Here is a 72,089-nt window from a genome sequence, read left to right on the forward strand (position 1 = left end):
GAATCAAGAGCAGTGTCTCAAAATTCAGGGGGCCTGTTCTGGTTGAGAAGGTTGGGAAGTTCCAAGTTGAAGTGGAAGGAGGGGAGAAGTGGAATATTAGAAATGTTGCACTGTACCAGAAGGGTGGTCTGTGTGCTAGAAGGTCAGAGGAAGGATGCTCAGGTGCTCTTCTCATAGGTAATGAGAGAGACAAAGAGAATGTCAACACTGGTACTAGTGAGAACATCCAAGATTTGCCAAGAGGAGATGATCTTCAGGATGCACCGGGGAAAAGAACTGACACATGGATACATCCTGTGAGGATACATAAGTCCCCAGCTTACTTACATGATTATGTTAGAGACTGATTTCCGTTTTGTCTTTTTTCTTTTTCCTTATCAGTTATTGTACATTTTATGTTTTGTATTCTTCTATTCCTAATGATTAATAATACGAAGGGAGGGGATGTGTTATGTTTTGCTTACTTGCAATGTTCTGAGAATGTCTATGTCCTGACATTCGAGAGAAGGCAGTTACTCGCCTCTATCGGTGATGGCTGGACGCTAGGTTGCGTTACTACAATTAAAGCTTTATTCAAGAACCTCACTGCGTGGACCGAGTTTACTTACCACATCACTCAGTCCTGATCTTCTTTGCATTGCAAACACTTCCTCTTGGTGGTGATTCTTGCTCCTGTCTGTCATGTATTTTCTCCAGTTCCTGTTGCTCTGATTGTGATTTTTTCCAATTTTTTCACTCTTCTTTTTTCCTATTTTTTAGGAGTTCCTGTGTAGAGGTTTTTTCCACATTTTTTTTTTTTTTTCCTCTGGTACTTCTTCTGAAGGGTACTATCTGCTTAGGAATTTCCTGTCAAGCAGCACCATGGCTACTAGAAAGGGTCGCCTTTATCTTGGTCAGTCCAGAACCAGCAGAAGACCAGGTGCTCTTTCAAATTCTTCATCCAAAGGTGAGAAGCATCATGCAGATCGTGACAGACCCCTGGGATCAAGGAAAACTAAGAGGAAAACTGTCCAGCACCTGGCAACAGTCTATCTGTTGCTCTGGAGTCAGTGAGGGGGACAGGTTCACACCCTCCACAGACCCATCTTTCTCCTTAGCAGACAGGAGGGCAGGAAGAGGCTCACTCTCTTCCTTCACCCCATCATCTGTTGCTAGGAGATAGTTACTTCTGTCCTCTCAAAATGAGGCTTGAGGCGATGCACATGCAGGATCCTCAAAGGGTTCCTAGGAGTTCACAAGTTCACCAGATAGGTGACATTACTCTTGCGCTCCACCACCTCAAAAGGCTCAGTCCACTTTTCCTGGATAGCACATGCACGAGGTTCCACTGGGGCCATCACCCATACTTTTTGTCCAGGATGAAACTCAACCAGAGTAGCAATCTGGTCGTAACACTGTTTCATATATTCCTGGCTTGCTAACACGTTCTCTTGAGCGAGCTTCCTGAAAAGGACAGTCTGGTACCTAAAAACCAGCATGTAACTGAATGCATCATGGGGGAGGGGCTTACTGGAAGTTTTCTCCAAAACTTCCCTAATCAGAATCAAAGGTCCCCTGACAGGGTAACCATACAGCAACTCAAAATTGCTAAATCCAAGACCCTTTTGTGCCACCTCCCTCTAGGCAAGCAGAAGGCATGGCAAGAGAACGACCCACTTATGCCTCAAGGGCTCTGACAGGCCCATAATCAAGCCCTACAAGGTACAGTTGAATATGTCAACCAGACTGTTTCCTTGGGGATGCTAAGGAGTGGTGAACTTGTAGGTTGCCCCACACTCCTTTCACAGAGACTTCATATATGTAGATATTAAGTTGGTACACCTATCAGATACCACCTCCTTGGGGTACCCCATGCAGGTAAAACCCCCCATCAATGCACGTTCCACCACAAAGGCAGTGATTGATCTCAACGGAATGGCTTCTGAGTACCGGGTGACATGGTCCACCAAGACCAGGATGAAACTGTTGCCCATGGGTGTCTTGGAATCCAGCAGCCCCACAATGTCAATACCAACCCTTTCGAAGGGGGGGCTGACAACAGGAAAAGGTTGGAGGGGAGCTCTACATTTCCCCCCACTGTTGCCACTTGCTTGACAAGTTTGGCAAGACCTACAGTGTGCATCTGAGTGCCTGCAGAATTGGGACCTGTAAAAGTGGGTGACAAACCTCTTATAGATCTTGTCCTGTCCCAACTGTCCAGCTAAAGGCACATCATGAGCCAACCCCAGTAGGAAGGCTCTGAAGCACTGAGTTACCACCAGCACAAGGGCTGCCCCTGGCTCAGCAGCCTTAGGCTTGCTATATAAGAGGCCATCCTCACAATAATTAAGATGTGAACCAGACTCTTTGCAAGAAGCCTGTTCTGCAGCCTGCTGCAGCAAACCCTTCATAGTAGGCTGTGTTTTCTGTGGCTCACAGAATGCTTCCCTGGTGAGTACCCCTTCCTGCTGCCACTGAGTCTGCTCAGGGACCTCCCAGTTCAGCCACCTCTTCCCCTGTAGGGTCCGGAGCATCCTCCTCAGGTTCAGCTTCCTCCTGGACTGTGGGAACATCTGGGATGGGTTTCCTGTGCCCTTTGCCCTTCCTCCATTTAGCGGACACCTGAGCTACTCTTTCAGGCTCCAGGGTCTCCTGATCACCCTGATGGGCTGTCATTGACTGGGTAGACACACAGAGCCACCCAGGCAGACCCAACATCTCCAAGTGAGACCTGTGTTCCACCTCCTTCCAAGGGGAATCCTCCAGGTCATTGCCAAGCAGACAACCTACAGGCATGGGTGGACTCACAGCTACTCTCAAGGTACCTGAGAACACCCCCATTCAAAGTGAACCTGTGCCACTCTGCACAGGCGCTCTGAGTTGTCTACCGCAACTACTTGGTGAAGTGCATGGGGAACTACCTGCTCCTCAGATACCAGGTGATTTCTTATTCTCACAGTAGTCATTCTGGCTCCTGTGTCTCTTAGAGCCTCCACCCTCTGTCCATTGATGGTCACCCACTGCCTGTACTTTTTAGTGTTCTCAGGCATAACAGTCCTCTGGACCATCTCACTGTCCCCTAGTGAGACAAGGGTCATCTCAGCTGGCTCCCACCCACCTAGACCTAACTCCTCCCCAAGCGCTACACCGGCCAAAACCTGTGACTGAGCACCTGTGGGTGCTGGTGTCCACTTGGGACATTTGGGATCCCCACTCCCATGACTCACCCAGTCACATGCATAAAAGTTGCAGAGACCCTTCTCTGCAGTTTCCCTGTAGAGACCCATGGCTTATTTTTAACTAGCGTCTGGGAATCTTTAACCTGGGAACTAGGTTGGGGCCCTTTAGAGAACTCCCCTGTTTACCCTTACCCCCCTTTATTTTGAGAGGGACCCTGACCACCCTTGGTGTGGTCTCCCCCATACCTCTTTTGGACCCTGGTGCTTTTCCTCTAGTCCGCTTCCTGAGCAAGCTTCCTGGGATCAGTCAGCTTGCTGTCAATTAGGTGCTGGATCAGCTCTGGAAAACAAAGACTATGCAAGTGCTCCCAAGCAATCAAATTGTACATCCCCTCATAAGTTGTCACTTCACTGCCTTTCACCAAACCATCCAGTGACCTGCAAAAAGCGTCAACACATTCTAGCCAAGTTTGGGATTCTTTATTTTTGTAGGACCTAAACTTGTCCTTGTACTTCTCACGGTTGAGACCATATCTTGTGAGTAGGGCATCCTTCATGATAGAGTAAGTGAAACCCTGAGGATACCCTAAGGATGTCAGAGTGCTTCCATAGACCCGCTCCCCAATGTGCTTCAGGGACCAGTTCATGTGGAGAACAGACTCATAACCCTTAAACCACAGATAGATGTCATCCCCCATCTTGTAATCCTTCACCAGATATTTAGGAATATGTACCCTCCTCTCAGGCTTCACTGAAGTACTGCTGCCACCATCTCTGCTAGACTGGCGCTTCTGATCCAGCTCTCTCAAACTGAGCTCATGAACCAAGAGCATCTTTTTCTCCTCTATGGTCAACCTTCTCTCTTCCATCTCCATTTCAAGTTTGTCTAACTGCAACTGGTGTATCCTCACTGCCTGTCTGCCCTGCAGCTTCTCAGGAGTCAGACCCTTGGATGACACACTGCTACCTGCCCTGGAGACCCTCCCCCCAGGCAGAACAGGTACATCCACTACATCCACACTCTGCACCTCCTCATCCCCCTCCTCAGTGTGCCCCCAGCCTCCTTGGCTGCCACCCAGGGGCTCAATGCATTTTGCAGCTCCTCCTTCCTGGTGAAGCTCCTGATTGGGCAGGCAAGATCCTTACAAAACTGCTTCAGTTGAGCCACTGTGTACTCCCTCAGTTTCTCCAATTCAAAAACAGCCTTTGTAGACACAGCTGTTGCATCCCCAATTGAGACATGTTGGTACGTTTAGCTAAAAAATGCGAAGTTCCAAAAAGAACAGTTTCCAAGAAAAGTTAAACAAAATCACAAAAAATATGGAAGCAGAAAAAGTCCAAAAAGAGAAAAAGCAAAAACAAGTAATATGATGTCACATAATGGTCTGCACTGAAAACAGTAGTGTACGCTTAATCAATGTATGTCAAGTACAAATACAAGTTCTACCCTCACCGCTGACAAATGTTTGAAATGCAGTCTCTGGTTGGCAGTCATTTTGAACTCTGTCTAAGCAGGGACCCTCACTCTAATCAGGGTAATGGAGATACACAATTAGATAAACCCTGCTCACCCCCTTGGTAGCTTGGCACAAGCAGTAATGCTTATCTCAAAGGCAACGTGTAAAGTATTTGTACCAATACACACAGAAATACAGTGAAAACACTACAAAATGGACACCACACCAGTTTAGAAAAAAAGGACTGTTTATCTAAATCAAACCTGACCAAAATGACAAACATCCAACATACACAAGTCAAGATATGAATTTTTTAAGTAAAAAGAGTCTTACTCCATAGAAAATAATGGAAACTTTGTTGTTACACAAAGTACCTGGTTTGCATCAAAAATAAAGCCGCACGGGCGAGCGTGCATCAGAAAACTCAGCCATGTGTTGATTCTATACTCGCAAGTTAGGACGTGCATCGTTTCTTCTTAGGTCGGTAGGTGATGCATTGTTTTTCTCTCCCGCAAGAGAGCGATGTGTCGATTTCCAGACAGGGCACCTCAGATCTACGCAGGTTTACGATGACTTTGACTCCCAGCGATGTTGCATGAGGAATCAGTCTCCACGGTAATGGAAAACCATGCTGCGTGGGGTTTGCATCATTATCAGCATCCGCAAGAGGGTGTTGCATCCTTTTTCCAGCCGTAATACAGGTGATGCATTGATTTCACAGCCGTGATGCAGATGGTGCATCGATTCCAGCTGTAAAGCAGGTGGCGCGTCATTTTTACTGCCATGTTGCAGGTGGTGTGTCAAACGTTTCCCTGCACAGCTCCCTGTGCATGGATTTCCGTCCCTGTTCTACCAGATTCACCTTTCAGGGGCCCAGGGACTGGATAGGACACCACTTGGCAGGGTAGGAGTCTCAGCAGAGCGTCCAGGTGCTGACAGATGAAGTCTTTCATTACCCTGATACTTCAGAACAGGAGGCAAGCTCAGTCCAAGCCCTTGGAGATTCTTCACAAGAAGGAATATACCACAAAGTCCAGCCTTTGTCCCCTTTCACAGGCAGAAGCAGCAACTGCAGGATAGCCCAACAAAGCACAGTCACAGGCAGGGTCAGCACTTCTCCTCATCTCTTCAGCTCTTCTCCTTGGCAGAGGTTCCTCTTGGTTCCAGCAGCAAATCCAAACATCTTGGATTTGGGTCCACTACTTACTCCCTTTTCTGCCTTTGAAGTAGGCAAACTTCAAGGAAAGTCTCTGTTGTTCCCAAAATCCTGCCTTGCCCAGGCCTGGCCCCAGACTCACACCAGGGGGTTGGAGATTGCAGTGTGTGAGGGCAGGTACAGTCCATTCAGGTGTAAGTGACCACTCCTCCTTCCACTCAAGCTCAGAAGTCCCATCAGTTTATGCAGGCTACACCCCACCTCCCTTTGTGTCACTGTCTAGAGGGGATTCACAAACAACCCAGCTGTCAGTCTCACCGAGACAGGGAATACACAAGCAGGCAGAGTTACAGAACGGTTTAAGCAAGAACATTTCAAAATGACAATTTAAAAATCAAGTTTACCAAAATATGTGTTTTTAAATTGTGAGGTCAGAGACACCTAACTCTAAATTTCTACCTGCTCTCAAAGGGAAACTGAACTTAAAAGACATTTAAAGGCAACCCCCATGTTAGACTATTAGAGAGATAGGCCTTGCAACAGTGAAAACCGATTTTGGCAGTATTTCACTGTTAGGACATGTAAAACACCTCAGTACATGTCCCACCTTTAGCATATACTGCACCCTGCCCATGGGGCTACCTACGGCCTACCTTAGGGGTGCCTTACATGTATAAAAAAGGGAAGGTTTAGGCCTGGCAAGTGGCTACATTTTCCGGTTGAAATGGCAGGTAAAACTGCACACACAGACACTGCAGTGGCAGGTCTGAGCCATGTTTACAGGGATACTCATGTGAGTGGCACAATCAGTGCTGCAGGCCCACTAGTAGCATTTGATTTACAGGCCCTGGGCACCTCTAGTGCACTCTGCTAGGGACGTACTAGTAAATCAGATATGCCAATCATGGAAAAGCCAATTACGCATACAATTTACCCAGGAGCACTTGCAATTTAGCATTGGTCAGCAATGGTACAGTGCCCAGAGTACCAGAAACAGCAAAAACAGAGTCTAGCACACAGAATCAAAACATGGGAAGCAGAGGCAAAAAAGAAAGGGGATACTACGCCGAGGATGCCCTGTCTAACAGTCATATTCTGCCCTACATGTTGTTTTTCCAAATTATTTTTGTTTTGTTTCTTTTTACTATATGTCTTTGTGTGTTTTAACCAACCACATGTTTTTTGTGACTTGTTAATCTGTAGGGATTTCCCTTGCCCTAGCTAGCTAAACTTGGATGACTCTTAAATTGTTTTCATGCTTAAAAGAACTGTGCAGGGCTTGTTTTCTACCCATGAGATCATCATTTTGATATTTTGTATCACCACTGTCAAATGCTTATTTCTTTTGATGTTAGTTTGTTTGAATCTTTTTCATCTCCTAGGGCAAGCAATGGTTGTTTTGTATTTTTATAATCTTGGTTTGAGAATCACTTACATAAATCTGAGACTGAATCTGTAATAAAACCCTTAACCTTATTTCAGACTAGAGTTTTCCTTTTGTGGTCACATGCACCATAATGTCATTTTTAATAGTGCTGTTTGAGGTCTCCTCACCTTGTATGAAAAGATTTAGGCCCTCATTATAACCCTGGTGGTCGGTGTTAAAGCGGCGGTAATACCGCCAAGAGGCCGGCGGTAAAAAAAATGGGATTACGACCACGGCGGAAACCGCCAACAGAGACAGCCAATTTAGCACTCCGACCGCCACGGCGGTACAAACAGCGTGCTGGTAACCGCCAACAGACAGGCGGAAGACAATGTACCGCCCATCCTATCACAAGATGCCAATCCGCCACCTTTTCCAGGGCAGAACTAACGCGAACAAAAACACGGCGGAAACAGTACACAGAAGGGGAAATCACTCACCTCTCCACACCCCAGAAGGAACCAGGACGCCATGGAGCCAGAACTGCAGATCCTGCCGGCGATCATCTTCCTGCTCATCTATCAGGAGCTCCAGAGACGGCGGCGACGACCACGGTGAGTTCTGCACTTACAACACACGGGAGGGGGGAGGGAAAAGAGAGTGACACACACATGCAACACGCAACACCCCCACCCACAACACCATACACACAAATACATGCTACAACATTACATATATACCCCCCCACCACCCCTTCAATAACGCAAGGAAAAAAGGAATTGATTTGAACTATTGTAATCAATAAAAATCCAGTAGTCAAAACTCTTAATACAGTATATACAATTATGTACGCCAACTACACAAGTCCGGATAGTGCACCAATCATTGTCCGTGGACCACTGGGCCCAAACTCGATACCTGACTCCAAACGGAGAGAACACTGGAGGGGCATCAGATAGAAAATAAATAGGCACCTCAGGGGGAGGAGGGCACCTCAGCCTGATGAACGCACAATGCCACTGCTCCACGAGGGGGCTCCATGCCCATTGATGTATCATGGGGAGTGCAAAGCCACAGTCTCTCAAGTCTCTCCAGTGGGTGGTTTGCCCACTGCTTCATCCTGGGGAGTGCAAAGCCACAGTCTCTCAAGTCTCTCCAGTGGGTGGGTTGCCCACTGCTTTATCCTGGGGAGTGCAAAGCCACAGTCTCTCAAGTCTCTCCAGTGGGTGGGTTGCCCACTACTTTATCCTCGGGAGTGCAAAGCCACAGTCTCTCAAGTCTCTTCAGTGGGTGGGTTGCCCACTGCTTTATCCTGGGGAGTGCAAAGCCACAGTCTCTCAAGTCTTTTCACTGGGTGGGTTGCCCACTGCTTTATCCTGGGGAGTGCCAAGCCACAGTCTCTCAATTCTTTTCAGTGGGTGGGTTGCCCAATGCTTTATCCTGGGGATTGCCAAGCCACAGTATCACAAGTGGATGCCTTTCTCCACTGGTTCTGGAGGGGGCTTTGTACCCAGAGTGTTTTATCCTGCCAAGGACAGAGGTAGTGGATGTGATACTCCACTGGGTCTGGAGGGGGCTTTGTGCCCAGATTGCTTCATCCTGCCAAGGACAGAGGTAGTGGATGCCTTTCTCACTGGTTCTGGAGGGGGCTTTGTGCCCAGAGTGCTTCATCCTGCCAAGGACAGAGGTAGTAGATGTGATACTCCACTGGTTCTGGAGGGGGCTTTGTGCCCAGAGTGTTTCATCCTGCCAAGGACAGAGGTAGTGGATGCCTTTCTTCACTGGTTCTGTAGGGGGCTTTGTGCCCAGAATGCTTCATCCTGCCAAGGACAGAGGTAGTGGATGTGATACTCCACTGGTTCTGGGGGGGGGGCTTTGTGCCCAGAGTGCTTCATCCTGCCAAGGACAGAGGTAGTGGATGTGATACTCCACTGGTTCTGGAGGGGGCTTTGTGCCCAGAGTGTTTCATCCTGCCAAGGACAGAGGTAGTGGATGCCTTTCTCCACTGGTTCTGTAGGGGGCTTTGTGCCCAGAATGCTTCATCCTGCCAAGGACAGAGGTAGTGGATGTGATACTCCACTGGTTCTGGGGGGGGGGCTTTGTGCCCAGAGTGCTTCATCCTGCCAAGGACAGAGGTAGTGGATGTGATACTCCACTGGTTCTGGAGGGGGCTTTGTGACCCGAGTGCTTTATCCTGCCAAGGACCGAGTTAGTGGATGTATCTCTCCACTGGTTCTCGAGGGGGCTTGGTGCCCGCAGTGCTTCATCGCACGAATGACCACTGGGGATGGCAGCCATGTCTGCGCTGGTGCCACTGGCTCAGGATGTTGCGGGGCTGTTGGCAGTGGTTGCGGCAGTGTCAGTCGTGGTGGTGCTGGCGTTGGGCTCTGTGGCGGCAGTGCTGGCTGCGGGCTCTGTGGCAGTGGTGCTGGTTGCAGGCTCTGTGGCAGCGGTGCTGGCTGCTGGCTCTGTGGCAACGGTGCTGGCGGCGGACTCTGTGGCAGCAGTGCTGGCGGCGGGCTCTGTGGCAGCGGGCTCTGTGGCAGCGGTGATGGCGGCGGCCTCTGTGGCAGCGCTGCTGGCTGCAGGCTCTGTGGCAGCGGTGCTGGCGGCGGGCTCTGTGGCGCCGGTGCTGGTGGCGGGCTCTGTGGCAGCGGTGCTGGTGGTAGGCTCTGTGGCAGCGGTGCAGGCTGCGGGCTCTTTGGCAGCGGTGCTTGCGGCGGGTTCTGTGGCGGCAGTGCTGGTGGCGGGCTCTGTGGCAGCGGTGCTGGCAGCGGGCTCTGTGGCAGCGGTGCTGGCGGCGGCCTCTGTGGTGGCGGGCTCAGTGGCGGCGGTGCTGGTGGCGGGCTCTGTGGCAGCACTGCTGGCTGCGGGATCTGTGGTGGCAGTGCTGGCAGCGGGCTCTGTGGCGGCGGTGCTGGTGGCGGGCTCAATGACAGCGGTGCTGGCGGCGGGCTCTGTGGCGGTGCAGGTGGCTGTCTTTTCCGCTGTACAGGTTGGCGTCAACGTGGACAGAAGGTGTGACACTTTTCCCTCAGTGGGTGCCACCATGACCTCTCCTGAATTGCCCTTCAGTTTCAGGCCCTTCCCCACCCTGGATGGTGGCGCAGCTGTCTTGACACTATCGCCTTTCATTTTCCCTAAGCCCTTGGTGGCAGGTGTTTTCTGCTTCTCCATCCGGGAAGTGGGCAACCTTTTTAGTTTTTCAGGTGGCGGAATGTCCTTGCCCTCGCTCCATGGCACACTTGCAGCCCTGATGGTTGGCGCACTCCAATAGCCCGCAGTTGCTGGCACCACTGTGCCTGGGGATGTGGTGGCTGAGGTGCTGGGTTGGGACCTGGAAAGCCTGGCACTAGGAGAAAGACGGGGGGAGAAGGTGTAGGGAAGAGGACAATATTAGCCAGGAAATGTTTTTTAGACACACTGGGACGGGTAGATGGAGGGGGTTTGGGAGTGGAGGTAGAGGTGGTGGTTGTAGAAGGTGTACGTCTGCTGAATTGGGTGAAGGTGCATGGGCTGGAGGCTGTTGTGAGCTGGATGGCTGTTGGGTGGGTGTGTGCCTGCGTTTGTGTACTTTGGGAGGATGGCTCACAGAAACACTGGTAGAGGACACAGGGGATGTGTGAATAGTAGTGGGGGTGGTGAGTGCACGTGAACACTGTGTGGTGATGGGTGTGCTGGTGATGGAGGTAGTGGCTGAAGATGTAGTACATGCAGGTGTGAGTGGAGACAAGACTGGGAGGGAGGAGGGAGACGTGGAGGAGGGGGACACAATGGTGGCAGTGGATGTTGGTATGTCTGCATGGGTATGATGCTTGTGTGAGTGTCTGTGGGATGTGTGGTGCTTATGTTTGCCTGAGCCACCTTGTGTGTACATGCTGGTCTGATGGTGTGCTTGGGATAGGCAGAGGTACAGGGGATTGGGTCTGGGTGGAAGAAGTTGGAAGGGGGAGTCTGGACACAGGGACAATGGCTGCCATCAGTGCTGAGGCCAGAGCCTGAAATTCTCTCTGTTGGGCTGCCTGGCCAGAATGAATGCCCTCCAGGTATGCATTTGTTTGATGCAAATGTCTCTCGACACCCTGGATGGCATTCACAATGGTAGACTGCCCAACAGTGAGGGATCTCAGGAGGTCAATAGCCTCCTCACTGAGGGCAGCAGGGCTGACTGGGGCAGGGCCTGAGGTGCCTGGGGCGAAGGAGATGCCCAACCTCCTGGGTGAGGGGGCACGGGACACAGGCTGAGGGGCTGCTGGGAGGGCGGTGCTGGTAGAGGGGGTGGCAGCTGTACCTGTTGACACGGGGGCACAGAGGGGCCCGCCACAGCAAAGAAGCTCTCATCAGAGGAGGAGTCACTGTCGCTGGTCTCTGCTCCTGTCCCCGCCGTGGAGCTCCCCTCGCCCTCCATCCCACTGGTGGCTTCAGATTCTGTTGTTTTGCCCTCCAGGGCCAAGTGGGATGCAGCTCCCTCCTGCTCCAGTGCCACTGCTCCTCCGCCTGATGATGCTATTGCACACAAGAAAAGGGAGACCACAGAAAGGGGGGGAGACAGAAGAAAGACATGTTCAGTGCATGCAACACCACTACCATTGGCGGACACTATCCTACAGACACAGCAGACCTCTGCACTACGCCATGCACTTATAGTTCCTAGATTATTCACAGGGCCATGGGGTACAATGCCTATGCCCGATTGCTGCACAAATGGAAGACTCAGGAGCCTGACTAGGTGTAGATGGCACTAACCACTAGTGGGGTTGGGGTGCCTCTGAGCCTGCCTCACAAGGGACCTTGCCTACCAAGCTCGCCTTGGCCTAGGGGAACCCACTGCCTGCCTCCCCTACCCAGACACCTCATAATGCGTGCAGAGTCAGATGATTGTGACTGTACTCACCATCTTGTGGCTGCTGTGATGCCCTCAAGCACCCATCCAACTCTGGATATGCCACCGCCAGGATCTGGAACATCAGGGGGGTCATGGTGCGAGGGGCACCCCTCCCATGTTGGAAGGCCATCCCCAGCTGGGCCTCAGCCGTCTTCTTGCTCCAGCGGTGAATGTCCTCCAATCTTTTCCGGCAGTGGGTGCTCCGTCTGTGGTGGACCCCAAGGGTCCAGACGTCCTTGGCGATGGCACACCAAATATCCTTCTTCTGGTGGGCGCTGACCTAGAGGAATAGTACAGGGGAAAAGGATAATCTTTACCCGTCCGGACCGTCATACTCATTGGCCCACGTCCCCACCCTTGCCCTGACCCACATACACTAACCGTTCACTCATGCAGGCCTCAGTCCCCCCCATGTATCTTCCAACCACACCACTCCAAACAGGCATTGCCCATTCAGCATGCTCCCAGACTCACCTGTTTGTCTGGAGGACCATAGAGTAGCGTGTACTGGGGAGGACCCCATTCACTAACTTCTCCAACTCCTCCGAAGTGAAGGCAGGGGCCCTTTTCCCAGACACATAAACCATTGTCGCTTCCAGACCCAGGTCACAGCAGCACTTGCAGTGTAGGTCCTCTCCTGTAGAAGGTCAGGTATCGAGTGAGTGAACAGACAGAAAATGGCGGTCACATCCATGGCTGTGCATACCGTCACCGCCGGTGTACATCGTCATTGTTTCCTGGGACTCAAAGGGTCCAATGTTAACCAATGCAGGATTGCGCCGCGGTCTTTCACCGCCTACCGCAACGGTGTTGAACGCCAGCGCAGTTACCTCATATCCCCTTGTCCCACCTTACAGGTCAGGCAGCTGCCATTTCAGGGTGCCACATGGCATTAATAATAACTGCGTCACACTTATCTAGGCCTTGCATACAGACAGTAACAGGCACATTGCGGATTAATAAATGTGTGCTAAGGACATTTTATAATACCTCAGCGTTGGCTGACTCTCTGCTTGCTGTTCTCGTCCATCGGGCACGCCCGCTGGGGCAGGTGATGAGATGGCGGCATCCTCCGGTGTACAGACCGCTGGTGGACCTGTCGACAATGGAAGACAAACATGTAATAGTCACCTACAGACTTGATCGTCTAACAATCCGTGAACTGTGTGCCCAGTTGGAGCCAGCCCTGATGTCAGCTATCCGCCATCCCACAGGGATCCCCCCTCTAGTGCAGGTCCTGTCAGTACTCCATTTCCTGGCAAGTGGGTCTTTTCAAACCACAGTGGCCATGGCATCAGGGATGTCCCAACCAATGTACTCTAACGTGTTCTCCAGAGTGTTGTCTGTCCTGCTGAAGCACATGCGCAGCTACATCGTTTTCCCTGATGTGGAGGATTTGCCCACAGTGAAAGGTGACTTCTATGCCCTGGGACATATCCCCAACATCATAGGTGCCATTGAAGGGACACGTGTGGCATTGGTACCCCTCCGCAGGAGTGAAGAGGTGTACAGAAACCGGAAGAGCTACCATTCGATGAATGTGCAGATGGTGTGTTTGGCCGACCAGCACATCTCCCATGTGAATGCCAAGTTTCCTGGCTCAGTTCATGACGCTTACATCCTCAGGAATAGCAGCATCCCTTATGTGATGGGGCAACTGCAGAGGCATCGTGTGTGGCTAATAGTTGAGGACAAGGACCCTATACCCTGTGAATAGTTGTCTGGGGTTGTCCCTATGGGTTAGTGTGTGTCTAACAGTTGTCCCTCAATATTTTCAGGTGACTCTGGTTACCCCAACCTGTCATGGCTACTGACCCCAGTGAGAAATCCCAGGACAAGGGCAGAGGAACGCTACAATGAGGCACATGGGCGAACTAGGAGGATTACAGAAAGAACCTTCGGCCTCCTGAAGGCCAGGTTCCGGTGCCTCCATATGACAGGTGGTTCTCTCTACTACTCACCAAAGAAGGTGTGCCAGATCATCGTGGCCTGCTGTATGCTGCACAACCTGGCTTGGCGACGACAAGTGCCTTTTCTGCAGGAGGATGGTCCAGCTGGAGGTCTTGTGGCAGATGTGGAGCCTGTGGACACTGAAGAAGAGGAGGCAGAAAAAGAGGATATCGACAACAGAAACGTTATCCAGCAATACTTCCAGTGAGACACAGGTAAGAAGACATCACTGCCTCCCACATCTCATACTATTGTTTGACCTATCATAAGTCTGTAATTTTCACCCAGTGTATGGACCCTGACTTGTCACTTTGCCTTTCCATTTAACAGATATGGGCCCCACTTTTGTGACCTCTGCTATATTTACTCATGGACAAGAGCTGTGTTAGATCGGTATGTTGACATTTAAATTGACATTGCTATACTCCATAGTTATTGCAGTTACATCTTTGTGAAAGCACAGACTGACTCCAGATTGTTTTGAGATTGATGTTTTTTTTTTTTGTGCAAATAAGTGGAGGGGGTTGCAAAATGGTCAGGGGTGATGGTGGAGGAATGTCCATGGCAGAGTCCAGTCTATTTGTTTCACAGGTACATTGTCCAAAGGGGCATAGGAAGTGGAGCAAGGGCAGTTGAAAGATGGACAGGGTGACAAAGTGGGACAGAAGTCTGACATTCAGGGGGGGTCTCATTTCCTGGTGGGGGTCTTGGCAATGTTCTCTGTCTTGTTCCTGGGTCTCAGGTACCGTTTGCGGGGTGTCTCTCCATCTGCAGGGGGTCGGGTTCTGGTGTCGTGGTCCTGTGGCGGTGCCTCCTGTCCACTAGTGCCGGCGGAGGTGGTGGGCTATTCATCATCCAGGCTAGTGTCAGGGGCCCCTTGTTGTGCCACAGTGTCCCTCTTGGTGTTGACAAGGTCCTGCAGCACCCCTACAATGGTGACCAGGGTGGTACTGATGAACTTGAGTTCCTCCCTTATCCCCAGATAGTGTTACTCCTGCAGCCGCTGGGTCTACTGAAAGTTAGCCAGTACCGTTGCCATCGTCTCCTGGGAATGATGGTACGCTCCCATGATGTTGGAGAGGGCCTTGTGGAGAGTGGGTTCCCTGGGCCTGTCCTCCCCCTGTCGCACAGCAGTCCTCCCAGTTCCCCTGTTTTCCTGTTCCTCTGTCCCCTGAACGATGTGCCCACTGCCCCCAGGTCCCTGATTTTCTTGGGGTGGTGAGTTTGCCTGGGTTCCCTGTAGTGGTGGACACACTGCTGCTTGACGTGTCCTGGGGACAGAGGGATGGGCCCGCTGGGTGGGTGCTGTGCTGGTGTTTCCTGAGGGGGGGAGGGTCTGTGGTGGCTTGTGACAGTGTCAGGGGAACCGACTGTCTCGAGGTCCCATATGGGCTGGGCTGGTCATCTTGATCCAGTTGTGCAGAGCTGCTGTCATCACTGTGGGCCTCTTCTGTGGGGGGACTGGACATGTCTGGAACCTCCTGTCCGGTGACGTTGGGTAGGGGTTCTGCAGGGGTGTAAAGGCATGATTATTGCATCTGTGTGTGCCATCGTGAGCAATGGGTGAGTGACCCTGTACTCCAGTGCTTGTATTCTTGTCTAGGTCCTTGTGTGATAGTTGGTTTGGGGTCTGTGTGGGTATCTGTTGTGGACATGCTTTGGTGATGGGTGTCCATGCTTTGGTGTTGCATGCAGGGCTTGGTGTTGGGATGTGAAGGTTGTGACAGGGGGACATGTGTGAGGTGTTGGAGGGATGGGGTATGTAATGGCATCCAGGTAGGGTGGGTGATATTATAGTTAAGAGTTGCCTTACCAGAGTCCATTCCTCATGCCACTCCTGCGAGGCCCTCAGGATGCAGTATTGCCAAGACTTGCTCCTCCCAAGTTGTTAGTTGTGGGGGAGGAGGTTGGGGTCCACCGCCAGTCCTCTGTACTGCAATCTGGTGTCTGGAGACCATGGAACGCACCTTCCCCTGTAGGTCGTTCAACCTCTTCCTGATGTCATCCCATGTTCTGGGGTGCTGTCCCACTGCGTTGACCCTGTCGACGATTCTGCACCATAGCTCCATCTTCCTAGCAATGGAGGTGTGCTGCACCTGTGATCCGAATAGCTGTGGCTCTACCCGGACGATTTCCTCCACCATGACCCTGAGCTCCTCCTCAGAGAACCTGGGGTGTTGTTGAAGTGCCATGATGTGGTGTGGGTGATGTGTGAGGTGGTGTCGGTTGTGATGTGTGAGGGGATGTGTTTGTGTGTGTTGTCTGAGGTGCGTGGATGTTGTGTGCCTGTGGATGCTAGTGTTGTTTCTGGTTGTGTGTCTCTCTGGCCTTCTGTCGCAATTCTGGTCATAAAGGTTTGTGGGTGATGTGGGTGTGTGTTTTATATTGGATTGGGTGTGTGGGAGTGGTGTGTGTATGTGTAATAGGTATATGTATTTCGATTTGTCCAACGTGGTTGTGTTTTGTATATGTGTGTGTATTTTGAGCGCGGCGGTGTGTACCGCCAATGGAATACCGCGGTTGAAAGACCGCTGCGTGGATTCGTGGGTCGTGATAGTGTGGGTGTATTCCTGTTGGCGTGACGGTGTCGGTTTTGTTATCACCAGTTTATCACTGACCTTTGGTGTGGCGGACTTGTGTGGGTGTCTGGATTTTGGTGGAGGCTGAGCTGTGGGTCGTAATAGCTGTAGCAGAATTCCGCCGCCGCAGCGGTGTGTTGGCGGTCTTCTGCACGGCGGTAAGCGGGATTTACTGCCAATGTTGTAATGAGGGCCTTAGTGACCTCGTTTAAAGCAAAACCGAAAATGCTTTATCAGCCGTGTCCCCAAATCTGGAAAATATCTTAGGCCTCATCATGACATTGGCGGTAAATTCCGAATACTGCCGCAGTGACGGCAAACCTCCGTCTGCCAGATTATGACACACACACACCGAACTGACAGAAACCAGCCACAACCACAAATCTGCCAGTCGGAACTACCACCCATACCATTAAGCCACCAAAACAACGCCCTCCAAATAATGACCCACAAATCACTACAGTGGGCATTCAACTGCGGTATACCATTGGCGGTGCACACTGCCACAGACGCAATGGCCGTCCAAAAACAAAACAAGACACCGACTAATAGCACCATAAAACACACCCCAACATCACCCACAAACCTTTGCAAACACAAGAAGACCACTACACCTTGCCACACCAATCCAAGAGATAACTGCACACACACACACCACAACTACCCACACATCTGTCATGCCCCACACACCACACATCCCACCACATTACTCAACACCCACTGCACAACATACACACCACACAACACCAATGTCCCTACAACGGTACCCCCGTTTCACTGATGAGGATGATGGTGGAGAAAATAGTCAGGGTAGAGCCACAGCTGTTAGGAGCACAGGTACAGCTGATCTCCATTGCCAGGAAGATGGAGCTATGGCGGAGGATGGTGGACAGGGTGACTGCCGTGGGAGAACATCCACACACAAGGGACGACATTTGTAAGAGGTGGAACGACTTATGGGGGAAGGTGCATTCCATTGCAGCAAGGCACTAGCTTGCCTTCAGGAGGACTGGCGTAGGGCCCCCACAGGTGACAGCATGGGAGGAGCAAGTCTTGGCAATACTGCATCCTGATGGCCTCACTGGAGTAGATGGAGGACTGGACACTGGTGAGACACCATTAACAACCTACCACCACCTTATACCTGCATGCCACCTCCCCCCCCGTCACCCTGACTCCCTCCACCCCTCTCCATCCCGCACAGTGTACCACCCCGGGTACCCCACCTAAATGTCTACCCCTGCATGCCATACACACTGCAAGCACGTCCCTCCCATCTCTGCATGCACACCCACCAGCAATGTATGGACAGCATGTAGAGCTACCAATCCCACAATCCATCACCATACACAACCAAAGGTGGGAAGACACCACCAATATCATTTGGAAAGGTAGAAATGCACAATATGTGACAGACAATTACCCTAACAAATCATTCACATCCCCACAGGTGCCCCAGCCAATGTCAGCGGCGAGGAGGTGCCACAGCAACCAGTCCCCCACCAGAAGATCCCCTCAGTGATGACAGCAACTCTGGAGGTCTTATTCAGGATGAACTCCCTGGCCCATCTGTGATCACTAGTCACTCGGCTACCACATCCCACAGCCAGTCCACCACAGGGCCCCCCCAGACTCAAACACCACAGCAGCCATCCAATGCCACCAAACGTCTGTCCCCAGTACATGTCAATCAGTAGTGTGCCCACCTGTACAGGGTCCCAAGTCGACATCACACAGGCAAGACAATGAATGTCCTGGTGTCAGTGAGAGTGGGCACACCATTCAGGGGGTCAAGGACAGTTGGAGGACAGCTGTGCGCCAGGGGGAGGACAGGCCCAAGGAGCCTACTGCCCAGGAGGCACACACAAATGTCCTGGGGCATACCAACAATCCCAGAACAGGATGGGTCAGGTGTTAAACATCATACAGGAGAACCAGTGGCTGCAGGGGGAACACCACAAAGAGGTCATGCAACAACTGCAGGCCTTGAATACCACCATGGCCTCCATTGCAGGGGTGCTGAGTGACATGGCGAACATCATGCGGGAGTACATAGCACACCAGTGGGCCCCTACCACTAGCCAGTGTACTGACCAGCCCTCCACATCTGCTGCACCTTGTGGACAGGAAGCCCTCCCACAGGACTCACAGGCCACCAGAACCCCTCCCCTGTAGAAGGAGAACTATCCCGCAAATGTTCCCTGCGGCCCAGACAGACACCAGAGACAGTTGCCAAGACCACCACAAGAAAATAAGCCTCACAAGAATGTCCCTCTTGTGTTCCAGTGAGTCACCTTGTTCACTTTGGACTGCCATTGCTCCTATTCCCATGGCCACTTGGATACTGGACCTGTGCTACAAACAGACTGACCCACTACACTGGACTGATCCAAACCATCACCCCACTCAATTGCACTTCCCATTGTTTTTGTAAAACTCAAATAAACACCCTTGAATACAAATTGAGTAATAGTGCTTTATCAGATTGAAATGTGCATTCTATTGAAGTGTATTGAACTGCATTATACTGTGCCAATGTCCTTTCGTGTGTCAATCCATCCAACTAATGTGTTTCTGCAGTCTGTGGTCATGATATAAGTGCACTGTTGTAACCACACCAACATATGCAATAAGGGACGGCATAGGTGACAATCAATTGTTATGAAAATGTATTGACAGGCACAACACTGTGGCCACACAGCCCTTTACTGAAAAGGAGATATGTATAGATCAACAGTCTTACCTGAGTGTCATTGGAAGTAGTGCTGAATGATATATGTCCTGTTGTCCACATCCTCCTTCTCTTCCTCCTCCTCACTATCCTCAGTGTCCACGGCTGCCACAGGTGCATTGTCACCCCCCTCCTCCTGCAGATAGGGCACTTGGCATCTGAGGGCCAAATTGTGCAGCATGCAGCAAACCACCACAATCTTGCAGACTTTTTCAGGGGAGTAGCATAGGGATCCTCCTGTCAAATAGAGGCACCTGAACCTGGCTTTTAGGAGACAGAAAGTGCGTTCCACAATCCTCCTGGTATGCCCATGTGCATCATTGTACTGATTTTCAGCCCCTGTTCTTGAATTCCTACCAGGGGTCAAGAGCCAGGACAGGTTTGGGTAGCCGGGGTCAACTGAAAGACGGGATGGACACACATTAGCCATGTACAATGGCATGGGTATGTCTCCAGTAGGCATCCACTGACATACATTGGTTAGGGACTCAAGCTCACCTATAAGCCACACTCTCTACCTTTGTAATTGTGCCATCACTTATGGGACGCTGCCATTCCTCAAGATATAGGCATCATGCACAGATTCAGGATACTTGGCAGTGACTGGTCAGCAAGGCACACCATCTGGACATTGAGAGAGTGGAAACTCTTCCTATTCCTGTGCACCTCTTCATTTGCCCTGGGAGGGACTAAGGCAATATGGGTCCTGTCAGTGGCCACAATCGCCTGTTGTATGTGTCCCATTGTGTAGAATCCAGCCTTTACAATGTACAAACTTCACTCTGAGGGAATGATATGTAACTGCACATGTGTTTGAGCATTGCAGCCAAAACTCTTCCAAGCACAATCGAGAACATTGGCTGTGACATTCCTGTTGCCAAGCTAACAGTCACCTGGAAAGAACCAGTTACCAGGAAATAGAGCACTGACAGTACCTGCACAAGATGGGGAATTACTCTGGTGCAACGGATAGCAGGTAGCAGATCAGGCTCCAATTGTGCAGACAGCTCTGTGATTGTGGCCCTGTTCAGACGATAGGTGAGTATGATGAGCCGGTCCTCCAGTGTAGCCAAGTCCACAAGGGGTCTGTATACGGGTGCTTGCCTCCTCCTCCAATTCCTCTGCAGTGGTTGGTATCTAAGTGAGGCAAGAGTAAAATGGGGGTCACTACAGGACCAATGGAAACACAACATCATAGTACACAGAGCATGTATGTATGTAGGACACTAGAATTGTCTAGGTGTGTACACTCAGCACCAATGACACATTTATAAATTCCAAACATGAGTTGTAGCAGTAGGAAATGGCAACCGCCTGTCCTGTAAGCAAGGACAGGTGGAAGTGATCTCACTCCGCCGGTGTCAGGTATCATGACGGATGGCGCTATACACCGCCGTGCAATTCCTCATTGGCTAACACGGACACTATGGAGTACAGGAACCGATGATGATCAAGCCGGCGATGATGGCGTTCACCGGCGCGGAAATGACTGCCATTTTCTATCTACCACTTTACTTGATTCCTGACTTTCCACTAGATGACATCTTCACTGTGTGTGTTAGTGTGACCTATGTCTGGAGCCTGCCATGGCCAGTGCTACCCAGGAAAGGGCCCCAGGCTTCACATTGGAGGAGTTGGAGAGGCTCGTGGATGGGGTCCTACCCCTCTATGGGCAGTTGTACGGGTCTCCAGACCAACATGTGAGTACATCATGAGTAGGTTGCATGTGACATGGCTGCATGTAGATGTATGTGTGTGCTAGCAGTGTGTCATTTAGGAGGGTATGGCTTCAAGCAATGTGAATGCAGAGGTACGGGTCATGTGTGTGCTTGATTAGGGGCAAATGCAGTATGTGAGCCGTATGTTTGACAGGCTGGAATGTCTGGTTCATGGTGTCCCTCTGTCTGTGTTTCCTCTGCAGGTCAGCACCCATTAGAAGAAGGGGTTTTGGAGTGCCAACACCAAGGACGTCAGACTCTGGGGTTCCGCAGCCGGCGGAACACCCACTGAAGGAAACAGTGGGAGGACCTGAGATGGTGGGCACGGAAGACCGCGGAAGCCCAGCTGGGGACGGCCTCCCAAAGAGGGAGGGGGGCCCATCAGAGCCTGACCCCCCTAATGGCCCGCATACTGGTGGTGGCCAATCCTGAGTTGGATGGGCGATTGAGGGCACCACAGCAGCCACAAGGGGGTGAGTACAGTGTGTGTGGTATTCACTATTTTGTTGCCTGCCATGGAATTTGGGTGCAAGGTTCTAGTCAGTGGAAGCACCAATCTTCTGGTTTGGCCATTGCTGTGTGGCCCTGCTTAGCTATGAAGGGTGGTATCCATTTTTTGTATTGCTAGGTAGCTGGCATGCCATGTCAGACAGGGCTTAGTTGGTCCCAGTAGGTGTGCAGGGGGTAGTGTTTGGGTTCCTTCCTGCTGTAGAACCTAGGCAATGGTTTGTCACGTTGGTCCATTCTGCGTACTGTAAGTCCCAGGGAGTGATTGTGATGTGTATGACATCAGTGCTGTTGGTGCTGTGATTGACCATGTGCTCTCTTTCTTACTCTCCTCATCTCTCCTTTTGTCATCCTGTCCATGTGTGCATTAGCATCATCTGGCGAAGGAGCAGGGGCACTGGTGAGTGAGGGAGCTGCAGCCCACATGACCCAGGAGGCAGAGTCCACCGACGCCGAGGGGACCAGTGGGACAGAGGCCAAGGGGAGCACCATGGGGGAGACTGGAGCTGATACAACTGACTCAGATTCCTCCTCCGATGGAAGCTACCCCTATGGTGGCAGACCCCTCTGGAACGACCCCAGCTACATCATCTTCCACCACCCCGTACCAGCACTGCCCTCCCAGTAGCCCTCCACTCAGTTGCCTGTGCCCGCTCACTCAAGAGGGTTGGCATCTCCTTCACCCCAGGCACCTCAGGCCCTGACCCAGTCAGCCCTGCTGCCCTCAGTGAGGGGAGTATTGACCTCCTGAGATTCATCTCTGTAGGGCAGTCAGCCATAGTGAATGCCATCCAGGGGTTGGCATCCCACATGCAGCAATGGAATGCCTACCTGGAGGGCATCCGCAGTGGCTTGGCGGCCCTCCAGAGATCATTTCAGGATCTGGCCTCCTTTCTGATGGCAGCCAGTGCTACTGTTTCTTCCGTCCCCCCTCCAACTACCTCTTCCCAGTCTCTGTCTCCTCTCCCCCAACCCATCCCACGCACACATTCTGACAAGCATGTAACCAAAACAACAGACAGGATTCGTACTGACAAACACAGGGAAAACACTTCAGTCCACAAGCACATACCTAGCAAACACATAGATGCACACATAACAACAGCCACAGCTTCCACTGTCTCCCCATCCTCCTACTCCCTCACAGTCACATCAGCACTCAGACCTGCATGCACTGCATCAACAGTCCCAGATCCTGCCACCTGTACAGCATTGCGCACAGGCACCACAACAGCAGACTCGCTAACATGCACCCCACACACCACATGTGCAATCACCACCATCACCACCTCATGCAGCACACCCACCTCACTTACAGACACCACATCGACATACATCCACACATCCTGTTTTTCCTCCCCCACTCTGTCTGCCCCCTCCAAAGACATATAAATGCTCCCACTCAGACACCCAACAGCCATCAATCTCACACACGCACACTGTCCATGTACATGCACCCAAGTCCAGCACACCTCCTCCTCCAACAACCACTCCTTCTACCTAAACTCCCATTCCTCCTCCCACACCTGCCCCATTGGTATTAAGAAGCTTTTCCTTTCCTGCCTTGACCGCTTCCCTCCCCTACCCCGTCCTGCCCGTAAGAGAAAAGTCCCACCTCCCCAGCTAAGTACCTCCAGCTCTAAGTCGACTCCTGTTCCTCCCCCTAAGAGTACTCCTGCCACTAAGGTGCAAAAGAGTGGAACTCTGGCCCTCTGTCCCAAGGCCACTCCTCCCCCAAAACAGAAGGGCAAAGGGGCAAAGGACCCAACCCCTCCCAAACCCAAGCCCAAGGAACCCCTCCCAGAAGAAATCCCCCACCTCCCCACCCCCTGAGGTGCCTGCCTACCATCTCAATGATGCCCCTGCCCAGTGGAGTGCTAATGTTTTCACAAGTCAAGTTGGGCCTTGGATGTTTCCCTGTGGCCACTTGGGTCCTTTGGACTGGCCTATGGCACTGCCTATATATATATTTCCTTATTTATTTAGTTCAATTGATGCTCATTCTCCAACATGATTACAGTGGTTGGAACAGGGGCTTGTGTCCTAGCTTCCTCTGCTCCTGGGTTATGTTTGCATCGATTTACTGTGCAGTTAGTTCTGGGTGTGAATTGTGTGTGGGTATGGTGTGTGTTGTGCATGTATGTGTCACTCTCCCCTCCCTTCCTTGTGTGCTAGGCGGCTCTACTTACCTTCATCATCTTCATCGTCGTTGGTGCTCCTGGACTACCATTGTGTGCTACAGCATTGGGGATACTTCCAGTTCTGGTTCCATGGTGGCCTGTGTCCCTGGAGGTGAGTGTCTCCTTATACATGATGTGTTTCCGCCTTTTCCGGCTTTTGGTGGCAGTGCTAACACCCCGAAAATCCTGGCAGTCCTCTATGTCATAATATGGTGAGCGGATCCTTGTCTTCTGCCAGCCTGCAAGTGCTTACCGCCGTGGTCAGTGCTCGTACTGCACTGGCAGTGGGGGTGGTACATTGGCTGTCTGTGGGAGGCAGCACCGCCATGGTCATAATTTGGCAGTCATTACATCCAGCCTGGCGACGGAAGTACCGCCATCGCCGGTGTGGTGGTCACCTGACCGCCAATGTCATAATGAGGGCTTAACGTCCTCAATTTGTTGACCTCACAGAAATGGCCTGGTTTTGACTCTGCTGGCAGCATGTGACATCTGTGCATGCAATAATGCAGGTGTCAGCACAAGCGTGGTCTTGATTGTTTGCATATGCATGTTGACATAGCAGAAGTGAGGGTAATGACCTCATTTGTGCAGGGAATTAATTTAATTTGACCATATCTACAGACATCTCTGAATAGGGTTGTGTATCGCTGCGCCTGGGGATGGTGCTGTTTCAGAAGGAAGAAGGAGTTGGTCGGAGAAGACAAATAAATATTTGAACCTTTCTCAATGCTTCTAATTTGTCTCATTTTATATATATAGATATATACATATATATATCTAAAACACCCCTACACAACCCACAATCCCTTGTAAACAAAACACCACTCACAGCCACATGATACACAGATACAAAAAGTAATAGGCACTATTAACATTTCACTATGCACACATCACTCACCTGCACAACATACTCAACACACATTTTACTACCACACATAACCCACAACAACCGTCACCCACACACATCAAAGTACCTACACCTCACTATTTACCTATTTCTGCAACCTTTCACTTTGAACACTACCACACCGTCTTCACCACCACCATCATGTCCCCACAAAAACACCCATGTTTCATGGATGAGGAATTGAGGGTCCTGGTGGACAAAATTGTAAGCGTAGAGCCACACCTGTTCGGAGCACAAGTCCAGCAAACATCAATAGCCAGGGAAATGGAGTTGTGGCAAAGAATAGTTAACATGGTCAATTCTGTAGGCAGCTATCCACGCACAAGGGAGGACATCAGGAAAAGGTGGAATGACCCCAGAGGGAAGGTAAGGTCCATGGCATCCAGGCACCATCTGGAGGTAATGAAGACAGGCAGTGGGCCCCTACCTCTTCCCCCTACTATCACATCATGGGAGGAGAAGGTCTTGGACATATTGCATCCTGAGGGGCTGACAGACATTCGTGTCACTGAATTGTCAGGTACTGCATGCCCCCTCAACAACTTATCCCACTCTAATTAACACACCACCCACTACACCTCTGTCCAAATAACATATAACCCCTCTCTGGCATACCACATGTCCACTGAACTCACTTGGCCCCACAGCCCTTGGAAATGGCACATGAAACACTAGCAAATTATAGCACTACAACTCTCAGAATGCAATATCCCATCATTGAGAAACATGGACAGTGCACCAAATATGAGATGTCATGCATGTGAAACTAACTACCAATCTAAACCATCTTGAATGTTCTAGTGTGGAACAGTATATGGCAATGACAACAATGTAATTGCTCACTCACACTATCATCACAAGCAAGACACAGCTATAGCTGAGTGCCCATTCATAACGGCCTCAGAATAAAGATTCCTAAGACAGAAATGTACTCTCCTGGGTGGAAAGTCAGGTAGCTGGGTGGATGCACATGCAGTAGATCCGGATACAAGTCAATGTCCATTGCTAACTCACATACTGTATCCCTACAAAGACACTAATGTGCATTGTACAGCTCTTATTTGTGCCATCTATCATGCCAGACAGTTCACTAGGTTATAGAGGCCATGGCAATAATCAGATAACATCAGATGGAATCAGCAGTACAATCACTATGAACACAGTTTAACTACTCTAAAGATGGCGTATGGAAGTAAAGTCACAAAGTTTTATGTTGTACTAAGTTATTCTGTGCAGCAGCTGTCATTGCCATTGCTGGGGATCATGTTAAGGCACTGGCTGCATCTCACATAACTACAACAATACCCCAAATTTAACCTGAATTCTGTGTTCCACGTCTCCCACAGGTAACCTTGCCAGTGTTACAATGGACAGGATACCAGAGACTGTCACTACCCCTCTGGATGAAGGCCGCCAGTGAGGACAACACCCCTGGATGCCTGGACACTGACAACAAACCAGGCCCATCAGGGACACCTGTTCAGTCAACAGCTGTCAGCCTCACACTGCCCACATTCACTTTCCCACCCCTGTTACATCTACAACATAGGCAACCATTTGCCCCCTAATCTGTGTCCCAAGGACTGTTCTATTCATTGTATGCCACATCGTACAGGTACCTGAGTCTCCACTTGTCACCCTTGACAATGGTGGTCCTGCCACCACTGGGAGTGGGCACACTGTGCCAGGGGCACAGGCGCGTGGGGGTAGGGTGTGTGGGAGGGATGCCAAGGGCCAGAGGATGGGGTCTCAAAGGTACAATACTGACCAGAAAACCATCTCCCAAGTCTTGAGAGCCACCCAAAGTTCCCAAGGCATGATGGGCCAGGTAACTTACAGAAGGACAACCACCAGGAAGTCATGCAGCAATAGTAGGCACAAAATGCCATCCTGGCTTCCATTGGAGTGCTGACACTAACACCAACCCTGAGCAGGTCTGCGACTCAACACCATGCCTCTTCTACTAGTAATGACTCTTCAGGGGCTTCAACATCGGTGGCTGCTAGTGGAATTGAGGCCCTGCCAGGAGAAGGACATGCCTCCAACATCCCGCCCTCTGTAGCAGTGGAACGCCCCAAAAACATGGACAACCTCCCAGACATCCAGCAGATGCCAAGACCAAACCCACTGCCAGGAAGTGAACCTCTCCTGACCTGTTCCCTTTGTGTGCAACAGATGCACCCTGTTGAGTGGTCTGTAACCAATCTCCATTTTACCTTTTGGAAGGACATTGGACTTGTGTATCCTAATGGTGTATAGCTACCCTCATGATTTCAACCACAATGACTGAACCCTTCACTGTTAATTCTGTGTTACATTTAGTCACTAGTCACACATATTGTTTTACTGTCCACAAAAAATCACACTTAAACACAAGTCCTATGTATGTGCCATTTATCAAATGCACAATTGCTATACATGCCAACTCTAGGATGAGTATGTCTTTCTGTATTGTACAACCTTTATTATGGACATTACACGTGGACGCTATCAGCAGGAGACTCACTACATTAGGATTGTAACATGAACAGATTCAAAAAAGTTGTATACTACATCTACACACATTTTATTGGTAGATATGCAAACAGCATATAGAGTACAACTGAGAGTAACATCAGGATGTTTGCGAAGGTGTCACACAATGCTATACCACAGGATACAGAAGTTAGGGTTGTGTTAGTCTTCCTACAAGGCAGGAGGCACACAGATTGACCATTTGTATCACTTGGTAAAGCCTTACACATACCCATACCTTAGCTTCCCATGGTACAGATTGTACAGACAGAGATCAGTACAGATGCCCCCAATCCAGGGATCTCTCACTTACATTGGTCGTATACCAGAAGGCTTGTCACTCACCTATCTCAGTCCACAGTGACATGCACATTGGTCTGCATAGTAGGAATAAACTGGCAGCTAGGTTCAAGGAAGAATACATACAACAGAAACCATTGTGATGGGATAGGCTATGGTCTTACATTTACACATGAGCCAGATGCATATTCAGATACAAATGGCACCATTTGACCACTTCCTATAACCTACAGGTGAGCTTGATGGGAAAGCACATTACCACTCAGTGTCCTGACAGTCTGGTAATGTTACTTATACTGCACATACTCATGACCATTAGTACCTGGTTTCAGCCATGTCCATGTCTCATGTCTGCCTGCAATTCCCATCTGCTTCTGACACTGTCTCTCACTTGTCAAGGTTGATTAGCTAAGCAGGAACTTGGCAAATCTGTGATTGACAGAGATAAGGGATAGGACTTAGGAGAAAACATTCCTCAAATCAGAGAAGTCATGTCAACAAGTGTGACTTTGCATCTGCCAGAACAAAACATGATACTGTAGACCACTCTGTCCTGTACACAATACAAATTTACAGTCTGCATGCACAACTCACTCATAGGCATTGGAGCTACCTACAACCCCATAGATGATGCAATAAAGGAGGTGACAAGCTACCCACCAACTTAAGGTTACAAAACTAAATCACAACATTAAGTAAACATCACCTACCTTTTAGTCAATTGAAGTACTGATTGATGAGTTCTGCCCTGGAGTCTCCTCCTTCATCTTCCTCTGGCTCTTCATCACTTGGTAAATTTGCATTTCCACCCACAGGTTCTGCTGGCTCCCCCTCATCTGGTAGAAATGGTATCTAACATCTCAGAGCAAGATTGTGGAGCATGCAGCAGGCAACATTTGTTTGACATACCTTGTTCCTCATGAAATGTCCAAGCATGCAACTCTTGCTTTCAGGACCCCAAAAGTCCGCTCCATGACACGCCTTGTCCTCCCGTGGGCCTCACTGTAGCGGACTTCCCCTGGTGTGGTTGGGTACCTCACTGGTGTCAACAACCAAGGATGTTTTGGATAGCCAGATTCACCTGTAAGCAAATTGGTAGAACAACACAAAGATATGTGGATCATGCAACATGGTGACCGCAGGAGACATACTTTGCAAACACACATTTCAATTCTATCTTACCAACAGCCAGGCCCTCTCTGTTTGGTGTTATGTCATCAACAGTGGGACATTGCTGTTCGACATGATGAAGGAATTATTGACGGAGCCTGGATACTTAGCACTGATTTGTGAAATGTACTGGTCTGCCTGACACACCACCATTGATGGAGTGCTAGGTTTTCCTGTTACTATTCACCTGTTCATTGGCAGTGGGGGGGCAAGGCTACATGGATGCTATCTATGGCTCCACCCACACGTGGAATGTGTCTTGTAGCATACAACTCTACCTTCACATAGACCAAATCTGCAAGTTGGGTAAACCTGAAGTAGCTTCCCAGGTGTTTCAACAATGCACACAGTACATCCTTCAAAACCAGACAGAACATGGGCTGAGACATCTCTGCAGTTAGGACCACTGTATTCTGAAAGGACCCAGTGACCAGGAAGTGGAGCACTGACATGTCTTGAATGATGGTAGTTATGCTATAGGGATTGCGTATGCAGGCATCAGATCTGGCTCCAACTGATCACAAAGATCCATGATACTATGCAGATTCAGACGATATGTCTGGATAGTATGTCTTTCCTCCATGGTGTACAGGTCTACAAGTGGACAGCACACTGTTGGTTGTCTTCCTTTCCTCATAGCAGGATAACTATGTGGAAACATGTAAATATAGTTTATGACATGAAGCGTGGCCACATCATGTAAATGTCCATGTACAAGTCACACATATCTTCTGTCAAGGGCGGTTACAACCTCTGACATCTGCAGTACAGCACATAGCTGTGCATTGGATGACACTCTCCTTGGTACGCATTCCTACAATTACCTAATGTACTACACATGCCTATACATCTGTGACTTTCTTAGTTTGTTAGTCCAACCAACTTGACGTGTCATACACATATTGTTGCATATTATCTACATTTACAACTCACATAGGATCCTCAGAATAGATATGCATTGCTATCACCACATGTCCTTCAGTTATACAGCTTTTATTGCTCACATGCGCAAATAGACAACTATACATGAAGGCAGTACTTACAGATATACTGCACAATATAGGGCTTAGTTTATGATGCAGATTACAAAACTCTTACTGTACTAGACATGTGGAAGTGACCTATGTCCGCCGGCAAAGGCTGTCACAACCATAGTAGAAATTGCCATTGGAACACATTGCTGCCTTTGGCAGACTTGGGCTAATGGCGATGTCCGTGGGCAGTGACGTTCCTGTATGTGATGGACATCTTCTGCAGTAATGCTCACTTGACTCCTGACCCTGCTGTCCATTACCTGAGCTGCTGTGTACTGCCTCTGGGAGCTATCAGGCCATGTCCTGCCGGTGACAGGGCCTTAGGCTTCCCCCCTGAAGAACTGGACAAGCTTGTGGAGGAGGTCCAATCCCTGTATGAACAGCTACATGGTGCACCAGAGGAGCAAGAGAGCCCAATGGTATACCAATATGTGAAAGGTGTGGTGTATCATGGTGTACCTGAAATGTAAAGTAGTGAAGGTGTTGATGCATTCAGATGCTAATTTGTACATGTGTGAACTGAAGGATGGGAATGTTTTCCTACTTGCTGTCACTAAAGTGTTCTGTTCACTACTATTGGTCTCGTCCATATGGACATTACTTTTTCCTTTTTTTTCTGTGTCATCCATGCAGGTCAACATCCATCAAAAATAGTGAATCTGGAGTGCTATTGCCAAGCAGGTGCAGATCCTGGGGGTCCACAGCCGGCGGAGAACCCACTGTAGGAAGCAGTGAGAGGACCTGAGATGCTGGGCCTTGAAGACCGCAAAGGTCCAAATGGGCTGTTAATCCCTTAGCCCATGTATTTTGTCTATGCTACATAGGGCAGTACCATACTTATGTGGATATAACACAAACTATTCTGTGCTTACATCATGTGTCAAACCTCCTCTTTGCCAAACTTACCTTTGCTAATCTAAGGCCGTTTGGACAGTTCTAGTAATGGATCTGCTCATTTCTTCCTGACGTAATAGTGTAGGAGGGCTTTCATTTGATGTACACATGTTGGTGTGGGAGGCTGGCCTGGTTTGTAGTGTGTACCTTGGGTACTTACAATTTATACCAGGTACAGTTATCCCTTATTAGTGAAATGTAGTAGAGTTCTAACAGCTTAGGCTGACATAGATTTCTATAGCAGAGCAATTTAGGATGAACTAGGAGACATGCAAAGCTCCAGCAATACTACTTATAGTTACACAGTACTTATACACAAGTAAAGACAATACTCGGGGGGTCATTCCAACCCTGGCGGTCGGTGTTAAAGCGGTGGCTAAACCGCCAACAGTCTGGCGGTAAAAAAAATGGAATTCCAACCCTGGAGGAAACCGCCAACAGAGACCGCCACTTCAAAACACCGCCCGCCACGGCGGGACAAACAAACAGCGCAGCGGTCACCGCCAACAGACAGGCGAGAGTCAATGTACCGCCCACCCTATCACAACCTACCAATCCGCCACCTTTTCCGGGGCGGTAGCCCCGCCGATAAAAACACGGCGGAAACAGCCATTTCGAACGGAAAACGCTCACCTCCATACACCCCACGAGGAATCTGGACAGCATGGAACCCGAACTACACATCCTCCCAGCAATTGTCTTACTGCTCCTCTACCAGGAGCACGAACGCCGGCGCAGAAGACAACAGTGAGTACTGCACCTACGACACAGGGGAGGGGGGAGGCAAAAAATTACGGGGACACACATACGCGACACACCCACCCCCACCCTCACCCACTACAACACACACATCAATGCATAGCACCAACTCAGAGTTACACCCCCCAGAAGAATGCAAAGACAAAAGGAAATGATTCTAAACATTGGAATATATTGTATCACTGGCTTAAAAATATATCAAACATCTAAAACCTTTATATACATAAATTTTAAAGTCCGATCATTGTAGCAGGCATTGTCCGTGGGCCACTGGGCCCAAATCACATGGGCAAAGCCCATACAGGATACCTGACTCCAATGGAGAGAACACTGCAGGGGCATCAGATAGCAAAACTACAGGCACCTCAGGGGGAAGGGAAGGGGGGGCACCTCAGCCAGATGAATGCACAACGCCAGATCCACGAGGGGCCTCCATGGCCACTGTTCCATCCTGGGGAGTGCAAAGCCACAGTCTCTCAAGTCTCTACAGTGGGTGGGTTGCCCACTGTTCCATCCTGGGGAGTGCAAAGCCACAGTCTCTCAAGTCTCTACAGTGGGTGGCTTGCCCACTGTTCCATCCTGGGGAGAGCAAAGCCACAGTCTCTCAAGTCTCTACAGTGGGTGGGTTGCCCACTGTTCCATCCTGTGGAGTACAAAAAGCCACAGTCTCTCAAGTCTCTAAAGTGGGTGGCTTGCCCACTGTTCCATCCTGGGGAGTGCAAAGCCACAGTCTCTCAAGTCTCACAAGTGGGTGGTTTGCCCACTGTACCATCCTGGGGAGTGCAAAGCCACAGTCTCTCAAGTCTCACAAGTGGGTGGTTTACCCACTGTACCATCCTGGGGAGTGCAAAGCCACAGTCTCTCAAGTGGATAACAGTCTCCACTGGTTCTGGAGGGGGACTGGTGCCCAGAGTGCTTCGTGCAGCCCTGCCCGACACAGATGCGGGCCTTCCCCTTCCGCCAATGGGCCAGCGGTGCTTGAGACGGCGGTGCCCTGTTCAGCGGTGCTTGAGATTGCGGTGCCCTGTTCAGCGGTGCTTGAGATGAAGGGCCCAGTTCAGCGGTGCTTGAGATGAAGGGCCCAGTTCAGCGGTGCTTGAGACGGCGGTGCCCTGTTCAGCGGTGCTTGAGACGGCGGTGCCCTGTTCATCGGTACTTGAGACGGCGGTGCCCTGTTCAGTGGTGCTTGAGATGAAGGGCCCAGTTCAGCGGTGATTGAGACGGCGGTGCCCTGTTCATCGGTGCTTGAGACCGTGGTGCCCTGTTCAGCGGTGCTTGAGACGGCGGTGCCCTGTTCAGCGGTGCTTGAGACGGCAGTGCCCTGTTCAGCGGTGCTTGAGACGGCGGTGCCCTGTTCAGCGGTGCTTGAGATGAAGGGCCCAGTTCAGCGGTGCTTGAGATAAAGGGCCCAGTTCAGCGGTGCTTGAGACGGCGGTGCCCTGTTCAGCGGTGCTTGAGATGAAGGGCCCAGTTCAGCGGTGCTTGAGACGGTGGTGCCCTGTTCAGCGGTGCTTGAGACGGCGGTGCCCTGTTCAGCGGTGCTTGAGACGGCAGTGCCCTGTTCAGCGGTGCTTGAGACGGCGGTGCCCTGTTCAGCGGTGCTTGAGACGGCGGTGCCCTGTTCAGCGGTGCTTGAGATGAAGGGCCCAGTTCAGAGGTGCTTGAGACGGCGGTGCCCTGTTCAGCGGTGTTTGAGATGGCGGTGCCCTGTTCAGCGGTGCTTGAGATGGCGGTGCCCTGTTCAACGGTGCTTGAGACGGCGGTGCCCTGTTCAGCGGTGCTTGAGACGGCGGTGCCCTGTTCAGCGGTGCTTGAGATGAAGGGCCCAGTTCAGCGGTGCTTGAGATGAAGGGCCCAGTTCAGCGGTGCTTGAGACGGCGGTGCCCTGTTCAGCAGTGCTTGAGACGGCGGTGCCCTGTTCAGCGGTGCTTGAGACGGCGGTGCCCTGTTCAGCGGTCCTTGAGACGGCGGTGCCCTGTTCAGCGGTGCATCGGATGAGTGTCCAGCTCAGCGGATCCGGCCATGGCGTGGAGGTCATTCGCCACCTGACCTGTGGCTGCCGGTGCCTTCCTGCCCATCTGTCGTGCGGCTGGCGGGGCCCTCCTGGGCTGCAGTACCGGGCCTGGTGGTGTCCTGCTGCCCACCTGGGATGGGGCTTGCGGGGCCCTCCTGGGCTGCAGTACCGGGCCTGTTGGTGTCCTCCTGCCCACCTGGGATGGGGCTTGCGGGGCCCTCCTGGCCAGCTGGGCTGGTGGCGGTCTTGTCGGGCGTGCTGCCCTTCCCAGCCTTCCCTGTTCGCCTGTGGCCCTTCCCCACCTTTGGCGGTGTGCCAGGTGGCACCACACTTCCTGGCGGAGCCATGGTAGGGATTTTGGTCCCTGGTGTCTTCGGCCTCTCACGCCGGCCACTGACAATCTTCGGATGTTTTACCGGGGGTGGGCTGGCCGTGCCTTGGCTCCTTACTGAACTGGCTGCCCTTGAGGGTGGGGGACTCCACAGTCCATGGCAGACTGTCATTACAGGTCCCGCTTTTGTGGTGGCTGAGGTGCTGACTGGAGTCCTATGAGATGGACGGGGTGGGGGAGTTGTAGGAAAGAGGTCAAGTTTGGAAAGGAAAAGCAATTTAGGAACAGAGGGACAGGTAGGTGTAGTGGGTATGGGAGTGGAGGAAGAGGTGGTTGTAGGAGTTTTCAGTCTGGTGTCTTTGGGTGCAGGTGCTTGGGCTGGAGGCTGTCGTGAGGTGGATGGCTGTTGGGTGGGTGGCTGCCTGCGTTTGTGTAGCTTGGAAGAGGGGGTCACAGACACAGTGGGAGAGGACACAGGGGACGTGTAAATGGTAGTGGGGTGGTGACTGCACGTGTGCGGGGGGTTCTGGTGGGTGTGCTGGTGATGAACGTAGTGGCTGAAGATGTTGTGCATGCAGGTGTGAGTGGAGACGTGACAGGGAGGGAGGAGGGAGACGAAGAGGAGGGGGACACAGTGGAGGCAGTGGGTGTTGGTATATCTGCATGTGGATGTTGCTTGTGTGAATGCTTGTGTGATGTGTGGTGCTTATGTTTGCCTGCGCTTCCCTTGGGTGTTGAGGTGTGTGCAGGCTGGTCTGATGGTGTGTCTGGGATAGGCAGAGGTACAGGGGATTGGATCTGGGTGGAGGAAGGTGGAGGGGGGAGGCTAGAGACAGGAACAATGGCTGCCATCAGTGCTGAGGCCAGAGTGTTGAACGATCGCTGAAGAGCAGCCTGACCAGAATGAATGCCCTCCAGGTATGCATTACTCTGGTGCACCTCCCTTTCTACACCCTGGATGGCATTCAAAATGGTAGACTGCCCAACAGTGAGCTTCCTCAGGAGGTCAATGACCTCCTCACTGAGGGCAGCAGGGGTGACAGGGGCAGGGCCTGAGGTGCCTGGGGCGAAGGAGATGCCCACCTTCCTGGGTGAGCGGGCACGGGGCAAACGCTGAGGGGCTGCTGGGAGGGCGGTGCTGGTGCGCTGGGTGGCGGCTGTACCTGTTGTTGCGGGGGGCACAGATGTTGCCGCCACCACAAGGGAGCTCCCTTCAGAGGACGAGTCGCTGTCACTGACATCTGCACGAGTCCCCGCTGTGGAGCTCCCCTCGCCCTCCGTCTCACTGGTGAATTCTTAATCCGTTGCATGGCCCGCCATGGCCATGTGAGATGCAGCTCCCTCGTGCTCCGATGCCACTTCTCCTCCGCCTGATGATGCTAATGCACACCTGAACAGGAAGACCACAAAAAAGGGGGGGGGGGGAGAAAATAAAGACATGTTGAGTGAATGCATTGGCGACACCGTTGGCGGACAGGACAGACACAGAAGCCCCCTGCACTATGCCGCGCACTTGGGGTCGACTACGCAATCCGTGGGACATGGCCTACAAGCCTATGAGTGACATCTGCACACATAGATGACACAGGGCAATGAATAGCTGTACTTGGCACCCTACAGAGGTGGGGGGCGGGGGCACAGGGCCATGCCTTACGGAGGGGCCTAGCCTACAGAAATCGCCCTGGCCTAGGGATACCCACAGCCCTCCTCCCCCACCCAGACACCTCCACTGCGCGCAAAGTCAGCAGAATGAGAATGTACTCACCCCCTTGTGTCTGCTGTGATGTCCTCACACGCCCATCCAAATCGGGGTAGGCCACCGCCACGATCCGGGACATCAGGGGGGTCAAAGTCCGACTGGCACCCCTCCCATGTTGGGAGGCCATCCCCAGCTGAGCCTCCGCCGTCTTCCTGCTCCAGCGTCGGATGTCCTCCCATCTCTTCCGGCAGTGGGTGCCCCGTCTGTGGTGGACCCCCAGGGTCCGGACGTCCTTGGCGATGGCACGCCAAATGTCGATTTTATGGTGGGCACTGACCTATGTGACATGTACAGGGAGAGAAAAATATTCATCACCTTCTGCATGCTCGATGTGAGTGGCCCCCATCCCCACCCTTGCCATGTGGCACATGCTCTCATCCGTCATTTGATGCATGCCTCAATCGCTCCCCTCCCCACCATCTTTCATCTACCCCACTCAACACAGGCATTGCCCACAAAGCATGGTCCCTGTGTACTTACCTGTTGGTCTGGAGGACCATAGAGTAGCGCATACTGGGGGAGGACCCCATCTACAAGTTTCTCCAATTCCTGAGCAGTGAAGGCAGGGGCCCTTTCCCCAGTCGCATGAGCCATTGTCTCTTCCAGACCGAGGTCACAGCAGCACTTGCAGTGTAGGTCCTCTCCTGTGGAAGATCAGGTATCGAGTGATTAAGCAGATAGAAAATGGCGGTCACGCCCGCGGCGGTGTGTACCGCGGCGGTGCGTTCCGCGACCGCCGGCGCACATCGTCATTGGCTCCTGAGACCCATAGGGTTCAATGTTAACCAATGCTGCTTTGCGCCGCGGTCTTCGACCGCCTACCGCCACGGTGTGCCACGCCAGCGCATTGACCTCACATCCCATTCTCACACTTCACAGGTCAGGCAGCCGCCATTTCAAGGGCCCACATGGCTTACTTTTAACTGCGTCACACATACCTAGGCCTTGCATCAACACTCATACAAACCATTCAGTGCATTGGGAATCGTGTTTTTGGCAAACTGTGGTTACATACCTGTGGGCTGATTGACTCTGTGCTCGCTGTTGTCCTTCATAGGCACCGTCCGCTGGGATATGCAAGGAGATGGAGAAATCTTCCCGTGTACAGACCGCTGGTGGACCTGTCGACAATGGAGGAAAGACATGTCATACTGACATACAGGCTTGACCGAGCCACTATTCATGAACTGTGTGCCCAGCTGGAGGCATACCTGATGTCACCAATCCGCCAACCCACAGGAATCCCCCCTCTAGTGCAGGTGCTGTCAGTACTCCATTTCTTTGCAAGTGGGTCATTTCAAACAACAGTGGCCATATCATCAGGGATGTCTCAGCCTATGTTTTCCAAGGTGTTGTCCAGCGTGTTGTCTGCCCTGCTGAAACACATGTGCAGCTACATCATTTTCCCTGAGGTGGGGGATTTGGCTACAGTGAAGGGTGATTTCTATACCCTTGGACATATCCCCAACATCATAGGTGCCATTGATGGGACACATGTTGCTTTGGTCCCCCCCAGCAGGAGTGAACAGGTGTACAGGAACAGGAAGAGTTATCATTCCATGAATGTACAGATGGTGTGTTTGGCTGACCAGTACATCTCCCATGTGAATGCCAAGTTCCCTGGCTCAGTGCATGACGCCTACATCCTGCGGAATAGCAGCATCCCTTACGTGATGGGTCAACTCCAGAGGCACCGGGTGTGGCTATTAGGGGACTCTGGTTATCCCAACCTGTCATGGCTACTGACCCAAGTGAGGAATACCAGGACAAGGGCAGAGGAACGCTACAATGAGGCCCATGGGAGAACTAGGAGGGTGATCGAACGGACCTTCGGCCTCCTGAAGGCCAGATTCAGGTGCCTCCATATGGCAGGTGGATCCCTAATGTACTCACCAAAGAAGGTGTGCCAGATCATTGTGGCCTGCTGTATGCTTCACAACCTGGCTTTGCGACGCCAGGTGCCTTTTCTGCAGGAGGATGGTCCAGATGGTGGTGTTGTAGCAGCTGTGGAGCCTGTGGAGAGTGAAGACGAGGAAGCCGAACAGGACGACATAGACAACAGGAACACAGTAATACAGCAGTATTTTCAATGACACACATGTAAGATTCCAACCCGGCATATTACATATACTTAACCCCTACTACCTCTCTACTGTCTGACCTTTTCCCCCTGTGTATGGTAACTGAGTTGTGACTTTCCCTTCCAATTTCAGAGATGTGGGCCATACTGCGTGACATCTGCTTTGTTTCCCCATGGACTACAGCTGTGCGATAGTGGTATGTTGGCATCACAATGTAAATATGCATTTTGGGACAGTAATGTCTAATACATTTGTACATACTCACAGCCAGACTCCTGATTGTTTTGAGCAATAACTGTGTTTATTTCAGTGCTCTATATTGGTGGGTGGTTGCAAATCGGTGAGGGGTGATGGTGGAGGATTGTCCATGGCAGAGTCCAGACTATTAGTTTCACAGGTGCAATGTCCAAATGCCTGTGAAAAATGGAGCATGGGCAGTATAATGGTGGACAGGGTGTCAATGTGGGACAGTGGGATGACATTCAGGGAGGTATCCTTTCCTGGCGGGGGTCTTGGCATCTTACTCTGTCTTCTTCCTGGATCTCAGGGCCCGCTTGTGGGGTGGTTCTCCTTCTGCAGGGGGTGGGGTGCTGGTGGCCTGTTGGTCCTGTGGCGGGGCCTCCTGTCCACTAGCGCCGGCAGAGGTGGTAGGCAGTTCTTGGTCCATGCTAGTGTCAGGGGCCCTTTGTCCTGCCACAGTGACCCGCAATGTGGTGACTACCTGATTTAGAGCCCCTACAATGGTGGCCAGGGCGGAACTGATGTTTTGAAGTTCCTCCCTGAACCCCATATACTCTTCCTCCTGCAGAAGCTGGATCTCCTGAAACCTGGCCAGGACCATCGCCATCCTCTCCTGGGAGTGGTGGTATGCTCCCATGATGGAGGAGAGGGCCTTGTGAAGAGTGGGTTCCCTGGGCCTGTCCCCCCCCTGTCGCACAGCAGCCCTCCCAGTTCCCCTGTTTCCGTGGGCCTCTGTCCCCTGGACCGTGTGCCCACTACCACTGCCCCCAGGTCCCTGTTGTTGTTGGGGTGGTGGGTTAACCTGGGTGCCCTGTAGTGGTGGACACACCGCTGATTGACGTGTCCTGGGGACTGAGGGATGGGCCCGCTGGGTGGGTGCTGTGCTGATGTTCCCAGAGGGGGGAAGGTCTGCTATGGGCTGTGGCTGTCTGAGGGGAACCGACTGTCCAGAGGTCTCCGATGGGCCGGGCTGGTCATCTAGATCCAGGTCGACAGAGGTGCTGTCCTCACTGTGGGCCTCTTCTAGGGGTGGAGTGGACATTTGTGGACCCTCCTGCGCGGTGACGTGGCGTTCGGGTCCTGCAGGGGTATAAAAGTATGGTTATTGCATTTGTGTGTGCCATAGCGTGTAATGGGTGGGTGCCCTTGTACCCCAGTGCTGGCATTCCCGTGTGGGGGCTTTAGTGATGGTGATTTGGGGGGGGATGGGTATGTGCAGTGGGCATGCTTTGGTGATGGGTGTCCATGATTTGTGGTCGCATGCAGGGCTTGGTGTTGGGATGGGTGGCTTGTGATGGTGAGACATTTGCAAGGAGCAGGATGTGATGGGGTGAGGGTAAGGGTGGGGGTATGAGTTGGCATGCTGGTGGGGTGGGAGGGATGAAGTAGTGAAGATGAGACTTACCAGAGTCCATTCCTCCAGAGACTCCTGCGAGGCCCTCAGGATGCAGGATCACCAAGACTTGCTCCTCCCATGTTGTAAATTCTGGGGGAGGAGGTGGGGGTCTGCCGCCAGTCCGCTGCACCGCGATGTTGTGCCTGGATACCATAGAACGCACCTTCCCCCGTAGGTCGTTCCACCTCTTCCTGATGTCGTCCCTATTTCTTGGGTGCTGTCCCACCGTGTTGACCCTGTCGACTATTCTGCTCCATAGCTCCATCTTCCTGGCAATGGTGGTGTGCTGCACCTGTGTCCCGAAGAGCTGTGGCTCTACCCGTACAATTTTCTCCACCATGACCCTGAGTTCCTCGTTAGAAAACCTGGGGTGTCTTTGCGGTGCCATGGGGTGGTGTGGGTGATGTGTGGGGTGGATTGTGTGGTGCTAAGTGTGGTGATGTGTATTGTGTGAAGTGCGTGCTAATATTGCTGGGTGACAGTAAAATGCGCGTCTGGGTGCTCCGATGTCTTTTCTCTGTGGGTGGTCCCGATTCTCTAGGAGTGGAGGTTTGTGGGTGATGTGGGTGTGTGTTTTATATTGTATTGGGTGTGTGGGAGTGGTGTGTGTATGTGTATCAGGTGTGTGTATTTTGAATTGTCCAATGTGGCGGTGTTTTGTTGAAGTGTGTGTATTCTGAACGCAGCGGTGTGTACCGCCAATAGAATACCGCGGTTGAAAGACCGCCGCGTGGATTCGTGTGTCGTGATAGTGTGGGCGTATTTCTGTTGGCGTGACGGTGGAGGTTTGGTCATCGCTAGTTTCTCGCTGGCCTTGGGTCTGGCGGACTTTTGTGGATGTCTGTATTTTGGCGGTTTGCCTGTTGTGGTTCAGAATGACCGTGGCGGTTTACCGCGGCCGCGGCGGTGTTCTGGCGGTCTTCTGCACGGCAGTAAGCGCCTTTTACCGCCAAGGTTGGAATGACCACCTCACTGTTAACAAAAATAAAGGTAGCTTATTTGGGAGACACAAGGCCAAAAATATCTTAGAGGCAATACTACTTCTGGGGGTAAGTATTATACACAATATATATACACTAGACACCAAAATAAGCTAAGTAATTAGACATAGGATAGTGCAAACAATAAAAAATGCTATAGAATGCAATGGGAAAATATAGGTCTAGGGGCAACACAAACCATATACTAAGAAAGTGGAATGCGAATCATGAATTTCCCCCAGACAAGTGTAGTGTGTAGAGAATCACTGGCAGCATAAGAATACAGTAAAGGTAAGTAAATTACCCCACCCCAGAGCCCAGGAAAGTAGGAGTAAAGTACTGCAAGTTTCCTTAGGACACACTACCAGTCGTGATTAGAGTTATTGCTAGAACCAATCAAGACTGCAAACAACAAATGTCGGATTCGTGGACCTGAAGACCTGCAAAGCAAGGAGACCAAGTCCAGAAGTCGAAAGAGGTTTCAAGAATGGACAGGAGCCCCCGCCTACCCATAAGAGTGTGCAATAGAAGAGTGCCCGGTCGGATGAAGACTACAGAAATAGACCGAGGAAGATGTCAGTTGGTTCCTGCAGGATGCAATGGATGTCCCACAAAGAGATGTTGGTTGAAGGAGAATTTTGGCACTGGATTCATCCAACAAGCCTTGGTTCCGGCAAAGTCACGTTTGGTATCAGAGTGGCGCTGTCTGGACCCAAGAGGGATCTGAGGGCCTCAACTCTGCGTGAGAAGGAAGAGAGGGCTCTCAGCACTTCAGAGAGACCTCAGAAGACCAGACAGCACCCACAGGAGTCCCAGGATATGGGGATAAAGGAGGTGCAAAATGCGGTTGGTGCAGCACTACAAAGGAAGGTCCCACGCCGCTGGAGGTCAACTCAGAGAGTTGAGCATCACAGGATAAAGTGCTGGGGAACTGGCCCAGGCTGTGCTCAAAGGAATTTTGCAAATAATGCACAGGGGCCTCAGGAGGTGTAGAAGATGCAGTGCACAGGGATACTGTCATACCCGGGGAAGACTAGCTCTTTCCTCCTCCAAATTGGGACAGCAGGACCTCAGGACAGTATGTGTCAAAGGGGTTTTCCATCTGTGTTCCAAGGAGCACACTCGTCACCAGGAGAGGTGTTCAAGAGAACCGGTCGTCGACTTAGAAGGTGCCTGCGTGAGAAGGGAAGTAGTCCTTCTGGAGCAGGAAAAAGACAGGGAGTTCCCAGAGTGTGCACACCGTGGAAACTGTTGCAGTTTTGGCTGGAGCTGAAGTTGCAGAGGAAAAGTAGACCTTCTGGATACTTTGTTGCTGTTACAGCAGTTCCTGGAGCAGTCTGTGGTCGATCCGAGGTCAGAGGATGAAGTAGTAGTTGCAGAGGATTCCTGCTGGAAACTGCCAAGTAGAATCTGAGGAGAAACCCACAGGAGAGACCCTAAATAGCCCTGAGAGGGGGATTGGCTATGGACCTATCAGGAGGGGTCTCTGACGTCACCTGCTAGCACTGGCCACTCAGAGGCCTCCTGAGTGTGAGTGTCCCCACAACTTGGAAAACAAGATGGCTGAAGTCTGGGACACTCTGGAGGAGCTCTGGGCACCACCTCTAAGGTGGTGATGGACAGGGGAGTGGTTACTCCCCTTTCCTTTGTCCAGTTTTGTGCCAGAGCAGGAACTGGGGGTCCCTGAACTGGTGTAGACTGGCTTATGCAAGGAGGGCACCATCTGTGCCCTTCAAGGCATTTCCAGAGGCTGTGGGAGGCTCCCCCTCCTCAGCCTGTTACACCTATGTCCAAAGGAAGAGGGTTTAACACCCTCCTCCCAAAGGGAATGCTTTGTTCTGCCTTCCTGGGACTGAGCTACTCAGACCCCAGGAGAACAGAACCCTGTCTGTGATATGGCAGCAGGCGTATCTGCAGTGCAAGCCTCAGAGGGCTGGTTTGGCAGTACTGGGGTCCATGGTGGAGCCCCAAGGATGCATGTAATTGGCTCCCCAATACCAGATTTGGAATGGGGGGACAATTCCATGATCTTAGACACCTTACATGGCCATATTCAGAGTTACCATTGTGAAGCTACTTCTAAGCATTGAACTATATGTAGTGCACACGTGTAATGGCATCCTCGCACTCACAAATCCCGGGAATTGGCCCTGAATTATGTTGGGGCACCTTTGCTAGTGCAAGGGTACCCTCACACTTAGTATCTTTGAACCTAACCTTCAGTAAATGAAGGTTAGACGTATAGGTGACTTATAAGTTACTTAAGTGCAGTGAAAATAGCTGTGAAATAGTGTGTGCACTATTTCACGCAGGCTGCAATGGCAGTCCTGTGGAAGGGTTTATCTGAGCTCCTTATGGGTGGCAAAAGAAATGCTGCAGCCCATAAGGATCTCCTGAACCCCAACTCCCTGAGTACCTAGGTAACATATACTAGGGACTTATAAGGGGGGGTTCAGTATGCCAATTGAAATTGGTAATTGAAGTCACTGGCCTATGGTGACAAACTTAAAAGCAGAGAGAGCATAAGCACTGAGGTTCTGGTTAGCAGAGCCTCAGTGCCACAGTCAAGCACTATACCCAACACACACATTAGGCCATAAACCACGAGGACTGGGGTGCTGACCATCAGGATCCCGGTGAGACAGGCGAAAACATACTGACATACAGGTAAAAATGGGGGTAACATGCCAAGAAAGATCGTACTTTCCTACAGTTGGTGTTGTGGGATATGTTGTTATTCTAGTGATGATCTGTGTGGAGAGAGACTTTAGATGTAGTCAATTTTGTGCATGATTTGTTTGTGTTACTTCAGAATTGATTGGATGGTGATTTAGTCATCAGATAGTTAGCGTATGCTGTGGGTGAGATTGGTCATATGGGAATGTTGGAAGTATGTAGTTGTGACATGATATAAGCTATAATGGTTCCTATCTGGAGCTTTATTTGCCATAGATGTGTTGTTAGTGTTGTGTATGGTATACTGTATGTATATGTTAAGAATGTGATGACTCTCTCTCTCTCTCCCTCTCTCTCTCTCTCTCTCTTTGTGTGCATCAGCATCGGCAGGCGAGGGAGATGGGGCACAGCCGTAGGGAAGCTGCTGGTCACGGGACCCGGAGGGCTGATATCACCGAGGGACCCAGTGGCCCTGGGGAGAATGGATCCACCTCATCATCATCAGAATCCTCCAGTGGACACTCCCAGGGACTGGCAACTCGAGTCCAACTGAGTAAGGCATTCCTGGAGAGCACTCACAGTGCACTGGCTGGCCTACAGAGATCCTTTCAGACTCTTGCCTCGACACTGATGGCAGCCAGTCTTCCTTTGTCTCCCGTCCCTCCTCCACCTTACCCTTCCCCTTCCCTATCCCAAACCCCTCTTCCACGACCCAGCCAAAACAGACAGACAGACAAGCATGCTTCCACCTGAACATCCAAGGGTAGCTCAGACAAACACAAGCACCACAAGACACACCACCAACATGCACACAAGCAACAAGCATCTGCGCACACAGCAACAGTCACAACCTGCCCTGACATCCCCACCACCCACAGCATTACTGACAGCACACCTGATACACCTGACACACCTGCAGACACCCCACAAACATGCACAGTTCTACCCACTCCACCTATCATAACCACAGACTGCACAACAGCAGACCCTTACCCACAGATATGCCTACATGCAGCACATCCACCATACCAGGAGTCACCACCCCAACAGACACTCACCCACCCACCCTGGCATCTCCCAGCACATCCACCACCCCTCCTCCCAAGACACACTCACCCACCCAACAGAAACCCACCACCCACAAGCATATCTCATACAAACATGCACCCAAGACATCTACACCAATACCTCTTCCTCCACACCCAAACCCTTTTGAAATGACTGTCCCTGTGTGTGTAAATAAGCTTTCCTTTCAGGGTTTGCCCTTTTCCCTATTCCTCTCCCACCCCGTGATACCCCTAAATGTGCTGTGCCCCTCCCCAAGTCTGCCATTCCACCTCCAAGGCCTCCCCTGCCCCCCTTGCAATTTTCCACACCCCTCTCCCTGCCGAGAAGTCTACCCCTCCACCTAAAAGGTAACCCTTCCCTAAACCTTAGACCAAGCCCAAACCCTCTCCTAAGCCAGATCCCAAAGGCCTCCCTCCAAGACCTAAACCCAAACCCTCCTTCTGCCCCCCCCAGATAAGCCCTTAGGTACCTGCCTGTCCCATGGATGCCCCTTCCTGTGGAGGTTACATAGCAGTCAGGGGTCAAGTTTGGGACACACATCCGTGCACTGTGACCCATAGGACCCACAGGCCACCAGCACCCCTCCTCCTGCAGAAGGTGAACCACCACACAAATGTTATCTGCGACCCAGACAGAAGCAAGAGACACTTGCCATGTCCAAGACCACCTCCAGGAAATGAGACCCTCCTGAAAGTCCCCCTTGTATCCAACCTTGTCACCTGTCCACTTTGAACTGCTTCCTATGGCCCCTTGGACACTGGACCTGTGCTACAAACAGACTGGAACAATACCCTGGACTTTCCTGTACCATCACCCCATTCAGTTGCAGTTTTCCATCAACTATTTGCAATACAATAAACAGCCTTGAACAGAACCTTAGTGAAAGTGTTTTAATGATGAAAATGTACATATATGGAAACAGTCAAATCATGTGCAAATGATCTGAACACTGTGATAGCATACATTCAATGACCTGTATTTGTCTGTAGTCATCACATCAGTGCACAGTTGCTATATCACCAACATCTACAAAATGAGAAGCCATAGGTGACAGTAAGTAGTGGTGCATGTGTGCATTGGGACATTGGACTATGGACTGGCATATGGCTTTTGCTTTTATTTTTTTAATTGACTAAATAATTACTTGAACCAACCAGTTGCTGTTTTTCCTGGTTATATCTTTGTCATTCATTTCTTTGACTAGTATGTAGTTGTTCCTGGCTGATGTTAGTTGTGTGTCTGTATCTGTGTGTGTATGTGTTCTGCTTGGGCTACATGTGCTGTTTAGGCAGAATGTGAGGTTGTGTCCAGTGATTTTGACCGAAAGTGGTAGGGTATGTGTTGTGTGATGTACATTTGTGTGTTCAAGGGGTTTAGTTGTGTTGGTATTGTGTGTTGTTGGAGTTGTGATGTGTTTGTTGGTGTGTTGTGTGGGTTTGTGTACATTGACTGCATGCATGTTAAGTGCATATAAATGTTGGACACAGAGTTCTTTGTAGGTTGATCAGTAAGTAGTAGGATTAATGTGTGTTTTTGACTGTTGTTGTTATATTGTGAAGTATATGTGATGTGTCCCTGGGTAGTGTCGCCTGTGGGTCCCTGCCAAGTGATTGGAGATTGGAGAAAACGTATAGTTCTGGTTCCATGGCAACTCAGGACGAGTATGGCTTCCTGAAGGTGTCTCATTTTATGCAGTTGATTTTTGCCTGAGTTTCTGTGGCGGGTGCAACCAAAGCGGAAACCTTGGCGGTGTGCAACCTCACAATCTGTCTGATGGAAACATGGTCTCTTTTGGCCTGCAGGTGGCTTCCGTCAGCCCTGGTGGCCAGACCGCACTGGTCGTGCCGGCAGTGCTTTGGCTTTATTCTGTTGGGAATACCGCCATGGACATAATATCGCAGTCTCCTCCATCAGCCTGTTGGCAGTACGACTGCCACCATCAATATGGCAGTCCTGTGACTGCCAAAATCGTAATGAGGCCCTTAGTCATAGACATCCTGGGAGACTTATTCACCCACTCACAAACACCCTCAAAACCTCATACAGGCACTCTCAGCTCCACTCAGAAGCTCAGCACCCACTCACACACTGACACAGATATACTCCCACTCACAGACCAACTCAGACAATGACGTACCCACTGAGAGACACATTGAGGCACTCATGCACCCACTCACACACCTAGTCAGAGAGTATTCCACCCACTCATAAACCCAATCAGAGTCTCATGCACTGACTCATGAAACCTCTTGTGGACCCATGAACCCACTCATAGTCTCATAGTCCCACACAGACACTCATACACCCACTCACAGACCCACTCAGATAGTGACATACCCACTTAGAGACACATTGAGACACCAACTCATACACGTAGTCAAAGAGCATTCCACTCACTCATTACCCCAATCAGAAACTCATGCACTGACTCACAGAACCACTCATAGCCTCATGAACCCACCCCAAGACTCACTCAAGCACTCACACAGTTACTCACAGAGCCACTAACAGACTAATGCACTCACTCAGAGAGCCACTGACAGCCTCATGCAGCCACTCACTCACCTAATGAAACAATGACACACTAACTCACAAAGCCACTCAGAGACTGGAACAGCCACTCAGAGACCCAGTGAGGGACTAATGCCCCCACTTATAGACCCCCCTGCAATAGAGATGCACCAATTGTCAGACCCAATGAGACACTGAGACAGCCATTTGGATTGGAACTCTGACACTCATGTATGCACTCAGAGACATACTTGGATAGTCGTGCATGCACTCACAGACTGATTCAGACACTGATGTAGTCAGTGACATACTTACTGAGAGACTCATGCACCCAGGGACAGAGCCACTCAGAGTCTCTTCCACACGCTCACTAAGCCACTCAGAGTCTCTTCCACACGCTCACTAACCCACTCAGAGCCTGAGGGACCTATTCACAGACCAACTCAAGCACTCTGACAGACAGTCACAGACCTACTGGAAGACTTATACACTCAGTGACAGGCACTGACAGATAGTTGTGCACCAAGTCAGAGACCTACTTATAGTCCCTTCCCCTCAGTGAGAAACCGAGTGAGAACCTCATGTACCTTCTCACAGATCAACTGAGAACCTCAGGTACCCAATGACACAGGCACTGAGATACTCACATAACCACTCACAGACCAACTGACATAGTAGCGTATGCACTGATGTGGCCACTGAGACACTCACACACCCACACACAGACGCAGTCACACTTACACCAACTCACAAACCCACTGAAAACCTCTTGCACCCACTAACAGAACCTGAGGCTCCCACTGACAGACCTACACAGACACTAACAGACCCAGTAAAGACCCACTCAGGCAGTGAGACACTCACTGAGACAGTGATGCACCCAGTCAAAGACCCTCTCACATAGTGATGTACCCAATGACAGATCCACTCATACACTCATGCATCCACTCACAGACCTACTTATAGACTGTACCACCCACTCACAAACCCACTGATAACCTTCTCCATTGATTATTAATAGGTCATTTTAATTCCTGCGAAGTATTGCAAAATGTACTATTACATATAGGCCCTCATTCCGACTCTGGCGGGCGGCGGTAGCCGCCCGGCAGGCGGGAACCGGCATTTGGCCGCCATGCGGCCAAAATACCGCTTCCCGCATTCGGACTTTCCCGCTGGGCCGGCGGGCGCTAACCAAGTTAGCTCCGGCCGGCCCAGCGGGAATGGGGGCCGCAACACAGGAGCCGGCTCCGAATGGAGCCGGCGGTGTTGCGGCGGTGCGACGGGTGCAGTTGCACCCGTCGCGCTTTTCACTGCCTGCTAGGCAGACAGTGAAAAGCTTCATGGGGCCCTGTTAGGGGGCCCCTGCACTGCCCATGCCAGTGGCATGGGCAGTGCACCCGTTTCCGCCAGCCTCTTCCTGGCGGTGACAACCGCCAGAAACAGGCTGGCGGGAAGGGGGTCAGAATCCCCATGGCAGAGCTGCTTGCAGCACTGCCCTGGCGGATTCGCCCAGCCGGGGGAAAACCGGCGGGAAACCGCCGGTCCTGGTTTTCTGACCGCGGCTTTACCGCCGTGGTCAGAATGGGCATGGAAGCACCGCTGGCCTGTTGGCGGTGCTTCCGTCATTCGCGACCCAGAATGACCCCCTTAGACTATAAGTTTAAATATATGATAAATATGTTGGTTTTTGTGCATTAAATTGTGCTTTTTTCGTGAATCCACAACAGAGGCATGAATCTACTTTTTTGTTAAAAAATAAATCAGGCTTGCTTTGAACTTAAAAAGTGTTTGGAATGTAGGGTGGCACTTAGAGTCTTTGTGTTTGTTGGCTGTATGTGTTTAGTGTATATATGAACTAATGCACAGTTTTAAGTTACTTAGAAATACTCAAATACCCTCATCTGTGAAGTGAACACCATCTCTTCTGTATTTGCCATCCATGTCAAAGTGCAGGTTATTATTGTATATTGAGCACATGTTGTTGTCTCTGAGAAATGCTTAAACATTTTTATTAACATGTTTCCTGGCTTTGTCAATTTGTGGACAGAACTGAGTTGACCACTGCCATTTGTGCCTCTGAAATATATTAGAAAACACAAAGGCAGTGTGAGGGAAAAGGTGCATTAATTTAATAAAAGTATCCATCATTAGTATTTACAGTCGTACCCCAGGCACTGTGCCCGGGTCTTTACCACCACAGTGCACAACGAAGTGAGGGGAATGGGTACCTCTAATGGTTTGAACCAATGGAAGCAATTGCTGCCACCTTCATCCTCTCTGGCCAACCCAAGTAATATCTATGCTGGGTAAACCCAGGTCCCTGTCAATGCCACTTTTTCTTGCATACTCACTAGCCCAGAAAACATAGCTGTGACCCACAATCAACACCCTGAATATTTCAAGCAAAGGAGCTGTTGCACACAGGAGAAGGCTGAAACTGAATGATGGAGGATTGAGATTGTGAGGTGGTTAAAATGGAGGATCAGACAGATTTAAAAAAATGCATGTATTTGATTGGATGTTGTGAAAAGAGTTATATATTGAAGTAGGTCGCGACTAAGAAATAGAAGTTAGTGAATTTGTGATTGGTTCTTATTTTTTTAACACCAGTGACTTTGTTTTTCATATGATTTTATTTATTAGTTGTATATCACACCTTCTGCAGCATACAGTAAAGCTAGACTGCTGCTGGTACTAACTGAAGGGAACTTTTGAACTCCAGATACAGTACAGTTGTCTAGAGAAGGTTGCTATGGACATTCAGTATGGGGCGAAGAGTAGCTCTTAGAGGACGCAAACATATATAATTAAAATGGAGATTATGGGGTGTACACATTTCCCATGTAAGAAATATGTGTATTTTCATAATCTACTAAAAATGTTGAAAAAAATATTGAGATTTTTTTTTTTTTCCCCTGACTGGGTTTGTGAATCCATTGCAATGTTACGCAGGGTGTCCGTGCAGGGAGATGCGAAGGAGCCATGAATATTACAGCACACAGTAGGAATTTGGCCTTCTGATAAGTAGCACAAATTAGAGTTAACTCACAGTAAGCATTGAAAAGTAGGCTAACATAACTAAAAGATAAAACTGAGCTTGTGATTTGATAGCGATGACAGTATCACAGAGAGCAAAGGTGAATAGTTTTCTATTACTGGTTCCTTGAAGTGAGGGTGGTCTACCATTCTTAGTCTGAGTTTTTATTGAGCTAAAATGAAAGAGAAGTGACACTGTGAATGTGAGTTATCTATCATCAAAACACATTGACAGGTATGTAAATTGAAGTATTATTTCTGGAGGGAGTTGTGACCATTAATAAAAGTGAAAACAAACCCTCACCCTGACTCCCATCACTCCACTCCATTCTACACACTGCACCTACACATCTGAATAACCCCAATGCCAAGCCCTGCATGCTACACCAATGCGTGGGCAGCCCTCCCAGCCCTGCATGGATACCCATCACCAAAGCATGCACAGCATGGAGAACTAACAATCCCACAATACATCACCATATACAGACAGAGGTGGCAGGGCAACAGCAACAATAGAGGGGAAGCAAGGGATGTACAATATGTCACAGACATAAAGTATAATACATCACTTACATCCCCACAGATGCCCCAGCCAATCTCAGAGGTGAGGAGGTACCTTAACTATCTAGTCCCCCAACAGAAGATGCCCCCAGTGATGACAGTAACTCTCAATTCAGGATCTGGATGAGCTACCTGGCCCATCAGGGACACCTGGTCAGTCGGCCACCCCAGCCCACTCACAGTCCACCACAGAGCCTCTCCCATCAGTGTCCAACATCACAGCACCCACCCAACATCCCCACACCTCTGTCTCCAGGACACGTCAATCAGCAGTGTACCCACCTGTACAGTGACCCCAGTCCATACCTCACCCCCAAGACAATCAGGGACCTGCGGTCAGTGGCAGTGGGCACACTGTTCAGGAGGCATAGGGGAACAGGGACACTGGGAGGACCGTTGTGAACCAGGGGGAGGACAGGGCCAGGGAACTGACTATTCAGGAGGCACTAACTAATGTCCTGGGGGCTTACCAACAATCCCAGGACAAGATGGGCCAGATCCTTACCAACATGCAGGAGAACAAGCAGCTGGAGAAGGTACACCATCAAGAGATCAAAGAGGATTTGCAGGCCCTCAACACCATCATGGTCTCCAAAGCAGGGGTGCTGGCAGATATGGCCAACATCCTGAGGGAATGAACAGCACACCAGTGGCCCCTACCACTAGCCAGTCTACTGACTGATCCACCACTTCTGCTGCAGCTAGTGGGCACGAGGCCCTGCCACAGGACCCACAGGCCACCAGCACCCCTCCTCCTGAGAAGGTGAACCACCACACAAATGTTATCTGCGACCCAGACAGAAGCAAGAGACACTTGCCATGTCCAAGACCACCTCCAGGAAATGAGACCCTCCTGAATGTCCCCCTTGTATCCAACCTTGTCACCTGTCCACTTTGAACTGCTTCCTATGGCCCCTTGGACACTGGACCTGTGCTACAAACAGACTGGAACAATACCCTGGACTTTCCTGTACCATCACCCCATTCAGTTGCAGTTTTCCATCAACTATTTGCAATACAATAAACAGCCTTGAACAGAACCTTAGTGAAAGTGTTTTAATGATGAAAATGTACATATATGGAAACAGTCAAATCATGTGCAAATGATCTGAACACTGTGATAGCATACATTCAATGACCTGTATTTGTCTGTAGTCATCACATCAGTGCACAGTTGCTATATCACCAACATCTACAAAATGAGAAGCCATAGGTGACAGTAAGTAGTGGTGCAAATGATGTGAATGCCATCCTGCTACAGCCACACAGAAAACATCAATAATCACAAGAATGGTCATTTCCACTGTCTTACCTTTGTCATTGGAAGTATTGACGTTTAACTGATGTTATGTTGTCCACATCCTCATACTCTGCCTCCTCATCCTCACTGTCCTCAGGGTCCACTGCTGCCACAGTGTCATTTTCAGTCTCCTCCAACTGGCAAACCTTAATGGTGAGTAACACAGGGATCCACCTATTAGATGGAGGCATCTGAACCTGCCCTTCAGGAGGCCGAAGGTCCTTTCAATAATTCTCCTGGTTCGCCCATGTGCGTCATTATAACAATTTTCAGCCCCTGTCCTGGCATTCCTCACAGGGGTCAGGAGTCACAATAGGTTTGGGTAGCCAGTGTCACCTGCAAGTATTGAGGGACAAACATTAGCCTCACACAATGGTATGGGGTTAACACAAGAAGGCATACACTGACATGCATTGAGTGGGGAGTCAGGCTCACCAATTAGCCACACCCTGTGCCTCTGTAGTTGTACCATCACATTTGGTATGCTGCTATTCCTCAGGACGAAGACATCATGCACTGACCCAGGATACTTGGCAGTGACTTGGGAGATGTACTGGTCAGCGAGGCACACCATTTGCACAGTGTGTGAGTGGCAACTCTTCCAATTCCTGAACACCTGTTCATTCTGGTAGGGGGGGGGACAAATGCAACATGTGTTCCATCAATCGCCCCAATAATATTGGGCATATGTCCCATTGCATAGAATCCTGCCTTCACAGTGGCCAAAACTTCCACCTGGGGGAAAGCAATGTAACTGCAAATGTGTTTCACCATGGCAGACAAAACCCTTGCTAGCACGATTGAGAACATTGGCTGTGACATTCCTGCTGCCAAGCCCACTGTCACTTGAAAAGAAACAGTGCCCGGAAATGGAGCACTGATAGAACTTGCACTAGAGGTGGGAATCCCAGTGGGATGACGGATAGCTGATATCAGACCAGGCTCCAATTGAGCACCCAGCTCTGTGATAGTGGCCCTGTCCAGTCTATATGTCAGTATTATGTGCCTGCCCTCCAGTGTAACCAAGTCCACAGGGGGTCTGTACATGGGTTCTTGTGTACTCCTTGGATTCCTCTGAAGTGGTAGGTATCTAACGGCCACAAGAGTGAGAAGGGTGTCACAAACTGAACGATGGAACCACCACCTCAGTGTACATAGTGCAGTAATGTGATGGGAGAATGGGAATGGCAATGTAAGTGCAAATTATAGAAATGACGCAGTTCTCGATTAGCTGAATATTGTCTACCACCATAAAATGGTGACCCTGCCTGTCCTGTATGTAGGGACAGGTGGAAGTGAGGTAACTCCGCTGGCGTTGCGCATCATGGTGGAAGGGGGACTTGCACTGCCGTGCTATTCCTCATTGGATAACATGGGGCTCTATGCAGTACAGAGGCCAATGGGGATCACCGGTGGTGATGACGGTATACACTGCTGTGGACGTGACTGACATCTTCTGTCTATAACCTCACATGATTCCTGACTTTCCACAGGACAACACCTAAACTGCATGTGCTTCTGTGACCTGTGTCTGGATCCTGCCATGGTCCGTATGACTAGGGAAAGGGCCCATGCCTTCACTTCGGAGGAGTTGGAGCGTTTGGTGGATGGGGCCCTACCCCAGTATGAGCAGCTGTATGGGCCTCCAGACCAGCAGGTAAGTATACCTTGGGCACGATGTATGTGACAAGGTTGCATGGAGATGTGTGTGCAAGCATCGTGTCATTTGTAAGGTGTACATGGTGAGCGCTGAGTGATGTGTGCGCCAATGGGGATGGAAGGGGATTTGTGGGCCATATGTGTGACAGGCTGGATTGTATGTGTAATGGTGTCTCCCTGTCTGTGTTTCCTCTGCAGGTCAGCAGCCATCAGAACAAGGGATTGTGGCATGCCATCGCTAAGGATCGCTTAGGACGCTAAGGGATCTACAAAAGGTTGAGCACCCACTGTAGGAAGAGGTGGGAGGACCAGACTCTCAGCTCGGAAGACAGTGGAGGCCCAGCCGGGGATGGCCTCAAAACAAGGGCAGGGTGCCCATCGGAACCTGACCCCCCTGGTGGCCCACATACTGGCGGTGGCCTACTCAGAGATGGATGGGTGCTTGAGGGCATCTCAGCAGCCATAAGGGGGTGAGTACAGTGTGTGTTACAACTATGATTGGTAGGTGGCATTGGATCCTGGTGGTGGGGGTCAGTTAGTGGATGCTCCTTAATGCCAGGTCAGAGTTTTCAGCATGATCCAGCTCAAGGGTAATGGTTGTATTGCTAAATCTGGTAATCTAGCTAGGTTGCATTCCATGTCAGACAGGGCTTAGTGACTCTCAGGAGGGGTGCAGTTGGTGGGGGTTGGCTCACATCTTGCTGTAGTACCTAGCCAATGGAATGCCAGTGCGATGCATGGTGTTCAATCCTGATCCCTGTGTGTGACGGTAATGTGTATGCCATCTGTGGTGTTGGTGCAGCAATTGACCCAGTGCTCCTTTTCTCTCTCTCCCTCTTTTTTTCTGTCATCCTGTCCATGTGTGCATTAGCATTATCTGGCAGAGGAGCAGGGGCACCAGCAACAGAGAAAGCTGCATCCCACAGGACCCAGGAGGCAGAGTCCACCGATGGCGAGGGGACCTGTGGGACGAAGGGCAAGAGGTGAGGGGAGCACCACGGCAGAGACAGGAGGTGACAACACTGACTCAGATTCCTCCTCCAATGGAAGCTCCCTCGTTGTGGCGTACACCTCTGGGACCACCCAAGCTACAGGTACAGACGCCACCCCAGTACCAGCACCACCCTCCCAGTAGCCCCTCAGGGAGTTGCCTGTACCCGCTCACACAGGAGGGTGGCCATCTCCTTTGCCCCCAGGCACCTCAGGCCGTTCCCCAGTGAGCCCTGCTGCCCTCAGTGAGGAAGCTATTGACCTCCTGAGATCCATCTCTGTAGGGCAGTCAACCATCGTGAATGCCATTCAGGGGCTGACATCCCAGATGCAGCAATGTAATGCATTCCTGTAGGGCATTTACGGTGTATTGGCAGCCTAACAGAGATCATTCCAAGCTCTGGCATCCTCTGGGATGGCAGCTGTTGTCCCTGTTCCTACTGTCTCCCCTCCAACTACCACTTCCCAGTCCCAATCTCCTCAACCCCAACCCATGCCATGCACACATACATAGACGCATGCACACAAAAAATCAAACAAGAGTGGCACAGACAATCACAGGCAGCACACTACAGGCCACAAGCACCCACACAAACAACAGACAGTTGCACACACAACAACATCCACTGCCTCCACTGTTTCCCCTTCCTCCTCCTCTTCCTCCTGCTCCTCCCTCACAGTCACATCCGCACTCACACCTGCATGCACTGCTTCAACAGCCACCACCACCATCACCATACCAAACAGCACACACACCTCACTTGCAGACACCTCGACAACATCCATCCACGCGTCCCCTGTGTCCTCTCCCACCATGTCTGCCCCCCTTCCTAAGAGACACAAATGCACGCACTCAACAGCCATCCATCTCACATCAGCGCACTGCCCATACACCTGCACCCAAATCCAGCAGACATAAACCTCCAACAACCACTCACTCAACCTCCTCTCCCATCCCTCCTACCTCATCCTGCCCCACTGTCCGTAAGAAGCTTTTCCTTGCCCAACTTGACCTCTTCCCTCCCCCTCCACCGCTCGTTCTGCCCGTAAGAGCAGGGTCACAACGACCCAGCCCAGTACCTCAGTCAAACAGTCCACTGGGACAGTGGAGGCACCGTCTAGTCATGGAGGCAAAAAAGGAAAGGGTCCCACTCCACCACCCGAGGGGGGAGGATCCCACTCCATCACCCAAGAGGGGGAAGGATCCCACTCCACCACTCAAGAGAGGGAAGGATCCCACTCCACCAACCAAGAAAGGGAAGGATCCCACTCCACCACCGAAGAAAGGGAAGGATGCCACTCCACCACCCAAGAGAGGGAAGGATCTCCCTCCACCACCCAGGAAAGGGAAGGTTTCCACTCCACCAACTAAGAGAGGCAAGAGGCCCCTCCAACAGCAGTGGGCAAGGAGCCCTCACCTCCAGCAGAGGCTGGCAGGGTTTTCCCTCCAACAGTAGTGGGAAAGGAGCCCTCACCTCCAGTTGGGACACAGCAGCCCTCACCTCCAGTTGGGACACAGCAGCCCTTACCTCCAGCTAGGACACAGCCGCCTTCACCTCCAGCTGAGACACAGCAGCCCTCACCTCCAGCTGGGACACAGCAGCCCTCACCTCCAGCAGAGGCCATGTAGGCCACCCTCCAGGGACTGTTGTGCAAGGAGCCCCCTCCAGAACCATTGGGCAAGTTCCCCATCTCAGAGACTGTGACCTTGCACTCCCCAGCAAAGTGAAGCGGGCACGGAGCCCCCTCCAGAACCAGTGGGCAAGTTCCCCACTTCAGAGACTGTGGTCTTGCACTCCCCAGCAAGGAGGAATTGGCATGGAGCCCCCTCCAGAACCAGTGGGCAAGTCCCCCAACTCAGAGACTGTGACCCTGCACTCCCCAGCAAGGAGAAATGGGCAAGAACCCCCATCCAGAACCAGTGGGAAAGTTCCTCACCTCAGAGACTGTGACCTTGCACTCCCCAGCAAAGAGAAATGGGCATGGAGCCCCTCCAGAACCAGTAGGCAAGTTCCCCAACTCAGAGACTGTGCCCTTGCACTCCCAAGCAAGAAGAAATGGGCAAGGACCCCCCTCCACAATGAGTGGGCAAGTTCCGAACTCAGAGACTGTGACCTTGCACTCCCCAGTAAGGAGAAATGGACATGGAGCCCCCTCCAGAACCAGTGGGCAAGTCCCCCAACTCAGAGACTGTGACCTTGCACTCCCCAGCAAGGACAAATGGGCAAGGAGCCCCCTCCAGAACCAGTGGGCAAGTTCCCCACTTCAACTGAGGTGCCTCCCATCCCCTTCCCCCTGAGGTGCCTGGCCATTCCCAACATGATGCCCTTGCACAGTGTAGCGCAGATTACGTCAGGGAACAAGTTGGGCATTGGACTGTGTCCTGTGGCCATATGGACCTTTTGTACTTTGGACTGGCCATTGGCCCTTTCTGAACAGTGATTCATGTATTTCTTGTCACATTGACAATATGGTGGCTGTTAGCATCAAAATACACTATCAGTTCTGTATAAATGTTGTCCTTGCATTATTATGAAGAGTGTCCCGTGAGACTGGTTTTCCTCTGTTGTTGGTTGTGTCTATGGTGTGTGTGTGAATAGTATGTGCTGTGCGTGCGTGTGTCAATCTCCTTTACCCCCCTCTGTCCCTTGTGTGCTAGGTGGCTGTACTCACCATCATCATCTTCATCGACGTTGGACTTCCAAGTGGAGCATGGCGTAGAAGAGCATTGAAAAGACTTGAAGTTCTGGTTCCATGGCAGCGATGCTCTTCTCTGTGTTTCTGATGGTGAGTTTTACGTCTTCTGTGTTCTGTTTCCAGGTTTCAGGCTTTAATGGCGTTAGAACTGCCCTGGAAATTGTGGCAGTTTGCTATGTCTTAATATGGTGGGCGGTACTTTGTCTTCTGCCTGGCTGTGGATGGCTACCACCGTGGTCAGTGGTGTTAACACCCTGGCGGTTGGTGTGGTACATTGGCTGTCTATGGGAGTTATCACAGCCATGGTCATAATTTGGGGATAATTACCACCAGCCTGTTGGTGGTATTACCACCACTTTAACAGTCACTGCCAATGTCATAATGACCACCTTAGAGTATTTGTGAAATTAATATGAATTTCTATTGTTTGCCGTTGTGATGATGTTGAAATTTATGTGCGAGTGTAATTCAGAGAATGTTTCAACATTCCACATGGGTTTTTGAGTTGTGCAAAAGAATATTTTTGTAATTGACGAAAATGAGACTATTTTATAAAGAAGGAATTCTAGAAACATTTTTGATTTGCACAGATATATTTCTGCAGTGGAAGAGAATTGAAAACTGTTGAACAAAATACCACAGAAAAAGAAAGTGTACAAATTATATTATCTACTTGCAATTCGTGAAAAACAGAAACATGTGGAAAATGTCAGTAAAAACAAAGAGGTTGCTGGTAAGACAACCAAAACATTTTTAAAAGTTGTGTGTAGTAAACTGAAATATTTGCAAGATGGAGAAAACAAAGAGAGAACTTGTAAATCAGTTGTGTGAACTAAAAAAGGTTGTGAGTATAGACAGAGGAAGTTAAACAAAAAAGATGAAAGATCAACCACCAGGAAACAACAATTCAAGGAAATTAGGGTGAGAATTTTTCATGCAAGAGTAATTCAGAATCTTGTTTTGTTTATGTGAAAAAATATAGAAGGAGAACAAAAGTATTGAACCAAAAAAAGTGGTTGAGGATGTAGCTGATACGGCTTTTGTCTAGAAGAGGAAACTGTTCATTTTGATCATTAGTATGATAAGAGCCCTGGACAAAATGATGTTGGGTATGAAAAGTTAAAGCCAAAAGAAAAGACTTGTTCATAAAAGTAATTTTGTAAAATATTCATTGGAGAATGGAATCATATATCCAGTAGAGAACCTTACTTTAATGAAGTAGCATATTTACAAGAGAGTATATTAGTGCATACAGTGGATTCAACTGGTTGATGTCATGAAATGAAGAAAAGGACTCCAATTGAAAAAAAAAAGATTGTTCCTAGAGATGATGAAACATCCATAGCTGTAGATATTCCAGGGACATTTATACAGTGCCCTGTTTACCAGTGGAGTTGTAGTAGTAATCGTAGCGGTCGGCAACAATCTATTGTTATATTACAAGCTTTTGAGCGTGAACTTCCAAGTAGAACTCTTAAGAGAAAGCAATCCATTTTGTGAGGCTTAGATCCTTGCAAAGTAAGAAATCTAACACATTTGCAAGGACATTCTTCATCATGTTTATCTAGGAAAGTGTGCCAGAGCACCTTTCATCACTTTAGAATGCTAACAGTTCACCATTCAAAGATGTGATGTTTTGTTAGGAGACTTCACTATGTGAAGACTCCAGTGTTATGTTTAGGAGAGATGAATGGAGTACTTTTACATGGCACTGTACAAGAGCTAGATTAAGTTTGTGATCATGTCCAGTTTCGGTTCTTTAGTCCTGAAGAGGATTGTAATGTGAATGAGGAATTTGTGGGTAGAGATATTGTAAAAGAGAGTTTGGGAATTGGTACTGAGAACTTCCAGGAAGAGATTGCAAAATTCAATAAAACTAGTTGTGAAATGCCAAACTATGTGTGCAATTGCTGTAGACGAACTCACTATAAGATCAAACACAAAATGTAGATGTATTTTTGAAAACTGAAGGGGAAAACAAGGAAAAGTGGCAGGAACTTGCTGTTATTTACACCAGCTAGAACAGTGGATAGTGGTCTAGAACTTATAACTGCTCCAGAACAACAACAAGATTTAAATGTATATGAATTTATCCTTATTCAATCTGTATGTTCATTTCAAGCAATTCTACATTTGGATCCAAAGACGGGTGAATTGCATCCAACAGAGTTATTGAAAAGCCTTAAAGGAAGAGTAGTGTAATCCAATTTGCCAATAGATTAAAAAAAAATTGAAACTATAGGAGTTGACAAAGATAATGAAGAACCACTTATTATTTTGGTAAATGGTGTACCTACTAAAAATAAGATAATTTGGCAAGAGTTGGTTGATGTTAATAAAGTTGAAAAAAACACATTATACGTGGTACAAAATAATGTTTACTAGAAAGATGTTGATGTGGAGCATCATATTGAAAAAGCGGCTGCTGCTGATGAGAGTTTGTCTTGGAATGGGACAAATAAAAAAAGTTGATTCAACCCATTCAGAAAAAATCTATGAGCACTGCAGCATCTATCTATTACAGTCAAAAGAAGTAATTGGTGATTCTGTTGATCTTTACTAGATGTTAGGGGAGCTCCATTGGGTGTGTGGGAAAAGAACTTGAAGGCTCCTTGCTTCCCAAACTTGTCTCCTACTGGAGTAGAAGGTCAGTATGATGGTCGGCCTACACAAATAACAGCAGCTGTATACCGGTCAACAAGATTATACTCAGAAGATCCAAGATTTAACAATGCATTCCATACATATTTCACCTTCTATTTGAAAGTGACTTGTCCGGACTCTCATACGCTGTGAATCGTATCTTAAAACAGGAGTTCATCTTCAGAATATGTCTGAAAGAGAGTTGATTAACAAAGTTGAAGAAAGGGATGAAAACTTGAAGTATAACTTAAGTAATTTAGTGGCATGCCAACGTGGTACCAGTGAATATTAGTTCTGTCATCATGGAGAAGTAAAACGTATGCTGAGAAACCTAGGACCATCAATGTGGTTTTTGACATTGAGTTGAGCAGAGTATGCATGGGATGATCTCATTGAATTCTGGAGAGAAGCAAACTGTAATCTGAAAGATGTTATTTTGAAGACAGCTGGAGAACTGTGCTAATTAGATCCAGCTAATGTTTGCAGCTATTCTAACCACAGATTCCAAGCTATGATATGCTTTCATCTGCAACAAAAGAAATCCTCCACTTGGAGAAGTAACTGATTTTTTTAGCAGAAAGAGTGCCAGGCTAGAGGGGCTCCTCATATTCAGAAGCTACTATGGATAAAATACACACCCTCACTAGGATCAGAAAGTGATGACTCTGTTTTGTCTTTTATAGAGCAGTATGTCATTATATTAGCTGAACTAATGTAAAGCTTTTGTAAACAGAGGAAACAGATAGTGTCATTGATGCCTACTATTCAAGAGTGCACTACATTTAATGAGAAATTACTGAAACTTGAGAATAAACAGATTTTGAAGATTACGGCAATTGACAGTGTAACTGTAGTTGTGAGTGAAAAATTACAAGATAAATTAGACTCTTTGGAAAAGCCTGTATCTAGGACTGCTGGTCTCCAGACTGCTGGTCTAGAGAAATGTTTATGTGTTTGTAAAAACTGCAGAGTAATTTTTAAATGTAACTTAAATGTGGAAGGATTTGGAAGGATTTCTAAATGGTCCCATGGGTAATGTTGTTGATTTCATTAATTTTCCTAATAATTATCAGGTTGAATTCTTAGCTATAAAGTTTGATCAGGTGGCGGTGTGAAACAAATTAGACAATGTATTGATGGTTTTTGCTTGCAAAAGATTAGTGTGTAAGACAAAAACAGTTTCCATTTTGTCTAACATATGCTATAATTATCGTCAAGTCTCAAGGGATAAGTGCTGATGCTGCATTCATAAATATTGAAATAAGTACAGTTTTAAAGAGGGAATGTCATATGTAGCACTATCAAGAGTTCAAATGTTATCTAGTCTGTTCCTGGTTAATTTTTATGAAAAGAAGCTTAGTGCAGATGCAAATTGTGTCAGAGTGTATAACAGACTAATAACTTAATATATTCCTTATTTAGGACAATGTCCTGTTTATGATAAAAAGGTATTATGTCCTAAGCATACATTGACAACAGAAGCAAAACAGATTATGCAAAAGACTGGACACAGCTAAAGAAGAAGTTTTTCAGAAACAGAAAGTGGAAAACGTTGGAGACATGGTTGGTTACCAGTTTGATAAAACTACTGGTGTTAACTGCTATGCTATTGTTGTTTTGAATGTTTTGCTCCATCTCCCATATGTTGTAAATGCAATTCAGGAAAAATCCTGGAGCACATTGAGTACTGTACTATTTAATTGCCTTTAACGCTTATCTTGTAACACAACTGTAATACAAACTTCCTCAGAAATTCAGGAAGAAGTTGTAGATAAATACAGTGTCTGTTGTATTTACTCTAAATGCTCAACAGGATGCACAGGTGTTTATTATGGTGATCCTTGGAGTTTTAGAAGCAGAAAATATGAATATTGAAGATATACATGGAATCATGAGTGTGAAGCTTGCTCTTTCACATCTACTACTAAAGTTCAATCCGATTTCTGTATTTAACTGTGGCAGATTGCAAAGCTGTGTCTTTTTGAAAAATTATTTAACCCCTAGGGTGCCTTGGAAGAGGTGATCTCGTCCAAGGCACCGGTTCCCAGGTGCCTTGGACGAGATCACCTCGACCTGCACCCGGAAACAGGGGGGAGCATTAGCACTCCCCCCATGTGCTCCCCACCACCCCTCCCAAGGCAGGGATGGAAGGGGAAGCCCTTCCCCTTCCACCCCCGACCCCCCTGTGATGTTAGCGCACATCGCGCGCTGACAATCACAGAGGGCCTCTTCCCATCATGCTGGAAGCTCAGCTTCCAGCGCCATCGAAAGAGAAATGCAAAGCATTTCTCTTTCGATCACGTGGGGGAGACCCAGAGAGGCTTCAAAGGGAAGGAAAGGAATTTCCTTCCCTTTGAAGTCTCTCTGAGCGTTTCAAAAGCCGGATTGCAAAGCAGAAACCTCTAGGCACCAGGGCTCATTTTTCTTTTTTTTCTTTTTGTTTTGTTATGGTTTTTTGGAGGTAGGGAGCGACCCCTTAGGCAAGGGTCACTCCCCAGGGGGCAAATTATATTCAGGCCATTTCTGCCCCCCTTGGGGACAGATTGTGCTATTTTTATGAGGCCAATCTGCCCTCAAGGGGGGCAGAAACCACTAGACATCAGGGATTTTTTTTTTTTTTAAAGCGAATATCATGCAAGGGGAGCGACCCCTTAGGCAAGGGTCGCTCCCCTGGGGCGAAAATTTATTTTAGGTCATTTCTGCCCCCCTGCGGGGCAGTTCAGCCTATTTTGATTAGGCCGATCTGCCCCCAAGGGGGGCAGATACCACTAGGCACTCGGGATTTTTTTTTGTGCCAATGTCACGCAGGGGGAGCGACCCCGTAGGCAAGGGTCGCTCCCGGGGGGGTCAGAAACCTCTAGGCGCCAAGGCAAATTTTTTTGTGTGTTTTTTTTTGTTTGTTTGTTTTTGTAGAGATGGAGAGCGAACCCATTACGGAAAGGGTCGCTCCCCTGGGGGGCAAATTGTATTTAGACCATTTCTGCCCCCCTTGGGGGCAGATTGGCCGATTTTAGGTCAGTCTGCCCCACCACTAGACACTGGGGATTTTTTTTTGCGCCAATGTCATGCAAGGGGAGTGACCCCATAGGCAAGGGTCACTCCCGGGGGGAGGGTTCAGGGGGTGGGTGGGAGGAATTTATTTTAGGCCGTTCTGCCCCATGGGGGGGCAAAAACCTCTAGGCGCTAGGGCAAATTCTTTTTTTGTGTTTTTTTTTTTGTTTGTTTTTTTTTTTAGAGATGTGGAGCGACCCATTAGGCAAGGGTCGCTCCCCTGGTGAGCAAATTGTATTTAGACCATTTTAGGCCGATTTTAGGTCAGTCTGCCCCCAAGGGGGCAGAAACCACTAGGCACCGGGGATTTTTTTTTGCGCCAATGTCACGCAAGGGGAGCGACCCCGTAGGCAAGGGTCGCGCCCAGGGAGGGGTTCGGTGGGTGGGTGGGGGGTCAAATTTATTTTAGCCCATTTCTGCCCCCCCTGGGGCCAGCTGAGCTAGAGGCCAAAATCCACAGGTAGTCACTTTGCAAAAAACACCTCTGTTTTCTGTGAAAAAATTTGATGTGTCCACGTTGTGTTTTGGGCCATTTCCTTTTGTGGGCGCTAGGCCTACCCACATAAGTGAGGTACCATTTTTATGGGAGACTTGGAGGAACGCTGGGTGGAAGAACATTTGTGGCTCCTCTCAGATTCCAGAACTTTCTGTCACCGAAATGAGAGGAAAAAGTGTTTTTTTGGCCATGTTTTGAGGTTTGCAAAGGATTCTGGGTAACAGAACCTGGACAGAGCCCCACAAGTCACCCCATCTTAGATTCCCCTAGGTTTCTAGTTTTCAAAAATGCGCTGGTTTGCTAGGTTTCCCCAGGTGCCGGCTGAGCTAGGGGCCAAAATCCACAGGTAGGCACTGTTTTCTGTGAAAAAATGTGATGTGTCCACATTGTGTTTTAGGCCATTTCCTTTTGTGGGTGCTAGGCCTACTCACACAAGTGAGGTACCATTTTTATCGGGAGATGTGGGGGAACGCTGGGTGGAAGGAATTCTGTGGCTCCTCACAGATTCCAGAACTTTCTGTCACCGAAATGAGTGGAAAACCGTTTTTTTTAGCCAAATTTTGAGGTTTGCAAAGGATTCTGGGTAACAGAACCTGGTGAGAGCCCCACAAGTCACGCATCCTGGATTCCTATATGTCTCTAGTTTTCATAAATTCACAGGTTTGGTAGGTTTCCCTAGGTGCCGGCTGAGCTAGAGGCCAAAATCTACAGGTAGGCACTTTGCAAAAAACACCTCAGATTTCTGTCAAAAATTGTGATCTGTCCACATTGTGTTTTGGGGCATTTCCTGTCGCGGGCGCTTGGCCTACCCACACAAGTGAGGTATCATTTTTATCGGGAGACTTTGGGGAACGCTGGGTGGAAGGAAATTCGTGGCTCCTCTCAGATTCCAGAACTTTCTGTCACCGAAATGTGAGGAAAATGTGTTTTTTTGCCAAATTTTGAGGTTTGCAAAGGATTCTGGGTAACAGAACCTGGTCAAAGCCCCACAAGTATCCTCATCTTGGATTTCCCTAGGTCTCTAGTTTTCAAAAATGCACAGGTTTGGTAGGTTTCCCTAGATGCCGGCTGAGCTAGAGGCCAAAATCTACAGGCTAGCACTTTGCAAAAAACACCTCTGTTTTCTGTCAAAAAATTTGATGTGTCCACGTTGTGTTTTGGGGCATTTCCTGTCGCGGGCGCTAGGCCTACCCACACAAGTGAGGTATCATTTTTATCAGGAGACTTGGGGGAACATAGAAGAGCAAAACAAGTGTTATTGCCCCTTGTCTTTCTCTATTTTTATTCCTTCCAAATGTTAGAGAGTGTGTAAAAAAGACGTCTATTTGAGAAATGCCCTGTAATTCACATGCTAGTATGGTCACCCAGGAATTCAGAGATGTGCAAATAACCACTGCTCCTCAACACCTGATCTGGTGCCCATTTTGGAAATACAAAGGTTTTCTTGATAGCTATTTTTCACTCTTAGCAAATGAATTGCTGTATACCCGGTATAGAATGAAAACGCACTGCAGGGTGCAGCTCATTTATTGGCTCTGGGTACCTAGGGTTCTTGATGAACCTACAAGCCCTATATATCCCCACAACCAGAAGAGTCCAGCAGACGTAACAGTATATTACTTTCAAAAAGCTGACATTGCAGGAAAAAGTTACAGAGTAAAACGTAGAGAAAAAGTGCTGTTTTTTTTCACCTCAATTTCAATATTTTTCTTTTTCAGTTGTTATTTTCTGTAGGAAACCCTTGTAGGATCTACACAAATGACCCCTTGCTGAATTGAGAATTTTGTCTACGTTTCAGAAATGGTTAGGTTTCTGGGATCTAGCATTGGTTTCATGCCCATTTCTGTCACTGACTGTAAGGAGGCTGAAAGCACAAAAAATCATAAAAATGGGGTATGTCCCAGTAAAATGCCAAATTTGTAATGAAAAATTGTGTTTTCTGATTCAAGTCTGCCTGTTCCTGAAAGCTGGGAAGCTGGTGATTTTAGCACTGCAAACCCTTTGTTGATGCCATCTTCAGGGAAAAAAACACAAGCCTTCTGCCGCCACTTTTTCCCATTTTTTTGAAAAAAAATGAAATTTTCACTGTATTTTGGCTAATTTCTTGGCCTCCTTCAGGGGAACCCACAAAGTCTGGGTACCTCTAGAATCCCTAGGATGTTGGGGAAAAAGGACGCAAATTTGGCTTGGCTAGCTTATATGGACAAAACGTTATGAGAGCCTAAGTGCGAACTGCCTCAAATTGCCAAATAAAGGCCTGGCACAGGAGGGGGAAAAGGCCTGGCAGCGAAGGGGTTAAAAAGAGAGATCAAAATATGATGTGTCCAAATTCAAATTAAAATGTGTTCTCTAAATTGGTGACACAGAGGACTGGTAAATATGTTATGGCAATTTTACGATTCAGACCTGATGGAACAAAATTGGATACTGAAATTATCAACTTTATAGCTGGTCAAATTTCTATTTCTGGTAGAACATATTGCACTTTGGCAATCGTCTTCTATAAAGGGATAACCATTACCTCTGGACATTATACTGTATATTTGAAGACTCAAAATGGATGGACAGAATGCAGTGATAGTACTCTGCAATTTAAACAAAAACTACCTTTCAAACTTCCTAATTACTATTTACTGTTTCTTCAACAACAGTTCTGAGGCACAGGAGTACGAAATATATTCTTCTTTGTATGTGGATTTTTACTACTTCAGACATTATTCGGCCTACCAAGGGTAATGTTTTCAAAAACATTTCATAAACTGATATCTTCTTAAATTGTATTCTAAAACGTAAAAAAAAAAGCAATTACACAGCCTTATGTGTTCATCATTTATCATTGCTAATGATGTCATTTGATCTATTAAGGGTGATGTCAAGTACAACTATTGAAAAATGAACTGTGGATGAAATTCTTAATATTCCTTTTATGAAACAAAATACTTTTGGACCAGGTATTATAACCACCAACATGATTGTGGAATTTGTATTTTTCTTAGTGCATTAATTATAGTCTCCAAGTAAATTTTACTCAGAAGTGGTAGAGAGTTAGAGGTGTTATGCATAGTGTTGTTAATTTTAAGTAACATACTATGTGCTTTGGGGGGTTTTCAAGTCCACTTGACTGTTCCCACCCCCCACCGTTCAGTGATGAGCAGCTATATATACTTTTATTCTAGAAAAGAACTATAGCAGCTGAGAATAGTGGACAAGGGAACATAACATGACTACATATAGTGTGTTATTGCTTTATTAAAGATACAAAAAATGTGTTTATGTTTTGTTAATAATATATTTTATTTTGCAGGTTAGCAACTTTCAAAACATATAATAATTATATAAACTTTACCTATTTTTTCTCTTACTATTTGAATACAGCTTGAAGGACATTTGTTTAGCACTCATAAAGGTGAATAATTACATGTTGCTTTATTAAGACATATTCCGTTAATATTCTTATGCATCCAGTCAGTCATTCATAGATCCAGTGACATATGCAGTCACTTATCCATAGAGATAGTTGTACAGCCAGTCACTCACCCGTACAGCCTCTCACGCATCCATTTGCTCACCCATAGATTCACCAATTCATCCTGATACTGATCTATACGCTTATGCATCTGGCCATTCACCCTTACACCTACTCAGGATTCCATTCACTCACCCTTATACACAATCATACACCTATTATGTCATCCAGAGTGGCATTGACACACCCACTCAATCACCCATAGATTTACTCATGCACACTGCCAGCGATCCATACAGCCACTCATGCACCCATTCACTCATCTATACAAGCATTTACATACACACTGGCTCAAACCTATAGCCATAAATGCACCCATTCACTCACCCATACAACTACTGAGGCAGCAATTTACTCACCCAGACAGTCACTTATGCATCCATTGTCTTACCCATAGAGCCACTCACACATCTATTCATCTGCCTTTATAGGCACTTACACAGGCACTGAGTAACCAACACAGTCACTCATAAATACAGTCACTCACCTATACAAGCCTCATGCACCTAGTTACTCAACCATACATCCACTCATGCACCCAGTGATTCACCTAAACAGCCATTCATGGACCCAGCCATTCAGTTATACAGCCATTTATGTAATGTCACTCACCCATAGAGCCACTCATACATCCAGTGACTCTCTCATACACCAACTCAAGGAGTCATTCAATCACTGATTCAGCCACTAACACATCCATGTACTCACCCATACAGACACCCATACACCAATTCATTCACCCAAACAGTCAGTAATGTACCCAGTCACTCACTTACACACCCTGTCAGTCACCCATACAGTCACACGTACAGCCACTCAGTCACACATTGAGGCTTTCATTAACCTATTCAGTCATTTCTACAGCTGCTCTTACACCCAGATACTCACTCATTCAGCTACTGATAGAACCACTCACTCACCTATAGGCCCACTCAGACAGACACTCAGTTTAGTATACAACCATTAATCCCCAGTCACTCAGACGTACACACAATAATGCACCCAGTTACTCACTCATGTACACATTTAAGCATCAACTCACTCATCCATGCACATATTTACACATCCACTCATTCACCTGTAGACACACTAACACACCCACTCAGAAACTAATTGAAGTACTGATGCACCCAGTCACTCACTCAAACAGGCATACATGCAGTCAGTGACTTATACATACACCCATTCATACAACCAGTATCTCACACATATAGCCATGCACACGGCCAGTCACTCACCCATATAGCCATTCATGCACTCGGTCATTCACCCATACCAATATTTGCACAGTAATTTAATCACCCTCACAGCAACTTACAGAGCAAGTCACTTACCCATACAACGACATTCACTCACCTCTATCAGCACTCTCACACCTAGACCCTCACCTATTGAGGCACTCATGCAGCCAGTCACTCACTCATACAGCCACTCACAGATATAGTCAGTCAACCATGCAGTCATGCAGCCAGTCAGTCAGCCATGCACACAATCATGCACCTAGTCACTCACCGATGCACACACTGATACACCAAGTGACTCACCAATACAGCCACTTATGCACAGGGTTACTCACTTCAACAGCATTTCACACACCTAGTTACTCACCCATAAAGGTCTTATCCACCCATTCATTCTTTTACAAAGCTGCGAATACAAGTACTCAGTCATCCTTTTTTTTAATGAAGAAAAATATGGTTCTAAAAAGAACGTTTTTTCGTGTGCTTTTTTGGAAGACTTCTGTGTTTTTTTGTGCTTTCAAACAGTTTTGGATTTTTTTGGTATTTTTTTTAAAATAACATACAAAAATAACATCACTTGCAACGACAAGTACAAAAAATCAGGAACAATGCAATAGGTAATGTATTGAAAAAATAACATTTATATGCCTTTACAATTTGCACAACCATAGAGACAGCTTCCTCCCCATCAGTTAGAGTTGCCTTGTATTTAGTGCAAAAAAGGCCAACTTTTGCAAGTTCAGGAATGATTGGTGGGACAGTTGAGACTTGAGAAGTGGTGGAAGATGTTCCAGGTTCATTGCTTGCAGATGTTGCTCCTCTTTAAGTCTCCAGTCTTTGCATCTCAGCTCTTGCCAAGTGGGTACTATGCATAGTACTAAGATGCTTATGCATACTGCTTGTTCCACAACTTAACTTCGGCTCACTTCCCCTGGAATGGACCTTCTGACAGATCTTACATGTCTCTTTCCTTGCATTCACCTTTTTTTCTCCCTCAGGAAAAAAGAAAAATCCCGAAACAAGGCTGGGCTTCCTCTTGGTGGCACGTTCCTTCAGGTCTTCTTCTTCTTTTTCTGGAACATTGCTAGGAGCACCTGCCATTTCTCATCTGTCTCTTCTCTCCAGCCCTTCCAAAGCAACTGAAGATATATGCTGACACACCCAAACTGATTTTTATTTTTGATAGGAAAGTGTTCTACCTATCAGAAGCCTTTATTTTTGAGTCACATGGGATGAACAACCCCTACGCATCTCTATCATGTTGAGGTCCCAATGCAGTAAAATATGTGAAAACGAATTTAGAAGTGAATATTTTTATCATGTATTGCATTTGTTTATGTGTAGTAATAAACCTCTTTATGTAAATTTTCATTTAGAAGTCTGTATTTTTAGTTTTTTAATATACGTCGGAGTTCAGTGCACATCCGGAAATACGTGGGGTACACAGATGTGGTGGAATCATGGTGGACTTTTGTATTTCATACTAAATCATTAAAAACATTTACTTTATTAAGATTTCAAATTGATTAAGAACTTCTTAGAGGATCTCTTGAGAAAAAGAGGTGAACATATACTGTACATCTATTTTAATGCTACTGAAGGTACACCGGAGGTGCATACCAGTCATGAATTTGCATGACGGGTATGCAACTCCAAAAATGTTTTAAAAAATATATATGTATACACAAAAAATAAATATTTGAGCTAAAAAAGAATTGGATATACTCAATATGCTTCTATTATGCTAAGTAGCCACATACAATTTTATTCTAATCAAACTTTGAACTATACATGTTGTTTTACGTTACAAATGGATAATACTTTGACTCTTTAAGACATGTTTAGAAAATATGTAAAAAGTTAGGAAAAATAGGAAAAAACATTCAATATTGAATGTAAATATGAAATCTTACAATAATAATATAACTACATAGCATATTTAAAAAAAACATTAAAATGATAACAAAAATAAAAGATTACAAGAACGTTATAATTTTGAAATGTAAAATAATAAACCTTTGAAATTCACTAAAAAAATAAAGGGGAAAGGGGTGTTATAGTTAGGAAATAGTAATAAAAAAAACATGGAAATTCAGTTAAAATAAATTAACATTAAAGGGACGTTATAGTTGGAAATACCAAAAAAGACCCTTTGAAATTCACAATAAAACAAAGGTTAAAGGGACACTATAGTTAGGATATAGAAAAAAAACTTTGAAATTTACTCAAAAAACAAAGGTTATATAAACATTATAGTTAGGCTTGCATCTTATTCGTATCAAACCAAAAAAAGTCAACAGTTATGGTTACCGCAGCTAACTATAACTTGTGCCCCCATAATGCACTGCTTATTACCTTACATATGACATCACTCATGACATGGTCAGTGACACACTCATGACATCTCAAATGACATCAATGATGACATCGCAAATGGCATTACTGATGACACCACTGATAATATCATTCAAAGAACAACACAGATGCCGACTTACAACCCAAAGAACGTCTCCCAATTTAACTTCCAAAAACATAACTAACAATCCCACTCCAAAACATATCAAACAGTCACACCTACTCACTATATAAAGACACTCATATGACACCTCAAATATAAATTATTAACTTAAATAATAAGTAATATATACAGCACTTTTATACCTACTGACAGCCAACTGCAGTGAGCCAAACAGTCAGTGAAACACACATAAATCTATGTACATAGTTACTAATATGCTCATCTATTGCAAAATACACACAAGAAATCATTCATACAACTAGTCACATACAAAGTCAAACACCTGCACAGTCATTAATCCCATTGGTGCATGTGTTGGCCAATGACCAACACATGCACACCCTTCCTGGTGTGGGCCATGATCAGTGGCCAACTACAGGGATAGAATTTTTTTCCCCTGGGAAACGCAGAAGAGTTCTGCGCCTCCCAACCCATATGTGACATCAGTGCCCCGTGAGGCACGCTGATGTCACAGTTTCTACTTCATAGCGGCGGAGCTGAGGAGGTGAGTGTCCTCTCCATTCTCTAGTAGGTAAAAAGAGCCAAAACAGCCTCTCCAGATGCCAGGGAGACATCAATGGAAAGGGGAGAGACTCCCTTTTCTATTGATGCCTCCTTTCATGGCTGAGGATTACGGCACAGCCGTGATCCACGGCCAGGAACTGTACTAGGATTTAAACCTTCTACCTTGTGAGTGACAGTCCAAGAGCTTTACCAGTAAGGCAGAAGTCACTTTGCTCTGCACTGCATCAAAACATAAAAATAACATTCCAGCCAAAGGTCTTGCTACTCTCATTCTTTGAAGTTTTGTATGGAGAGACCATTGCAATAACAATCTCTCTTTCTCTCTCTCTTCCATTTCTTCATGGGATGGAAGAGAGAAAGAAAGAAAGTGGTAGATTGAGAGAGAGCAGGAGAGAAACTGAGAGAAATAGATTGACAGAGAGAGCTTGAGAGAGGGGAGAGAAGACATAGAATTAGATATCTTCAGAGAAGATGAAAAGAACATTGTTTTTGTCAATTAAATCGAGTGAGATTTGCTTTCAGTATGAACCTTAAACATTTGGAGTTAAAAATAATTTAAAGCAGAGGAATGTCAACAGACACACCCAGAACAGAACCCACTCTCCTTAGTTTGAGGTTATGTGATCATGACCATAAGGCCACAGGAGAATCTGTTGCATATCTTCTTGAGAAAGCCTTATGACATGCAGTGCACAGATTGTGACGGCAAAGAGACACAAATGTTCCATCACAACGAAGGTTTAACAGTAAAAAAAAAAAGTAAATGAAGAGACACACTGCCATGACATACTAGGATTTAATCCTTCCACCTTGTGAGTAATAGTTCATTAGATTTATAAGTAAGGCAGAAGTGACTCTGCTCTGCCCTGCATCAAAACGTATCTATAATAATTCCAATCAAAGATCTTGCTAGTCGGAGTCTTTGAAGTATTTGAATGGAGAGACCATTGCAATACCAATCTCTCGCTCTCTTCCATCCCTCTATGGGATGGAAGAGAGATAGAAAGTGACAGATAGAGAGAGAGGCAGAGAAATTGAGAGAACTAGATTGACAGAGAAAGCTTGAGAGAGCGAGAGAGAGGGGCGAGAGAGGGAACTTTATTTTAAGCCTTGATAAATCTCATATGTGTAATGAGATATTTTAGGAGAAATTGAAAAGAAAATTGTGCTTGTGAATTAAACCGAGTGAGATTTGCTTTTGGTATGAATTTTAAACATTTAGAGTTAAAAATAATTTTTAAAAAGATCGCTGTCTACAGACTCACCTGGAAGGGATCCTACACTTCCCAGTAACAGAGTTTTTGATCATTACCAGTAGGCCACAGTGGATTCCTTCACACATTGGTTTGAGCAAGTCCTATGACATGCAGTCCACAGTTCATGATGGCAAAGAGAAGTGTTAGAGAGCAAACACTATTAATAAAAACTGAAGCTCTAAATGTAATTCATAAATGTGTTTAAAGGCCTAACTGATAAATGTGTGCTAGAAAAATAAACGTGTAGTTTAACCCTCTCGTTG

Source organism: Pleurodeles waltl, chromosome 10 (genome assembly GCF_031143425.1).
Source record: "Pleurodeles waltl isolate 20211129_DDA chromosome 10, aPleWal1.hap1.20221129, whole genome shotgun sequence".
NCBI lineage: Eukaryota > Metazoa > Chordata > Amphibia > Caudata > Salamandridae > Pleurodeles > Pleurodeles waltl.